Genomic DNA, 72,089 nt, shown 5'->3' with positions numbered 1-72,089 from the left:
TTGGTGACTTTTTCTAATTCATGGACCTCGTCGACGAAATCTGAATTTCGTCGACGAATTCAACGGGCAGAAGGGCTCCAATGGGCGAAAAACGGCTAGTTTGCCAAATAAAATATTTTTTCTTCCCCCCAATGGCTAGTTAACGGCTCCTAAGGTTCTTGGGCTATAAATACAAGGTATTAGACTTGTATTAACATGGTTTTGAAGATCTTTAATCATTGTTAGTAAAAAACATCATTTTATACAAAACCTAGCACATTGCATATTAGTTCTTCATTACATGTGCTCATTCTCTCTTGCTCACTTATTGTGTTTGATTCAATTCTTGAGAGAATAGTGTGAGGTTTGAGTTGTGAATCATATTTGCTCATTGTAAGGAGCATTCTTTGTAATCTTCCATCTTCTTGTGAAAGATTCTTTGTGAACCGAATCGGTAAATGCTCTTTGTGAGCGGTAGGGATTTGTTTCCAAGTTTGTAAGGCTTGCTCCGCTGTGAAAGGAGTGATTATAGTGGATTGTGGAATCCTTGGCTTGGTGCTAAGGCGTGGACGTAGGCTTGATGCCGAACCACGTATTTTGGTGTTATTCTTTCTCTTTCTTACACTCTTTATTTTATATCTTGTGCATGATTTATATTTATATTGCGATATAATTTCTTGTATCTTGCCAAGAGTTTTTATTTTGTCGAAAAATACGTATTCCTTGAAAAGAGTCTATTTATCCCCCCCTCTAGACTATATACTCCTGGGCTAGGACTTCCAACAGAAATATATTTAGTAAACTGTCATGTCATATCTGGGAAAACGTATATATCATCACAACATGACAAAACACACTGCATTTTCATAATCATATTTCATCTCATAAAATATAATACGAAAACATCTCTGGTAGGTTAGTTGATTGTTGTCATGTATTACCCTCGCATGACTGGGTTGTGTGGCCCGAAGGTGGGACCTGATAATGGTTGGTCAACCACTATCAAGTCAAAAATACAGTCAGTAAGTCTGATGGATCTGCCAGACCTGGTCTGTACACTAGGGGCGCTCACACATTTCTTAAAAACCACATCGACCATTCAATCTCACACCACTCCGTACAACGGTGTTAACACAAATATCATAATCATGATGACCATGGACACATAGCAATGGTACCATACAAGTGTTAGCCTAGACCAAGCCAATCAGGTTCTGATATCATATAACATATACTAAAATTGTGATACATGGATATCTCATATCATTAATTATTATATCAATCATATCATTTTACATATATATGTTTATCATGAAAATCATCGGCCCGCACGCCGGTATTTCACATTTTACCATAGCTCGACCCGTACGCCAGCAAATCATATCCATAGCACAGCCCGTACGCTGGCAAATCATTTCCATAGCTCGGCCCGTATGCCAACAAACATATATATAAAAATATCGGCCGTACGTCGATTTTTATTATAAAAATCCGCATCATAATCACATTCCCAGAAAACAATATTTCATAACAATTTCTACTCATGCCACACTAAACAGGTTTTTCATTTATTTAACATACCATTATTTTCAACAATATTTTTCAAATATAAATCATATATAAATATATTTATTTCCCTAAAATCAATTTCTATAATATTATACATACTTTCCATAGAAATACTAGCTTAGTTTATCCCCTTACCTGTGTCTTGAAAAGCCCCTAGATTAAACACTCCTGCACCCACAGGGTTCCCTGTTCAACACTTTGAAAACGGCATTTTTCAGAACTAAAGTTTAGTATTTCTACACGTATTACATTTTCTACAACTGTCAAATAACCAAATACTGAGTAGAAAGTTTTACCCTAAATTTGGGATGGTTTCCAACTCAGCCCCACCAACGATCCTCCCCGGCAGACTTGCAGAGAACTTTCCCAGGAGCGTCGTGGTGGCTTCAGATCATCAAAACGGCAGAAAATCGGCCCAAGATCTTAGAGAAAAGGGTAGGGAACCGAAGGGTAAGAGAGAGAGAAGTTCTACATAGGAAATTTACTGAAAAATCACATTTAACCCTACTTATATTACGGGATTCATCGACGAGGCTCGTCGACGAGTCCTGTAGAAAGTTCGTCTATGAACTTCAACCCTCGTCGACAAATTTCAGGCTTCCAAAAATCATCTCTCGGTATCTTCTTGTCGACGAAACCTCTGTGTTCGTCGACGAGGCCTAGAAAATTTATCGAGATTATCCCATCCAAAATGTAACGTCGTCGACGAAGTCGACTGTCTCCTTCTGTTCCTATTTCCATTTCTCTTTCTTTTTAAATATCATTATTCTTTGGGTCATTACAAAGACACCCAACAAACACGTCATATCAATATGAGTGCGGAGGTCGGCCATATGCCTACTATGGATTTGAACGAATATCCGAGATCATCGTTCAAGCCGCCGACATACGAAACACTTGTTCCTGACATGTATCTGCGAGAAGGTTGCGAAGAAGTCCCGACAGAGGGTCCAGGATCGTTGTTCGCCATTGCGAACGAAGCATTGGATGAGGGAATGAACATTACGAACGATGTTAATCTTCAAGATGAAGACACGTACGAGCAGGAAACAAGTGAAGGGTTAAATAAGTTCCCCGATAATGCAAACCCATCCCCCCCGGTGAAACAGATGATGCCACATTCGACGCCCAGTTCATGGATGAGCCTCTGATGTACGGTCATATTAACGTAGATGTTGTAGATTTAACTACGGTGGATGAGCTTCCTATACACGTGACACGTTGGGATGAATCCTCTGAGCTGAGTAGGAGGATGCTCTTCGGGTCGAAGGATCAATTGATCGCAACAGTGCGAATGTATCACGCTCGAACCCACCATGACTTCCACGTTGTGCGATCTACCCCAGAGTTATGAGTTGCTAGGTGTAAGGAGCACAATTTCGGATGGAGATTGTGTGCAATGTATCGGATGAAACACCGATTCTTCGAAATCACTCAATATGGTGGTCCGCACACGTGTTTGAACGAACTTCTCTCGCAGAACCATAACCAAATCACTTCGTCCCTCATTGCTAGGGAGATAGTGAATATGATAAGGAGAGATGCATCGACGTCGATTGCCACATTGAAGGAGTTCATAGATCGTCGCTTCAGCTATTCAATCTCATACAAGAAGGTTTGGTTGGGCAAATAGAAGGTAATTACCCAAGTATTCGGTGATTAGGAGAAGTAGTACCAAACGTTTCTGAAGTGGATGAGAGCGATGTGTGCGTACAATCCTAAGACTATAGTCATGTAGAAGTGGACTCCTATTCCAGGAAGCAAGAACACCGCAACCTTTGTATCTGTATTTTGGTCATTTGCAGCATCTATTCAGAGTTTTCGTCACTACTCTCCCGTCATATGTGTCGATGGGATACACTTGTACAATGCAAATAGGCAAATATTTTCCCTTGCATTCGCTATTGTCTAAGAGGAAAGCCTAGACACATGGAATTGGTTTTTATGTTGTCTTCGTTCCATTACCGATAGGGAAGACATTTGCCTTATATTAGATCGGCATCTAGGAATTCATGCTGCTGTGCAGCGCAATCCTGATTTGCAACCACCACGTGCCCACCACCGATTTCGCCTTCGACATGTGGTCAACAACTTTAATACGAAAGTACGGAATGTCAATCTTAAGCGTATGACTGAGCGAGCTGGAAGAGAGCATCAGGTGAAAAAATTTGACATATGGATGGAAAGGATATTCGATGAGGGTGGGGAATCAGCGAAGTCGTTTTTCGATCAGATCCCTCCTCATATGTGGACTCAGTGCCACGATGGTGGAAGAAGGTATGGGAACATAACCACTAACCTTGTGGAATGTTTCAACGCTGTCTTGAAAGGCGCTCATAGCCTTCCAATAATGACCTTTATGCAACTAACATTTTATCGCGTTGCACATTATTTCAATAGCCGATGGGAGGCTGCTCGTAATGCAATATCTGGAGGAAATGCATTCACTCTGCATATATTACTAGCGATGGAAAGAAGGAAGCTGAAGGCGACCAAACATCAAGTCACAACCTTCAACCGGTCGTTTGGTAGTTTTAGGATCACCACCGCGTAGTTGGGACCACATAAAGGGAATAACATCCAAACTTTGAGCATCCAAAGACGTGAATGCTCATGCGGGAAGTGACAAACTTTACACTTTCCCTGCTCCCACCTTCTCGCTGCATATGCAGAGACACGGCTTAATGCAAACCAATATGTTAAGCTATGTTAGAGCACTGCCTAGCACTATGTGACATATGCTGCGAATTTTCATCCGATTATGCATGAGCCATATTGGCCAGCATCCTCGTTGCTGAATATGCAGGCAAATCCTACATATGCTCGATATAAAGGTCGGCCTAGGAGCTCACGTATACACAACGAGATGGACGCATGGGAAAGTAGGAAGAATATCATGTGCAGCATATGTCATCAAGGACATAACCGCACGAGGTGTCCGAGAAGGACACAACCCGGGGATGCAGTTGGGCATTCGCACTGACCTATCACTTATAAGGGTTCATGTAGATGTCCTATTATTACCTATAAATTCCATCCAAAGGATGAAGGAATGCTTCAGGGTGCTGCCATGCGTCCACACTTCTTTATGCCAAGAAACTAAAGAGGCCTTGTGATTTCTCAACAGGTTATAGAGATGAGAAGAGCAGATCTGACCATCAACCACGCACTAATGAAGAAGACATTCAGCTGCCTGGTCGTTCCCACAACTCTGCATGAATTGGTTCGAAAGAGCCCTTATTGCCAGAAGTCCTTAATCTAAAACTCATTAATCTCTCTGATTTCCCTCATGTCCCTATATTATTACATTGACTGTATTTCACTTGTACCTTTTTGTAGGATCGATTCAAGGTCATCCGATTCCAGCGTATTAACGATGGGCGATCATCACCAATCCAGCCGAGCGTAGACCGATTTGCACTCGGACACCTTATATTGCTGAGGGAGCACACAGTTCGTACACAACAGGATCGGAACGAACCCCCACATTCTTAATTGGATACAAGAGGCAGACTTCTATGGGATATACCAGATTGGTCATATGCAGTTGGACTGGCATCTAGTGACCGCCTTGGTGGAGCGATGGAGGTCGGAGACACACATGTTCAACCTACCGCACGAGGAGGCGACTATCATCCTCCAGGACGTTGTGATGTTGTTTGGTCCGCCGAATGATGGGAGGCTCGTCGCTGGTCACACCGTTAGACCAGTACAGGAAGGGGGCACAGGTTAGGGAGGAGTATTGCATTGCATGTGCGAGAAAATGTTAGGGGTGGTGCCTCTTGAGGGTGAGATGGTTGGTGTCCGCATCCGCATGCGATTTCTTAAGGGTGATATGTTTCGCCTGCTCTCGGCAGTTGCAAACGATCATACAGTAGCGTGCCACGCACATGCCCACTTTTTGCCATTGATATGTGGAACGCTATTCTGCGACCTCTTGGGGAGTTATACGCACTTGATGTTCCTTCCACTCCTCGTGGAGCGAGTAGAGATACGGAGGTATAGCTGGGGGTCTGCAACGTTAGCGTGGCTTTACCGGGAGATGTGCTGCGCTACTAACGTATCCCACTCACAGATTGGAGAAGCCCTCCACTTATTACAGGTTTAGGTGTGGGAGAGATTCACGTCCTTAGCTCCTACGCGCCATGGTGTTCAGCGCGTTATTAAGAGGGATTAGGAGGGCTGCCCGATTGACCCAGCCCCACTCGCATGGAGGTTAGTAACTTCATTCACAATGCATGTATGGTATCAGTACTACGAATATTAATTCGTAGTACGTACTAGTGATTACACTTGTTGACTTACGTATTATTTTGTACAGGTGGAGGGACCAGTTGTTGGCACCTAATGTTGCGCAACATACGTTGCCCTGGTATAGGTTCGAGTTGGACATGCACTAGGAGCATGAGATATAGTCTGATTCAAATGTATTGTCTGTATTGCATATTTATTACATAACCCTGTCCACCTCTTACATTTTGCTTATGTTTACGCGCAGTTCATATGGACGCCCTACACGAATGACGTTCTAGCCGACCTACCGACTGATTATGCAGCTGGGAGGGACATGTGGGTAACCCGAGTGTCACTCATATGTTTTCATATTATTGAGTGACATCTCCCTGACCGAGTGACGAGTCAGTTTGGCTACCGGCAGGGCATTCCCCACAGTTTGTTGACGTCGAGGGTCGATGTACGTGGGGTCGACCTACACGAGATTGATGGTCGCAATTGAGGGAACACGGATTGGGCTGCGGAGCACGCGATGTATGTAACTATGTGGCTGCATCGACGAGAGTACATCATACAGGGGGTGGAGACGGATGGTCCAATGGGTCCGAAGGACCCATATTATACGTGTCCATCACACGACGTTTCGTGGACAAGGCCGCTGCGGTTTACATGAGCCTAGTAAAAATACTTAACACACACGTAATTTTTTACCGTCTACATTATGATGTCAATGTGGTAACTACTTTTTTTTGTATGCTGCAGGCAGACGTACTACATCAGGTCGACGTACTCTCTTCCCAGTCTGATGTCCAGATTTTAGCGAGAGCAGGTTTGGACATTGTCCACAGGGACAGGCAACGGATCCTTATACCACGACGAGCCACGGCACCACGAGGAGGTCAACCAGCTCCAATACAAGGAGGTCGAGCAGCGTCCATCGAGTCCGACATCCTCGCCGCCCATTGTACATGAGGAGTTCGTGTTCGGCCCATCCGCACTGTATGCCCCAGCAACAACCGTCGATATTGCAGGCTCGTCTAGTAGACAGCGGACGCCCCGTCTGACTCTGCCGCTACCTCGTCGATGTCATACCTGCTAGACGACCCTCTCAATGCGGAGGAGATGGATGCACCAGCTTTGCCACCTCGGACTCGTCCAGAGACGTCATACGAGTTAGCTCCCCGTTAGCTTCATATGGATGTAGATGATGCAATATCGATTGGCGGAGATGACGGACATGGAGCACATTGACGAGCCCAGATGCCAGACGCAGAGGAGCAGCCAAGAGAGGGCAGACGCAAACAGCAGCCACCTCAAGACCGGAGACAACTTCCCTGCGGCACCGAGTAGGAGATCATCGTCGTATTATTTCACTTGTACAGCATGTATTTGTTCATTCTTTCATTTGTACATCATGTATTTATTCATTATTTCATTTGTATAGATCATTGTATTATTTAAAGTGTCAAGCATCTATTATATATTTTTCTTTTTTCAATTGTAATGAGCATTGTAGTATTATTTATCTATAATTAAAAATATTTATTCATTTTCTACAGGATGTATATGTGAATGAAATTTGGTTATGAATTGTGTCGGATAAATGTTTTTTTTGAACAGGTGCATGGATGGATATGCTTAATTTTTAAAGGGGACTCTACTGAAATTTTTATAGTAATTTGATAGGTTGGATGTGTATGAAACTGGTAAATGTAACGTTATAAACATGCTGGTATCAATTGTATTGGATAAATTTTTCTTTGAATAGGTGCATGGATGGATATGCTCAATTTTTAAAGAGATTCTGCCGAAATTTTTATAATAATTCGACATGTTGGATGTGTATGGGTCCGGTGAATGTACGTTGTGAACATACTAGTATCAATTGTGTTGGATAAATGTTTTCTTTGAACAAGTGCATGAATGGATATACTCAATTTTTAAAAGGGATTCTGCCGAATTTTTTATAGTAATTTGATACGTTGAATGTGTATGAGAGTGGTGAATGTAACGTTGTGAACATACTGATATCAATTTTGTTGGATAAATATTTTCTTTGAATAGGTGCATGGATGGATATGCTCAATTTTTAAAGGGGACTCTGCCGAAATTTTTATAGTAATTTGATATATTATATGTGTATGAAACTGGTAAATGTAATGTTGTAAACATCTGGACGCCCACACTACGCTAAATGTATATCAAATTTTGAGTTTCAATACTCAGATTACTATTATTCGTATTATAGAATATTGGGTCAACAACAACTAAAGAACTCAATATAATAGTCATACATTATAAATATACACTAACTCATTGGATATATACCATGGTTTATGTGAAAACAATTCATGCCTGCAAAGTAGGTCAAGAACTGCGTACTTACCACAAAAGAAATAAGAAGATGACGTCAAATTTCATGAATTGTGAATGAAAGTTGCTGCCAAATGAGCATAGCATATCAGTGTAACTGCATACATGAAGGTTGACAATAATTAGAGGGCTAAACTTTGTTCCCCCCCCACCCAACCGCAATTTACTCAACATGTATGCTCAAGCATGTACCAAACGAAGTCAAATTTCAAACCAAAAGGCTATCTTTGCTAGCCAATATGCCAACACATATGAAACATTTTTTAAAAAATTTATGATCACATATCTATTTCAAATTAATCCAAGGAAATAGTGTGGGTAACAAGTGTAAAGAAAAGACTTGGATAAGCACAAACACCTCTATAATTTGATCCGGTTCAATGTTCAAAACCTGGTTGAACTGAGACCTGCTAACCCCATCCTTAAACAGACACAGGTTCAAGAAGTGGAACTTCCTCCGCCGGAAGAGTAACTTCCCAAGTTTCATTTGGTTGTACATACAGACACAGGTTCTCCTTATCTGGATCACTAAGGCCATAACAATCATCAACATCATAGGTTAAGGCATGAACAAGACCAGCTCGTCTACCGCTGTAATCCTTGAAGATCTCTTATACAATTCGAGAACTACAAGTCATTTCCATGGCGTACGAGATTAAAGTGATTAAATAGAACTTGAATTCAGACAGAATGCCGAAACCTTTTGGGCATATTCAAATAACAGAGAGCGGCTTGTCGAAGTCACGACCATGGTCATTGATCGAACTCTGCCAAAAAGGTTTAGGATAGGTACCCTCCTCGTAACGCTAACAAAACCCACCTATAAATAAGGGAACAGACAAGCCCATCTTCTCCATTCTTGAATTCAATCTCACTTCTCAATCTCTCCCTAAAGGCCTCTACATCACTTCCCACTCTCTCTCTTTTGCCGGTAATTTCATTTCTTCATCTGCCGATTTCTCTTGAGCTTCGATCTTTGCTTTTTCGTTGTGTTGAGAGGGTTTTGTGGTTTTGATTTCTATTTTGATCGGTGTCTGCATTGGTTTTGCTGTTTTTGTTTTATTATTTTGGAAAACTCAGTATACCTGTTCCGTGATGCGAATCAGTGTTTATTGGGATTCATTTCTTGGTGGGATTTTTTTTTTTGTAGAAAAAGATGGTGAAATGGCTTTCAAGAAAATTCCCTCCCCAGGATATTGCTGAAAGAGCACTTCAAAAAGTTATCTGGTGTCTATTTGACTATCAAATCAACTCAAGTAATTATCATTTACTGTGAAATCGGGTATTCCTTTTTTGGATTAAGCTCATTGATCTCTAGTACAAGAGTATGTTTTAAGATTTATTTCTATGAAAGATTTTATATTAAAAAAGAAAAGGAAATCACAGAAAAAAAAATTTAAGAAAAAATATGTTCATTTGTTTTTTTTTTCCTTTACATCATATATGATTAAAAAATGATAACTTATTTTATACGATTAATAATTCAAAAAACTCAAATGTTGATCATTTCTAAAATTATATTTTTATGCATTGTTTTGCTATACTTTTTTTTTCCTCAATTTTCTTGTTATGAATTATGAAAAATTAAATTCTTTTATATTTATTTTACTTTTTTTCCCCCCATTTTTCATTTTCTAAATAGGGTCTAAACTCAATTTGCCATTATCAATTAATTAGTCTCTCTAATTGATTAACAATTTCAAAAATAATTATTTTAAATTAATATTTAAATATTTACTACGCAATAAAATAATAGAAAATTTTCCTATTTAATTAAATATGACTAATATATATTTATAATGTATAACTGTTATATTAATTTATTATAAAAATAATATTTTCAACTAAATTACAAAATATAATTTATTTTAAGTGAAAATTTAAATTAATAAATGATTCTTCCCTCCAATAATTTAATTAATTATTATTATAATAAATAAATAAATAAGGGCAAAACCAAAAATTCCTTATGCACAAAAAATCTCACTACACGACATAATGAGATTTAAATGGCAGTCCCAATTAGTCTAGAGGGGTGGCAAGCAAATATAATAGCCAGATTTACCTATGTTTATCTTAGGCATGACACATGACAAATCTAAGTTATCCCAAGTAGTGATATGACGTCAAAGTGATTCTGAAAAATACCTTCCAGAATGGAATATTATTTAATATATATATATTTAAAAGAATAATACCGAGAAAAAACTCGCATAAACAGTGCATAAGCGGGGGCAGCAGTCAACGTCAATCTCGATCAGTCTCTGAAATCAGTAAAGGGGGCTGGCTAGTGGAAAGACTTTACATCCTTGGGGAGACCATACCGTTCATTCAAGTTCAATCCTCAGGGTTCGCGTCCATCCAAAACCAAAGCGCAGATCAAAATGCCTCAACGCCTTGCTTGGGAATTGGGATTCCCTGTTGCTGCCCATCTCAAACCCAAAAACCAAATAAATAAATCAGGGTCAGATTCATTTGCTTACACAGCCGTATCTTGCCAAAATTTCTTCTAGGAAATCTCCCTTCAAATAAAAAAATCAATTTAATGCCATACATAGGCAATCAATCCGGTTGTTGCTGTTCAAACACAATAATCAAGGCAGTTTGATTAAATAAAACACTAAGATCAATGAGCCAAAGATGCAATGGGGCCTATGCTCCTGCCACTTTACTTGTATGATGTAACAGGGCATCTATTTAATTGCAAGGCAAGGATATTGATTCATAGAAGAAAGAAAAAAAAATTGATTTGTTTCGGTATTTCTGCATTAAATTTTTACATCAAAATCTATTGAGAATGAAAATATTTTAACCTGATAAAAAAATTAATTAGGTAAACATCAATTACGTTTTTGGTTCATCTATTTACTATATTTTTCTCTCATTTTCCTTGTAACCAAACATGAAAACATAAGTCTGATTTCATCTTAAGCAAATCAGGCAAAGACCACAAATTATTGCATATACTGTAAATATATTCTCACATTCACAAGACAAGTTACACACAAAATAAAACCCTATAAAACCTATTACCCAGAGAGTTAAACATATACATAATGTCTAGTATATAGCATTGAAGGTGAATCCTCTACATGGTAAAGGTTCAAAGTCCTACCACATAACTGCAGACAGCTCAATCGAGCTCCAAATATCAAACTGTATCCTTTTTAAAATTATGCAGACAAGTCAACAAGTAATAAATAAAAACAACACAATTCAAAAGCTAAGGGATGGGACGCACCTACATTGGCGGAACTTGTTTCCTGTTCTTTTCCTCAAAGCCTTCTCCCAATTGTCCCATCTCTAACAAAATCCAGATCTGATGAAAAAAAAAAATGCCAAATCTGGTCTAGGCAATATAAGACATATCATAGTCATATGTGTACTTTTGTCTGATGAAGACCTGGGTTTTTACACTGCAATGATATAGTATTTTCCAGCTCACATAAACAAATAGGAAAGAAAATGAGGAAGAGAAAACCTCCAAATCTCAGGAGCTAGGGCAGTTGAAATCAGAGTCAAAACCTATATTAGACTTTTGCCACCTAAAATGCCCACAGTTCTCTCCTAACATTCTAAATATTTCAAATTTTCAAAAATATGAAAATGGATGCATGTCTGTATGGCCTTCTACACAGGATCCTTTCACAATGTCAAAATCAAGACAAATGAAATTACCTTGAAAAAGCTCCTCAAAACGTCTTGTTTGGTAACTATGCTTAAAACATAATAATTCTATTACCCTATCTTTAGATTTGGATTTGAATAAGATGTAATACAAAATTATATTGAAATTTGTCCAAATCTAAATCCAATATCCGAAATTCGTGCTCCCAAATGCAGCATTAGAGTTTTCTATGAACAAAAATTGGATATCATCACACAGAAGAGACTCATGTATTTCGCACTATGACCCCGTACCCAAAGCTTTGCTACTCCTTGAAGCCTTCTAGTTTTACAATTCTAAACATTTCAATACCATAGAACTGCAGAGACAATGAAAAGTGACTTGATCAAGGTGCAGGGGTGCAATATGGGCAACAGGAAAGAGGAAGACAAAATAATCAAATGGATGAAAAAAAAAGTTTCATGTATCCAACAGCAAGGGGGTGGAGGGGTGATAATAAAACAGAGCATACTTTAGTTACAAATTATACCTGGTTCTCAAGTGCAGATGTTTATTTGAAAAATAAATCATGCTATTATGACATGGTTAACAATGTTGGTCCCAATTTCTCCATTTGCATTCTGAAAAAATTGGTTAGCTCCTACCATATAGAAGGTGACAGCATTCTCAATTTCTATTTACAAATTATTATCCAAGATAGCATATTTAAGGTGGGCGCTAACTGTACTTTACACCTTAACTTTTAGGTAATACCAACCACCAGCCACCTGATCAGCAACACCAATTCAGGCAGCAAGTCAGTGTAAGATGTACTAAATGATCTAAAACTGAAGTCCATCCATCTAGCTGTGTTTGGTCAGCTTTTTACTAACCACAGAAAACCTTCATAAAATCCCACACACCATACGCAGAACGGCAGAAGTGTACTCTACATAAGAAAAATGCACGGCCAAAGTTCACTTGCAGCAGCTCAACAGTCACTTTTCTGAGATGAGCCATCAGTGTCCATATCAGATCACTAAAATTATTTTGTAAGCACCAGAATCTCCATAACCAAGAAGCGTGAGAAAGCTTGCTGCATAAAATCCTCCATGTAGATCTAGCCATGGCAAACTCCAAGAGACTAAAATATACATACTATGTATATTTTTTCCCACGTTATGTCAAATCCACAAATATAACACTGCACTTTGTAAGGTGAATAACTGACTGGATCTTGGGCAACACATGATTAAGTTGCATTCCGCTAATAACTTCGGGATACTAGAAAATACAAATGGTGTATGGGTGAGCATTAATATAATGAGAATTTATATACAGCTAATGAATATAAACAAATGCAGATGAAACTCAATATACCTTTATTTAAGAGGATGCTAAGGAAATACAAAACAATGGTTACAGAAGCCAGCAACTCTTTAAAATAGGAACTCTCATCAAATATGTGCCCTGCACTCACTGGGGAAACAGCCCATCAACGGGTTGACTTCAGATATCCTTTTGGTCAGTAACCCATATAAAATTTTTGCTCTAAGCTGGGGAAGCAGTACATTCACAGGTTGTCTTCAAATATGCAGCTTTTCAGCCTAAATGGCTCCTAGGTTGGCGTCGAGATCACTACAAAGTTTCCCCACATCATGTGGTGAAAGTATTCTAACAAGGTATCTTCATTGCACGCTGGATTTAAAACAGCAGAATCAAGCATCACCAAGACGTCTTGAGACAATTTGCCAGACGTGCACACAGCTTTTGACATGAGAGAGAGAGAGAGAGATAACAATGAGGTTAAGAGTAGTTAAAATAATTCCAAATCAAAATCCAAATAGAACATAGGAAGCTTTCTTTTCTTTTCTTTTTTTCCCATGCACAAATTATCATGATTTGAAAAAAAAAAAGGCCGTACTGAGTGCACAAGGCTCCCACATTGAGTGGGGTCTGGGAGAGGTGGATGTCGGCAAGCCTTACCCCCATTTTTGGAGAGGCCTCTCCCAAGTCTCGAACCCGAGACAAGAAGTGCAGAGATGTAACTAAAAGAAAAGAAGACTGAGGGAACCAGTATTTGAAGACTCGAGAATCATTTAATGAGTCAGCCAACACAAAGCTGAACAGGAGAACTGTCATATACCCATAGTTTCCAAAACAAGAAGGCATGTAAATGTAATACACCTTCCACAATATGATTGAATTAAAAAAAGAAAAATTGATCTTTGGTGATAGATAATCCATAATCCTATTTAGATCAGATTGCAGCTTCTCACTGTCTAAAACAATTACCTTTTAGTGCACGTAAGTATAAACCACAAGTAATCTCTACAACAAACGAAAACAAATTTATAAGGGCATCAAAATGATGATTACATAACTAATCTGAAATCACATAGCAAAATTGAAATGCTTAACTTGATCACATCATCCCGCTCACCAACAATATAAGAGCTAACCATGTGTTCAAATCATGTTTCTATAAAATTATAACAGCATTTCAAATTTATCAGAAAAGCGACGGTATGAAAGGGTAATTTAAATGAACAGTGAATCAAGCCCTGAAGACCAACACTGCAGGGACTGAATGACAGGATTTCACACAATACAACTCTGATACATGCATTGTGAATATGATCATTTACCAGGGTGGCAGTGCAAATACCTCATAGATATGTGTAGCATCTCCTACCTAATTCCCTGTCAAATAATCAGGAATCAATGAAAAAAATTTATACGAAAGCCTTGACGCAGCAATCTTTCTTATGAAGAATACCAACCAAGTGAATTATCAACTAAATAAATTAAAATTCAGGTGAACAGAAGGAACTGGCAATCAAGAAACAATAAAATTCTTGCAATCACCACTTCCAACTGGTGAGAGGATTCAATCTAGAGGGCAACAAACACACACAAGGCATTAAATACACACAAAGCAGAAACACAAAATACAAACACAAAATAATGTAACAGACATGGGATGATTTTTTGTTTTTTTCCCCAATTTTATCATTTAGTTTCTCCTCTAATTAGTTCGGGAGCTGCTATTATTGTTCGACCACTTTCTCAGGGTGCAGGCCACTAAACTCCTCCCGCTCAAAAGGCCTAATCTGGCCTTGAATGACGCTGATCGACCAGTACTACTCGAAGCAATATTAGCAGTTGCAATTTGGCTGGCCAGCTGAGGCACTTCAACATTTTCATGAGCTCCACCCTCACTGGCACTCACATCCTGATGCTCAGCTTCACCAGAATCTAAATTAACAGCCAGTGATTCCCTACTAGCTCGCAACCAATCCACACTCTCACTAGTCACTGCCCTGCATTTCTTTACCTTCACTTTCACCAAATTAGGGCAACCTCCGGCGAGTGCTTCCATGCCCTGATCCGATACAGGGCAGCTCTTAATGCAGAGCTTCTTCAACGCAATGCATTTGGCAGCAATACATGAAATCTCCGCATCCCCCACTGTCTCACTCCCACACAACGCCAGCCGCTCTAGATTCTGGCAGTTCGATGCCAACATCTCCAAACTCAACTGCGTAGGATTGACACCAATGAGAACAAGCTCTTGAAGATTGGGGCAGCACTTTGCAACAGCAATCAGACCTTCGTCGCCTATCCGATTTGCCTTCCATCCATCAATGTGAAGCTTCCTTAGAAGCTTGCAGCGTTCCGCAACGGACACGAGACCCGAATTTGTGCACTCTGGGGTCTTGACAAGGTGCAAGATCTCAAGATCCAAAGAGTTAGAAATCGCGGCGAGACCAAAATCGCTAACCTGGACCCTCTCTAGATGAATCTCTACCAAACTAGTAACTCGATCAGCAATCACTTGAAGCAGCTTATCCCAATCGCCATTGCACCTAAAGAGCTTGAGCGTTCTCATATTTTTCGCGCCAATAATAAGCGGCCCGAAGCACTGTCCATTGTAAAGCTCCTTCAAGCAAATCGTCTTCAGAGACGAAGTAACCACGCCAGGCCCAATCGGCTCGCTCGCAGCTCCATCGGTTATGCCGCGGAGTCGCTTCACCGACAACTCCTCCAGAGCCGAGCAATTATCCAGAATACCATTCATACCTTTAGCTCCAAAAGTGCAGGATCCGCACGAGAGCTTCTTCAAACCCCTGCAATTCTTAGCAAACGCCGCCATACCAGCGTCCGTGAGCTCACGGCAAGCACGAAGCTTGAGTCGCGTGAGGTTCCGGCATCGGAGCGAGATGAGAACAAGCGCATCGTCGCCGATGCTAACAGATCTACGGTCACATTTAAGAGCAAGTTTGGTCACGGCGTCGAACCGAGAAAAGAGGGAAGGAATCATAGAGAGCAGATCCGACTGGGCGTTGAGCGACAGCCGGTGACGGCTCTGTCCCTCGACCTCCAGCCACCGCCGGCAGACGAGGGAACAACTTTTCCTGTCGCCGGGGCCAAGAGACTGGAAAACGCAAGCCAGACACTCGTCCGGCAAGTCGGAGATGTGGTCGGAGACCCCATCGATAATCCCCTGGAACTCGTCCCTTTCTTCTGCGAGCATTGGGGAGATCAGGGCCGCGGTTTTAGCCTTGGAGCGGTGGCTGTGACAGTTGTCGCGGCGGCTGAGGCCTGATGAAATGCCGGCAGTGGAAGCTGACTGGCCCATCAACGGCGATGGGAGGACTTCCGGAGGACCTGCGCGCACCTTACCTTCCTCCCCTTAACCTATAAGCAGCGCCGGAGTAGGAAATCAGAGCTACTCTGTGTCTATTGTCCTTGTTCTTCCCGTCGAAGGAAGGGCTTAGTAACGGACTTCAAATTGGATTTCATTTTGGCTTTTCTCCGGTTTGGTGTCATTTCGACTGCCCAGAGTGAAGATACTGAGCGGGCGCCCTCACGGGCTTACCGTGCACACTTTCTTTTAAAGCCTTGGATTTTTGGGCTCAATGTTCTTGATTCATCACGTGTGTCTACCTGTCCATAAAATTAAAGCTTACTGAAAATAATCAATTAGTTTCAAATCCGCTAATTGAACGTATACCAAAAACGAAAGTCTTTTTCCCATACTACAATTTCCTGATCGCACATGCTGTCATGTGCCCTTGTGGGAAAATTTTAAATATAAAAAACTTTTTTTTCCAAGAAAATAATTTTCTATTTTTTTTCATAAATACTAAGAATTAAAAATAATATGATTTTTAGTTATTAAGAAAATATTTTTTTTATGACTCCGTGGGACCTAGTTAGTATTTTGAAAAATTCAGAGCCTTTCGAGGATATTTTTTATCTTTGTATCAAAAATTACCACATAGTTTTAAATTTTTAACACTTGCACCAATAAATTAAAAAATAATAGGGCATTTTTTATAATTTTTAAGAAAATATTTTCCATAATTCAACATACCCGTGATTTTTTACTTCAAATACTATAACTATAATATCAAATAGAGATATGCATTGAGAAAAAAAAATATATTAAATTGTATTTATGACACCCAATTGCATGATAACTATCATAATTGATCGATATATATATATATATATATATATATTTCTATTAAATTCTTTTTCTATTACCTTTCGAAAATAAATTCCTAGAGTTCTAAGTGTTAGATTGTTTACTAAAATATTATTAATTTAACTTTTTTGCTATATCAATATATATTTTAATTTAAATAGATGTCTATTTTAATTTTTCTTTGCTACATATACGCGTGTTCTTCTATAATTTTAATTTCAAACTTACTTTAACTACTCCAACAACTATATATATAGTCTATTTGCTAATATTTGGTGTAGTTGAAGTCTTAATGTGATAGTTTTACTTTTTAATTTGCTTTAGATGAGCAATGTCTTGAAAAAATTGCTCCATTAACTCAATAATGATTACATTTTAATTTTAATTCCGTGTTTAGTTTTTCATACAATTAAATAATAATCTATTTAGTTACATAACTCTTTGTTCACCTATAAATGTCGAGAAACATTTTTAAAAATTTATTTGTAAATCTTTTAACGACGCATTTGAAAGTATAGATTTCAGGTATTAAATTTAAATTTTGTCTTACCTGAAAATTTTTAATATAATTTTTTATTGCATCTTATTCAAATTTAAATCCAACACTTTTTCAAATATAAGATAAAAGTCTACAGATGAATTTTAATTGAGGTTGGTCTTTAAATTTCTATTTTTAATATTTTTTTATTAAATTGTGACATTTATTGTTCCTCTTAATATTTTCATAATTATATATTTTTAGTACATATATATATATACTTTAAAATCTCCAGCTACCCTTATTTGTTTTCCATATTCTCTTGCATTAATGAGTATGCAGTGCATGTTATTCAATGCGTCCATAATTATTTATAGAGCCGTTAAAGAAACCTTCATCAATATACTAACTTTCATTCATTGAAAGAATGATTTAAATTATATTTTGAAACATGAAATTAAATTAGTAAAGTTGAGGATTTGAATTTGGGATTATGTCTGTAGAAAAATAAATAATTGGTACAGTTGATTCGAAAATTAGCATCAATCGATGCTGGATTGAATATAATTTTTTGATTAATGAAAATTGGTGCCGTACCGAGAGGTGTTCGAAGGGCTCGTCGGTGGCAAGAGTTCCCACGAGAATCCAAAAAAAAAAAACCTTTATATATTTATTATCACTAGGGGTGGTCTTTTGTTTTAGTGGTTTGGTTAAATAAGGTTAGATTAAATATCTTTAACATATGTTTAGTGCAATAAAAGTATGGTTTCTAACTTTATTTTCATTAAGGCTGAGTGGTTTTTTTTTTTTTTTGGCCTTTTGTATATGAAACCCAAATATGAAATAAGATAATTATCACAGTCAATTCAATTAAGTCCCATAAATCTTAGCCGTTGAAATAATGTATAGAAGACATAGGCATTCCAAAATCCCGATGCAACTTCTTTCACATCTTTAGTCAATATAGGACAAGAATATATAACAACTTTTTGAAATATGGTGTGAGTTTAAACAACAATGATCCGTGCAAAATTGGTCGATCAAATCCAATTAGACTGAATAGTGTGTGAAATAAATTTGGGTCCATATACTATTATTTTTTAAAAGGACAAAAAGTCAAAATTGATTTTTTTTGCATTCTTTATTTATATATTTAAACAAGAAGATGTTTTGAAAAAAAAAATCAATGGACTATAATGACCAACATAATACTACTCTTCAATAATTATATCTAAATGTGTTAAAACATTAAACTGTAAACGTAAAATAAATTTATTTTGGGTCCTTTGGATTAAATATTTTGTTTAGGGAAATGAAGAAAAGGAAAATCACTTTCTACTATATTTCTCTCTATATTAAATAATAATGTAAATGAAAATGCGTTTTAATGTGATTAAAATATAAGAAAAATAATATACTAATGGCAAGTAAGATCAATTTTTTGTTTTTAATTTGACATATTTTTAGTTTCTTTCTTGCTTTCCTTTATAATCAAACATAAAATAAAATTAAAAAAATGAATTTATTTGAATTTTCCTTTCCTTTTCCTAATATTTTTGAAGTTATAAATAAACCCAAAATACATTACCATTTATTAAATGAGTATTCATTTGCCACCCCATTTATTAATTCAATGAGGACATCTATTTGGTTTACTTATCCATTTATAATTTAGTCAACTTAAATCCAATTATGGTTAACCCTTACCTAGTAACTACATTATTCAAAATTGATTAGTTTTACAAGTCATACACACAAGTAACTAAGAATTGGAGATTTGCGTATGAGTCCAGGCATGCTCATCATAGATCACCTTATTTTAATTTTTTTTTTTCATAGATTATTTAATATTATTGGTTACAAAGTATCTCATCGATTTACATTTAAGTTATTGGAATATTATTGACAATTACCCTATTACCAATGATGAAAACTTAATGTCTCTTATTAACTCATGATGAAGAAGTTATTATCTTCATTAAATAAGTGAGGCTACTCGAGGTCTTAAATTTGTGAGGCTGTGATGACAAAATTACCCTTCATCAATCACTCCCACCTTTATCTCTAAGACAAAAATTTAGATATGGTACCAAATTAATGTAATATTGGGAGCTAGTTCTGTAACGTGTCTCGCTTATTTTTCTCTACACTCAACATCCACTAATTCAAGTTCAAAATGGATTTCATATCATCGTTGATTTTTTGAATCCGATCCTTATTTTGATAATGATAAATCTCAGCATTTCATTGTGTGCTTAATGTTTGAACAAATTTATGTTTCTAGAAGCACAAATGATAGATGCCTAGTGGAAGCCGTGAAAGTACCTAAACAAACAGACCTCGACATATTCCATAGGAATTAAGACAAGCAAAGCGTGAAGACTTTATTCATTTTTCAGTTGTAATAATTATAGGTTTAATTTGTGCATGCATCTTATGATTTAAATTGAAACTCAACCCACGACCTTAGATTGACCATAGGAAACTCCAAGTTACATAAAAAAAAAAAAAAAAAAACCTTTCATTTAAAATGTTTAACTTTTACAAAAAGGCTTTGAATTGGTTTTGAACTAAAAAGAAGATAAAAACTTGTTTTTCAGAGGGGTCAGTCGATTGGCAGGTAATGCCTAGTCGACCGGATAGTGTAAATGGCCAATTTGTAAAGGCCCAACAAACTGGCTGTTAAGCCCAACAGATTGACAAGAACAAACAGGCAAAAAATCATTTTTACAAATGAAGGATGATCCGACAAATTGGGTCTTGAGCCCGGCAGACTGAACAACATGAAATTCGCCTTTGGTCGATTAACCGGACCTCTCGAGTATTCTAAATTTTAGGCGTTAAATGGTCACAAAATTCAAATTAAATTATTATTTTATTGCCCAACGGTTATATAACAGTCAGATTTGGTTTTTTCCTACATATATCAACCCTAAACACTCAGAGAAGGTTAGAAAATCACTTGGAGATTATAGTTATATATTTTTTATTCTCTCTTATATTTTTACTCCCTTTTGGAAGATCAAATTCTTACTTCTCCTCTACTCTTATCTTGAAAATTATTTATTGGAGAAAATATTTTTAAGGGTTTATTAGAGGGCTTGAGCTTATGTTCACTTTCATATATATAGTTTGAAAGCCTCTTTATTGATTTGAAGTTCAAAGTTCATATTTCTCCTACTCTTCTTTTTGAAAAATATTTTTTGGAGAAATTCTTTGAATTATTCTTGAATAGTCTTGAGCATATATCAATTCATATATATTACTTGAAAGACTTCTTATTATTGTGATATTTTCAAAGATCAAGTTTCTCTTATTTTCATTTTGAAAATCCTTTTGGAGAAAAACTTGTGAGTTACAAAAAAAGCTTTGAGCATATATACATTTATATATATTTGCTTGAAAAGCTTCTTGAGAAATGATAGAGCATATATTCACATTTATATATTTTGCATGAATGTCTTTTAGCATTTGAATTTTTCAAAGGTCAATTATATTAAGAAAAATCATTTTCCATACTTTCACTTTTACTTGCAAAATATTTTTTGAGAGAAAAACCTATACTCTACTGAATTTATTTTACAAATCATTTGAGAGTGCATATAATTTTAAATTGTACAAATCAACTTTTGTAAAAACATTTTATTGTATGAAAAAATTGTTTTTCGAAACATCTATTCGTGATTCGAGTTGTGAACCGTGGTCAAATGAGGGTACATCACTTGGAGAGATAGTCTCGCCTAGAAGGAGTGGACCAAACGAGGGGACATCGTTTGGAGAGGGGGGCTCCATCCTATTTGAAGAAGTGTACCAAGCGTGGGGTATCACTTTGAGAGGGGGGCTCCACCCTATTTGAATGAGTGTACAAAGTGTGAGGTATCGCTTAAAGAGGAAAACTCAGTGTGCAATGATTTGCTCCGCCCAGTTAAGGGAGTAGTTTAGTGAAATCCTTAGGTGATTTACTTAAGACGAGGATATAGACAGGTACAACCGGACCTTGTAAAAATTGTGGTGCCTCTCTCTTTCCGTTATCTCTTTTAAATTTCAACACTTTATATTTTCGAACGTGTATGTTTAATTTTATATTGTTGTGATTCTTTGACATACACGCTTTAATTTTTTGATTGGGATATTTCTAGTGAATCGGCAAAATTAATTAGTCAAAAGTTTAAAAAATCCAATTCATCCCCCTCTTGAGAATACACCTTTTCTCACACATATCAGACAAATCAAACAATTTTTTTTTATTGAAAGGGATCGTAAGGTTAGATTGATGTAAGGCCAAGGAGAATTACGAGACTCAATTGGTTTGATTATGTTATATATATATATATATATATATATATATATATATATAGATAAACAACTCCCATCGAGCTTGATATATTTTACACTAAATAAATATTGCTGGTAAGTTAAACACAGTGCCTTCGTTTGAAATTGCCATGCAAGCCTAATTGTTGAAGTCTAAATATTTTGTGGATGGTTGAGGTTAAAAAAATACTAATGTCAGGTTAAAAAAATACTAATGTCAATTGTTTAAATAATTAATATATAGTTGAGTAGATAGTTGTGGTTCGAATGAGTAATGATTATAATGAATAAGAATCATACATTAAGGGGTTATTCACTAAAAATGGAAATGTAGCAGTGCACGTAATGCACTTAACAGTCATATAATAAGTGTTGGAGATGTGACTCAAATTTGAGTGGAACGTATACATCGGGAAAGTATCTTGAAGTAAATAATCTATTTTTCATTGCAATGTTGTAAAAGTAAAAGTTAACTAAGGGTTTTTTGGTACCATAGTTAAAAATTATGAAAACAAAAACTAGAAGCGAAAATTAAAAGTCAGAAACAAAAATATACAACTTAAAAGTAGCAATATGTTTGATTAATATTTTTAAACTAAAACAAATTTAAAACTTAATTAAACAAATACTCATTCTTATCCTTGAACTAAATAACAATTAAAAATAAACATAATTAAAATAATAAAAAAATATCAAATAATACAAATTAAAAATAACATAATAAAAATGAAAATTGTTATAATTATTTAGCTCAATTATTATACCTTAAAATTCACTTTACAAGAACAAATTTACTCTACATGACAATGGAAAAATTGTAAAAATATTTTACAAATAAATTTTTTATTTTAAATTACAATTTTATTTTAAATTTATATACTCATTTTATTTAATTTTAATTATAAAATATGTGTATGAATAATTTAATTCAAAAAACTCAATTATGGACATTCAAATATTATAACAAAAGGTTGTCAAAACAACTCAAAGCTACAAAAATATAATTTTTACTTTTTTTTTTTTGCAAATGTATGAAAATTGACAACAGAACCAAAAAAATGACAATGTAAATAAACACATTTTTATAATTTATTTTTTTCACTCTACAGAAACAAAGAAACACAAAACAAAAAAACATAAATAATACCAAACAAGCCTTACTTTTTTGTAATTTTTTAGAAAACTAATAATAGAAAACAACAAATATTTTTCATAATTAAATATATACTAAAATTCTCGCCACATCAAATTTTAGATTTATAACAAACACGATAATTTAATGTCATAACTATCACGTTTTTTAGAAATAAAGATTTCACCAACCAACATCTCCTCACTTTTAGAATTTTTTTCGTGGAAAACATTCATACTCAAGGAAAGAAAGAGATCCATTTAGTTGTGGAAAAAATATTTCTCATTTTTATTTTCACTTTTTCAAATAATTATAAAAATTTATTGTTTATTCTTTAGTTTTTGGGATTCATATTTAAAAGTTTAAAAATAAGGGATTTGCCTAGTTGTACAAAATAAGATATTTTTACTTTTTTTTTTAATTTTTTTTTTAAAATTATAATATGAGCATGAATTTTGGCTTTGAGATTGAATATATGTATATTTGAAAAATATTATATTTTGTATAAATCTATATAAATCCTAACTGAGATCCAATGCTTAAGAAATCTTAAATTTAGAAAATAAAAAAATATATATAAATTTTAAAAATAAAAAATAAGGTGTTTTTTTTGTAATCTATAAGAAGTAAAAAATAAAATTATATATCATTATTTTTATTTTTATAAATATTACAAAATTAAGAAATTAATTATTTTAAAATAATTATTTTAAAAATACAAAATAGAGTCGGTGCAGGACCCGGAGAGAGTAACACTGCCGCTGCTACTTCCCAGAGTCTGAACTCAAAGAATGGCTGTTCCGCTGCTTCTTAGAGGCGTACCGCTCCTCCTCCGTCTCCGACGGCCGCACCACGGATTGGCAGCCGGTCTCTTCGTGCCGCCGTGCCAACCGCACTGCACTGCCGCCGAGCCGTCTAAGCCAGATGAGAATGGATCCTCTGCGAAGCAGACTACGGATGCCCTGAGCAGCAGGGACCCGCCCCAGTACCCTAGGTGGAACCATCCTGATTTCCGCGAGTGGAAAGATAGGGAAGCTGAGATCCTTCTAGATATCAAGCCTATCACTTTACTTGTAAAGGAGATTCTTCACTCCAAGAGGTCTGTCTCCTGATCGCCATTAAACCTATTGTTCCGTCTGCTTGCCGAGAAAAATGCACGAAGGAGAAGAACTTTAGAATTTAATGCTCGAAATTTGCAATATTTGAGACCTAAGAGAGCTAAACTTTCTGCTTAAGAAACCAAAAAAACAAAGACAAATAATTCGAGTTTTTAGTTTCTTTTGTTGTCCTGATTTTTTCTGGTAATTTTAGTTTGGCCTTATATTCCGTAACTGGAATCTGGAGCCTATGCATACGTACTGGTTTCTTGATAGCAATATGGCGTGTAAATGAGCTTTATACAACCTTGAGTTCTTTAAATCAAAGATCTTATACGACCATCAAATGTTGGTTAATAGCTTTTATTTATGTCTTTGATAATACTGCGTAACATATTTTATTGTTATTATCCTTCTCTTTTGGGGATAAGGCTTTTGCATTGCATATTTTTCTCTAGTTCGTCAAGGAGTAGTGTGAGTGGTGGATAGTCTCAAGTTATATGTTATACAACACTACTGGCAGAGTTGTATAATAGGCATGTTTACGTAATAAAAAGTTATCTACTCGGCTACCCAATCCCCTTAGGCAGTGTACTTAGTAATGCATAATATCATTTGGCGAAGAGTGGTGAGTCCTTTGGCAGCAGAGAAGTCTTCAAAAATAATATCCTTTCATGAAACTTGATATTTCTTTTGGCAAATATACACACAAAACCACAATTTCTTAGTTGACACATACTTTAAAGTTGTTTGCCCATTTTCCAAAAATACTTGCCCTTTTGCAATGGCAAGGACCTTAAATCAAAGTTAGTCGTGAACTCCTTTTGAGCACAATGTGGTATAGGAACTTGCAACTTAGAAGACTAGTGGTGGAGTGATCCCATGGCTACAATACAAACTCTCCTATGGGGGTTGAACCTTGGCCTCTCTTGTGTTGGGCGGTGGGGAGGTGGCCTGGAGGTGACTCTTTGGTTCCAAAGCTTGTGCTTGGGTTTTCTAGAGCTTGCATCTATGAATAGTAAGGAGAAGGCTAGGTTCAATAAGTTCAGTGGAAAGGGAAACATTAGATTGTGGCAGATGTAGGTAACTGGTTGGAAGGTTACAAGGTACTAACCAAAGTGGAGAAGATGGATGAAAATGATTGGTTGTAATTGGAATGCCTGTAGTATTATTAGTTCCTGTTTGACATATTTAGTGATATTCAACATAGGGGAATAGAAAATGGCGAAAAGTTTATGGACGAAACTGTATATAGTTAAGAACAATACCATCAAACTGCTCTCAAAGAAGTCACTCTTGTTTCTTAATATGCATGAGAGTGGAGATCTGGACCAACATATGAATCATTATAATTAGATTCTCAGCAATGTGGTCAAACTGAAGTGAAGATAAGGTGTTGATGATGTCATCTTCCCCTCTTGCTTTTTTGAAACACTTTTTTTATGATGCTACTTTATAGGAAGTTCACCCTATGAAGAGCTTTCTAGGGTTCTTATGTTGAACCAAAATGGAACTTAATAAAGAGGACCATGAACCAAAAGCCTTTGTTGCCAAGGCCAAGCATAGGAGAGGGAGATCGAAGGAGAGAGGTAAGCAAAAGGGTAGGTTGAGGTCTAAATCAATGACATGAATTTTGAATGTTTCAAGTGCAAGTAGAAGGGAGACTACAAGTAAGATTGTCCTCTTTGGAAGAAATAGGAAGACAAGAAGGGGTTGACCATTGAGCTCAACTAATGTGGTGATAGATAAATCATATGTCGAGGTCTACGAGGAACTTATACTTGTTGCTTCAAGTGAATTTCTTTCCATTATACTAGGACTAAGAACTTGGTTTGCTCTTTTCATTATAGTTGATGGTTTGATACCTGTAAGTAACGTGACGGAGGGTCAGTTGTTCCAAGTGACAATCATCCCTGTCTTGTAAGTGGTGTCAATATTATGAAAGTTTGGTATTGCTAGAATATTATAGAATTTTAGACATTAAAAGGGCAGCTCGGTGCACAAAGTTCCCGCGTATGCAGGGTCCGGGGAAGGGGAGACCACAATGGGTCTATAGTACGCAACCTTACCTTGCATTTTTGCAAGAGACTGTTTCCATGCCTCGAACCCGTGACCTCTAGATCACACAGCGACAACCTTAGAATTTTCTTTCTCTTGGTTATAAGACTTTGATGGTCTCTCAACTACTCCATACATTGGAGGTTTTAGGGTGTCAAAGGATTTAATGGTAGTATAGTTGTAAATAGTGCAATAGTTGCTTCATTGGATACAGACATAGTTGACATATTTGTGAGCTAGATATGATGGAACTCTTGGAGAGGAAATTGTTGAAAAGGTTGAAGGACTGTAGACTCTACAAATATTGCATTTAGTCATCATCCTTAGTCCTACGGTACCAAAGGAATTTTACATTATGTTTACATTGATGCTTGGGGGTCTTTGAGAATGCCACTAAGGAATGAAGCTTAGTACTTAGTTAGCTTCATCGAAGATCATTCTCAGAAGCTTTGGGTGTACTTCATAAAGAAAAAACGTTGTATTTTTTTTTTTGCAAATTTAAGTTGTGGAAGGTAGATGTTGAGAAACAAGAAGGTCACTAAAATGTCTTAAACCAAATAACGGGCTACCAAATGTGTTTTTGAAGTTTCTTTGAGGCGATTGTTGGAATTATACAATTTATAGGACTCTGAAATGGGTGGTTGAGAGGACAAAGCCCTTCTTGAGAGCCTGGAGCATTAGACTATAGGTAGGATTGCCTTAGAGTTTTGGTCAAATGTAGTCAACATGACTTGTTATATTATTAACTTGCCACTTCTACAAGGATGGATAGCAAAGCGGCTGAGAAAGTTTGGACAAGTTAGGAGGTAAACAACTCTGTATTGATGATCATTCATTGCCTAGTATATGCTGACATTCATTATGAGTTTTGGTCTAAGCTAAGAGTTCTAGGCCTTAAATCGAAAATGTGTGTTTTCATTGGCTATGAAAAAGTGGTCAAAGGGTCCAAGTTTTGAGATCTAGAGGACAAGATGGTGATGATAAGTAGAGATGTGGTGTTTGATAAGACGTCCATGCTCAAGGAAAAAGAAGATGAATGAAGTAAGAAAGTTGATAGGGAAGAACTAGGTGTGCAAGTGAAGTTTGGTAGATAACATGTCCATTAACCAAATTCCCTTAGTTGAACAAGAGGAAAAATGACAATTAGATGGGCTAAGTGGAACTCTAGGCAAATATAGGCTTACTGGAGCATTGTAATATGATTTTGAGGATGTGATCTCTTTTGCGTTAGTCATTGGCAATAGGGATCCGTACTCTTTCTAGAATGTAGTTTCAAGTGTAAAGAAGAGCAATAGATGAAAGGTATGATGGAAGGGGTGGAGTCTTTGCCCAAAAATTGAACTGGGGAGTTGGTGGAACTTTCTAAAGGAAAGAAATTAGTGGGGGTGGACATAGGTGTTTAGGAAGGAAATGGTGTTTTAGAAAGAGAAAGCAAACAATTTAAGGGAGGCTAGTGGCAAAGGGGTACTACTTTCACAAGGAAGGATCATATGTTCTCTTTAGTTGTCCGTCGTACCTTTGTTTGTTTGTTTTATTTTATTTTATTTTGGACATGGTAGCTTAGCTTGATTTGGAGCAGAGCACTTGGTTGTTAAAACAACATTTCTCAGAGGAACAAATTTATATGGAGCAACAAAAAGGTTTCAAGAAACTCAAGAAGGAGGACCATGTTAGCAAGTTAAGGAAAGGGAGAAAAAAAAAGAGAAAAACTTTGGGCCTCTAAACATACTTATTGAGAAAGGTGTTGGAGAGGTTTAGCATGAGTTTTGCTAAGCCAATGTCAACCCCATTGGCAAATCATTTTAGATGATCATTAGCACAATGTCCATGATTAGAGGAGGATGTGGGATGGATGTTGATACCATACACCAGTGTCATGGGGCGCTTGAAGTATGCCATAGTTTGTACTTGTTCAGATGTTGTTCATGCAGTTGGTATAATGGGGAAATTTATGGCAAATCTAGGCAAGGAGCATTGGAGCTTTGAATTGGTTTTTATGTACTTGAAGGGTTTGGCAGATTTGGGCATTGAGTTTGATTAAAGGCAGGATTCAACTTTAGTTTAGGTATACACTGATGTAGACTGTGTAGGAGATTTGAATGACAGGAGGTTCACAGGATATGTCTATACTAGGCAGACTTTGTCGGAAATCCATGCTAAACTCAGTTGTTGCATTATGTATGTGCTGAGGCAGAATATATGACAGTTATAGAGATGGAGTGCCATCTACTTGGCAAACAATAGGTCTACAATGCCAGGATAAAGCACATTGTAGTCATTTATTGCCATCTATAAGACAGTTGATTGCTACTCGTAAGATTCAGTTTGTTAAGGTGGCTGCTAGGGAGAATGTAATAGGCATGCAATGACAATTGCTATTAAGGAGAAGTTCTTGCATTGCTTTTACCTACTCCATGCTACAATTGCTGAGGGATATAAAACTTTAGGTGGAGGTACATGTTTGAAAGCTCCAGGAGTAAATATTTGCTGAGGTGGAGACTGTGGAGTTTTAGAAGGGTTATTCACTCAAAGTCTGTCAACAAGGGCCCTGAGCCCTTCGTACCTGTATAGAAAAGGCTGATTGGTGCATTGAGGGATGTTTCTTTGTGGTATGGTATGGTATTTTGAGTCCAGGCATGGTGTCATTAAATTGTTTTATGAGCTGCGGTTATTTCAAATGGGGGCTATATATGCTTGTAGCCTACGGTTAAAACTCTGAGGCAATTTTCACTTACTATATAGTGGAGATTTCGTAGAGGTTCCATGTACTTAGGCACATGTCAAATTTTATGATAACCATGTAGTATATCACAGTGCATTCATCTGAAGAAAGGGGTTGCTTCATTGCCTTCCATAATTAATCTGCATCTCTGTAGGTGAAAACCAATTTCCCTGCATGTTTTTTTTTTAAATATATATTCGTTTAGTCCAAGCTAGTGAATTAAGAATAGTTAGAACTTTTAGCTGATGTCTCCTATCAGTTTCATGTGGTATGCACATTTGTCAGATTGACAATCCTATTTTTTTGTTGGGCTTCCTCACTCCCAGTTGAGGAACTAAGAGTGTTCTATTACTTTCTAAGGTATTGTTAGTATATGGTTGAACTTGTGCAAAAGTTGAGGTTATATTGACCAGAGCAGTTAATTCGCTGCATTGCTGTAAATGGAAAATTGTAATGTAATTTTCTCTTTCCCATCCTTGGGTTTGAAGTTGGTGACAATTTAGGGTTTCATCAATGAGTTGTTTGAAAAAATAATAAGAAAACTAGGATGGTGGTTGGCCGACCTTTTATTCAGGGCAAGTGAATTGTCTTCTGACTTAACTTTATTTTGTCTTCTCCAGTCCTACATTATGCAAAAACAGTGCTTGATGTTTTTTGAATAATGGTGGAAAAAGGAATTCAAAGTTGATTTTGCCAGTTAGAAAAGGGGTTTGCTTCTCAAAATAAACTGTTGTGTTGGGGTCGAAAATGCTGAGTTTTGTAAAGTTTTGCTTTGGTAGGAAAAATGGCTATGATTTGTGGGGATTGGATTAGATAGAGGAAAATTTGGAGGAAATTTCTAGGCTCAAAGTTTAGAAATAGTTGAGAGGATTACTTATCAATAGAGTATTTTTTAGGGAGTTGTTTAAAGGTGTAATTTAAGGTGTGAGTAGGATTACGTATTATTATTTTTTTTTATGGATTTTCTTATAGGACTATCTTTAGTAGTGAAGGAGGATTTAAGTTTTGTTCTTGGGATGATCTCTTTGCTGGATGCAGCTCTGAAATTTAAGTTTACCACAGTGTAGTGAGTGAAAAATATTACTTCTGCATCAAATTTTATTTAATTGAAGCTAGATGGAGTAGCATATCAATATACTTTCATTTCCTATAAATAATCTCATTTGGTGCCTTGTTTAAAAATGGTTTTGAAAATCCTCAGAAGGGAGATATGTTAGTGAAAATCCCATTCATTATTTGGCGTTTAGGCTTCATCGGCATGAGATTACTGATTGGCTGTTGGCGTTGTGGGATGACTTGGTGTTTCTGTTGATAATTTTCTCTAGGAGGTTGATAGTAATGTCTAAAGTGGGAGTGATGTGGAAAATATGGGGAGTTCGTATTGCTGGTTGGTTTTTATTATTTTATAAAATTCCATACCAAGGAAATGTAACACATTTTTCATGAAGATTTCTTTTGGGTTTTGGCTACTCAATTGATTGTGTTCCTTTGCATGCTTTTTTGCATGCAAGACACTATTATAGCCATAGAATCCAACTTCTGCAGGTATTGGGATAAAACAATGTTCTTAATACAGATTTACTTTGTTTTTTTTTTCTTAAACTTTAATACAACAGCAAGTATTTGTGGGCTAGTAGGAATACTTCATTTAACGTAAAATAATCTTTTCACATTCTTTTTTAAAATTTAATGACTTGGTAACTCAACTATAACAACTTTTTTTCTTTGTCATGAATCCATGGCATTGTAGAAGGAAGAACCTGAATGTGTTTTATTCTCTTCCACACTTAATGTAACCATAAATGCTTATATGCTCAACCCTTGTTGAAGTTGATTAGTCACTTTTCTGAATGGGTTCATTAGAACTGTGCAACTCCACAAGCTGCTACCATATGTTAAATCGCATGCTTTGCTGGTTCAAGTGTGTCCATGTTTGACATACTATAGCTTCATACATATTAATCTGTTTTCAGATTTGTATTGTTTAATTGAAGAGGTGTCATGTGTCATGACATTTAGAAAAGAGTTATGAAACTTGTCTAGGATTATAGGTTTGTCCTGGGACTCATAGAAGTCAAGTGCGGTGGTTCCTGATTTCTTTTGATTTATAATTTCCTAGGAAGATGTACCAGTTTCTACTCTCTCTCTCTCTCTCTAGCTCTGTGCCCAACAGTCTGGGACTTCGGTTGAGTCAGTTTGTCCTCTTTAACTATCACTTTGGAAAGCAGCTTTTATTTGCCTTCTGCTTGAGTAGGTGGTGTTATTTTGTGCGCATTGTATTGAGACAATTGTTCAAAAGGGAGGTCTATTATGAACAGAAAATTGTTATCAATTTATGTAGTGTGTCTGTTGGAACCTTCTTTGACATTGCAAGTTCTATTGGTAGTTTATTATGGATAGTTGTAGCCTAGAGCCAGAACATCCAAAAAGATGCCAACATGGCTAATCAGATCTTTGGGAAGACCAATAAACTCCATTACAAAAGGTGTTTCAGACAAAAGTGGACACAAGATACACAACTTGAGAAACTAAAGAAAACAATGGTTTCCAATTCATTTGCCCGTTTACAATTTTTTTGGGTAAATTACATCGACACCCTTGAGATTTGGCATAAATACACTAACACCCTGTCCTGTTTCAAAATTTTCGCACACCCCTTTTCAATTAATTTAAGTTAACTTTTAATGGATCAAACAATATGACTCTTATATGCTATTTTTAAAATGAAGTTGCAAACAATTAATAATCAACATTATATAAATGATTTGAGGCAAATGGAAAACAAAATATCCTGGGCTTAACTATTGTATAAATATCAATGAAAGTGATTTCCCCCACTTTTTTGACAATATTAGCTTTATATATGTATATGTGTGTGTGTGTCATTGTTATGGGAGGTGATGTTACCTCCCCAAGTGCTCTTCTAATCTTGCTTGAGCCACATTGACATTATATGGGTTTAAAGGGAAAGATGGGATTATTGTACGTTAAGAAAACACCCAAATACAACAACAACAACAACAACCACAACCAAGCCTTAAGTTACAGTAGTGGAACATGAATCATTCTCTTCCAGTTTACTTGTTCTTGAGTACTATCCTTGGACAACTTGAGGGCTGTTAAATCTTTACTTGCTATGTCATTCCAAGTAATTCAAGGTTGACCCCTATCCCTTCTGTTGCCACTAACATTTACTAGCTTACTTCTTCTCTTTTATTATTTGGCCTATGTGGTAGGTGCTGAAGCCATCTCCCTAACTTGCCATGAATATGTTCATTCCATAATTTATCTTTTAACATTGCACTGCTCATCCACATTGCTATTTTCATTTTGGCAAATTTTTATTGCCCGACATTTTATTCATATAGCATAACTAGTCTTATAATTGTCTTATATAAAGTTTTTTTTTTCTTGATTTTAAGGGTATTCTATGGTCACACAATATGTCCAAAGCACTTCTCCATTTTACCCAACTTGCTTTTAACTTTATATATTGAGTTTTCTTTTTTCAATTTCTCTTTCAACTTGCAAAATAGATCCATGGTATCAGCATGTACTAGTGATATTCATTTGTTGACCATCAGCTTTAATATTTTCTCCAATATTCCTCGTGCCATGACTAAAATTACATTTCATATATTCCGTCTTAATTCTTCCACTTATCTCAAAACCTCTAGATTCTAAAGCTATCTCCATATTTCTAACTTAGATTCTACTCCACCTCTAGTTTCATTAATCAAGACGATATCATTTGCAAACAATAAAGAACCTCATTTTGGATACTCCCAGTACTTTCATCCATCACTAATGCAAAAATATAAGGACTCAAAGTAGGCCTTTGATGTACATTTATTGTGATTGGAAATTTCCTAGACTCACCAACCTTAGTCTTAATGATAGTCATTAATTCGTTGTACATGTTGAAGTATTGAGTGAATTGGAAGACTTAATCACAATGATAGGTGATAGGTCTCTCTCTATATTTATGTTATATGTCAAGTACATGACAATGACTGTAATAGCCTTACTAACTCATGCTTTCTAACATTGCAATAACGCATGCTGAATGACCAAAATAACCGATTGCACGCCCCCTCAATTTGGAGCATAGATATCATATATTCCTAGCTTGTTATAAGTGAACTTAACACAAGCATCCCCTAAGGCTATTGTGAATACATTAGCAAGTTGGAGTTCAGACTTCACTTGAGTGGTTGTAATGAGCTTCTGTGCAAGTTTCTCCTAAAAAAAGTGATAATCAACTTTGTTTTGCCTGCTTACGAAAGATTGGGTTGGAGGCAATATAAATAGCAGCTTGATTATTAGACAAATCCATAGACCGGGAATGTGGAAATTCTTGAACCAAACAAGTTTAGATGTAGTGTGATCCATGACCCATTACTCTGACTGAACACTTGTCTTGGTCACCACAATTTGTTTCTTACTCTTTTACGATACCAAGTTATCACCAACAAAAATACAATACTTAGTTATGGATCTTCTATCAGAAGGTGACCTATCCCAATTTGCATCTACATCCTTGAATATTGGTTTGACCTCGATCTTGACATAAGAGACCTCTCATCTTCGAGGTATCTCAAGATGCAAATTACTACCTTCCAATGACCTGTTTGTAGAGAACTAAGGAACTGGCTCACAACACTAGTTGCGAATGCTATGTTGGTCAAGCAGTTGTAAGATAATTCAACTTTCTAACAAGTCTCTCGTACTATCAAGGTCCACTAACAAATCACCCACATCCAACACTAACTTAGTGTTAGGATGTGTATTGACAAGTTTGGATTTTGATAACTCAATCTTATTTAAAAGGTCAAAAACATACTTCTTTGTGACAAAGTGGTTCCTGTATGAGATCTGCATACTTCTATACCCAAGAAGTATTTCATGGTCCTAAATCTTTAATTTGAAATTTAGTGTGTGGAAAATTCTTTAGGTGTCGGGATACCTTGATTATCATCATCATGTAATCACAATATCATCCACATACATAATGAGCAGAATCCTATCGGATGTAGGCTTGTAGTATGATGAAATATAAAGTGATCTATCGCGCACCATTGAAGGCAAAATTCAATTGCAACAACATAACATCGACGAAATCATGCTCTGGGAGATTAATTTACACCATACAATGATTTCTTGAGCCAACGCACTAATCTTGCCTTCCCTCAACAATAAACTCAAGTGGTTGTTCTATATAGACCTCCTCAAGATCACCATGTGCTTCACGTATAAAGTACAATGATACTAAATTGACTAAACCATGCTTTGGGAGATTGCTTTAGTCCATACAATGGTTTCTTAAGACGAAACCCTAAGCTTGACTCCCCTAAGCAACAAATTGAAGTGGTTGCTCCATATAAACCTCCTCAAAATCATCATGTAAGAAGGCATTCTTCACATCTAACTAATGTAGAGGTGAGTAATGGCTGAGGAGACAAACAAAAAGCAATTTTGGTGATCGGACAAAATATGTTTGAATAATCCAAATTGTATACTTGAGTATGTTCCTTAGTAATAAGGTGGGCTTTCAAACGAGCCATAGAAGTGTGAGCATTAACTGTCACGGTATACATTGTACACCTAGCATAAACCAACTACAGACTTATTAGGAGGAAGAGATACCAATTCCCCAGTATCATTATTGTCTAATGCACACATCTCTTCAACCATTGTAGTCCTCTATCCAGAACGTGCGAAGGCTTTAGAAATAAATTTAAAAAGAGCAGCAAAAAATAGAGTACTAACAAAACAATAATATGAGGGTGACAAGAAATCATAGAAAACAAAATTAGAGATTGGATGCTGCATTTAGGTGTGTTTACCTTTTTAGACATCAATGAGAAGATTAATATCTTGGGAAATTAGATCATTAGATGAAGAAACGTAAGGTGTAGTGAAGAAGCTGGTGGGGACTCTCTTCCCTTGAGTTGCCATTGTGTATAACAATGTTTCAAAAAGCAAAGGTGTAAGGCAAAGTGTATGCCTTAAGGTGTTGAGGCAAAGCCTTTTGAGAATTTTATTTTTAGATAGAAATATATAAATAAATTGCACATTTTAAAAAATAAAGAAAAAATAAAGAAAATTAAAAGTGAAATGCAAATATATATATATATATATATATAAAATTTATAATTTGTAAACTACTTATTGGTCATTATAAAGTTGCTAACTTGAATGCATTATGTATATCATGACAAAAGATAGCTATAACATTACAAAATTCAAATTATCTTCAAGATCTAAGATACAACTCTTAAGTTATTTTGGAAAGATTGAAGTTCAAGAGTTTTAGAAATCAATTCATATTACGACATTCCTTTTATATAAATTTGTAGTTAAAATTTTCTAGCCAAATCTAACTTGAAAATCACACACCCAAAATGCATAAGCCTCAACTAAAAAGGCGCAAAAGGAATGCCTTTTGCATAAATGCATAAGCCTTGGTGTGTATTCATCAGCCTTTTTGGGATTTGGTATAAATTTGAGCCTTTAGGCATTTTAGGCATGCCTCATTTTGGGGCGAGCCTCAAGGAGAACCTTGATTGAGCCTTTTAAAACATGGGTGTATACACTTGGAAATTAGGACAATCGAGGCAATGAGAAGGACCTCAAACTAGATGAAGATATAGGTGGATGACTGGCCTGAGAATTTGAGATAGAAGCTAGAATTGGGAAGGTTAGGTGAGGAAAGGACTCATCAAGGTTGGAAGCACTCAAGGACTCAGAATATTATGGTGTAGACTTAAAGAAGGTAACACCAAAGACAAAAAAGATGATCCCTTTTGACTACAGGAGTAGCCTAGAAAAACACATTTTATAGCGTGAGGATCCATCTTGTCACCCTTGGGGGTTAATTGATGAACAACGGATAGACTTGAATATATGAGGAGGTAAAGAGAACAAGGGAACATTTGGGAGGAAAATAGAGTAGGGGATTACCACCAAGAATTGAGGATGGCGTTATGTTGATAAAAGAAGGCAGTGAGTTCAGCATCACTCCAAAACACTTTAGGAACATTCATCTGATAAAATAGGGTACAAGTGTACAACAGACTATAAGGATATGTCTATTTTTCTCTGTTCAACTCCATTTTGTTATGAAGTGTGTGCACAGTTGAACAATATAAAACTTAGTCATGTTGGTAGTGAATTAGGTATTGAAACACTCTTAGCATTATCACTGCAAAGTATCCAAACAGGCAAATTAAATTTAAGTCTTCGTTTTATATTAAAAGGCATAAAAGATATGAAGCAACTATCCTTTATTAAATAAAGCCAAGTCCCTTGATTAATCATCAACACAAGTTACAAATACTGGAAACGCAACTTTGGCATAACCTGAATAGGACCCTAAACGCCAGAAATGGAAGGGCTTATTGCCCATTTATTGACTTTGAAAGCAGATGGGACTCAATGATCCTTTCCTACTAGACAAGACTCACACTTGAGAGTTGAGACTAGTCACAAAACTCAAGGTAGGAATTAGTTTCTTTAACTTGTCTAATGAAGGATGACCAAGGCGACAATGGATTTGGAATGGTGTGGCAACAGAAGTGCAGACAGTCGTGGGATATAGGAACTGGAAGTGGTAAGCTCCACCAGCCTCACGTCCTCTACCAATCATCTTCCTCGTTTTCAAATCCTGAATGGCAATAGAATGAGACAAGAATGTTGCTGAAAAATTCATGAATTTTGTAATCTCACTATTTAACATAAGACTAAAGGGAAACTTGGGAATATAAAAAAACAAAAGAAAAAGAGGCGGAGGAAGTGGGATTTACTGTCCCTATTCCCTTAGTGGACCCATTAGCAAGGGTAACACGAGGTTTGCTTTCAAGAAATACTTGGGGGGTGGGTTGGAATGGAAACTAGTTATACCTATCATGTGATCACTAGCAACTAAATCTACAATCCAAGGATTAGTGTGAGAAATACTAGATGATAGGCAAGCTATAGGTTTAGCTAGAAATGCAATGGGAAGAGAAGCTTGCTACGATGCTTGATACTTGATACTGCTAGAACTTGGAATACTCTTCCTTTGACATAGAAACAACATGCTGCTCTCCATTGGAGCCTAAAAGTGTGAGATATGTGGTGGTTGCATTGGCGATGCATGGTGGTTTATTGTGAAGATTCCAACACTACTCAATAGTATGGCCTCCTCATCCAAAATGGGCACACGTGTTTTTTTTGGGTGTGTGTGTGTGTGTGCGCGCGCGCGTGTTCGCGGGCTGGGCTCTATCATGTCCATCACTTCCATCACGACCACTCAATCTGCCTTGAGAATTTTGACAAGTGTTTGGTGGAAACTAGAATCACCTTGTGTAATGAAAGTATTCTTCTTAGAGCTGGAGCTTGAAACATCAGGAAACAGGGGACAACAACTAGGATTGGGTTGCCTCCAAACTCCTCGCTCTGAGCTGAAGAACTATCATTTGCTCCATGCTTTTGAAACTCAGACCGCACTGGCCATTCCAACTGGGTTTGACTGGAATGAGTCGCTTGTCCGGTTTGGGTGAGGGGTCAAAATTGGATTCGAATTGAGCTAGTACAGAATTGGCCCACTTAGCACCAACCGATACGAACCCGGCCTGTACTAGGGTTGGTGCTGGGTCAACTTGGTTTGATTTTTTTTAAGAAAAAGTAGGAAAATGAGTATGAAAAAAAATTGAGGAAAACCCTAAATTCACATTTCGTGATTTTTGAATCTCTGCCAGCACGTTTTCTCCTCCCTCCCATGGCCGACAATTGAGAGGCTGTGGCATGGCACAAGGTGCAGCCTTCTCCTCCTATGGCCAAATGCAGATTGTGCAATCTCCTCCTCTCCCTCCTCACATGATTGACAAACAGCATTGCAGGATAGGGGCTCAGCTTCCTCTTTTTCCTAGGCGGGCAAATAGTAAGACACAAGCTCATGTGGGGCTTCTTTTTAAACCCTATGCCCTTACACTCTTATATTTATATTATTGTTTATTTTATTTTATTTTATTAATTTCCAGACTCACAGATGAGGGCAGGCCTTAGATCAACAGTAAGGTTGCTTTTTGGTGACCAGCTACTCATGGGTTCGAGTCCAAGGAAATAGCTTCTCTGCATAAAAGCATGGGTAAGGTTATGTACACTGTGACGACCCTCCTACACTTATAAAGTGAGGAGCCTTGCAATCTGAGGATATGCCTTCTTCATCTTTTTTTCTTTTATTTTTAATTTTTTTCCCTAGCTCATGCCAATACACAGAAGTGGGCAGGTTGGGATTTGGGAGGGTTCATTGGTGTGAGTTGCGCTTGCCTGAGGATCTGCCCACATTGATTCATTGTGCCCCATTTATATTTCTGCTATCTTGTAGATTGCGACTCTTGCCATTGATTTGCCTTTGGGTGTAAACGTGTAGATGTTGCTGGGCCTTGGGATTCTGGGCAACGGATATGAAGTATAAGCTACTGTTATTTAATAATTTATTAAGCCTAAATATATCTTATGAATTTTGGTTTCCTTTTAACTTTACGGAATTGTGTTATTTAATTTATTTGCATGTTAATTGAAACTTTTCAAGCAAATAGTAGTTATAAGGTTTTAAAATTTTATAGTATGTTTGACATTTAATTAAATTTTTAGTGTAATAGTTTATAATAAATTCATTTTTTTAGTTTATTATACAAAATGACAAACTTTTGGTACGTTGTTTTTATGTTATAATTTTCTTAAGTTGTTTGTTGTGTTTGTTGGATGTTATGCCCTAATTATAAACAAGAAATTTTAGTTCTTTAAACTTTGAAGTTCTAGAAGTACTTGAGTCTCTAGATTATTTTTGTACATTTATATTTTAATGATTAATAGTATATATTGTTAATTTTACTTGTACACACACTTATATTTGACATTATGCTTAGTCACCGGTTCAACCACTAGGATGAGTTGGATGACCTACCGGTTTGACTGGTTGGACCAACAATGACTTCACTGGATTGGTCATCAGCTGATTTTTAAAACCATGATCTGTTCCCTCTCATTTTGCATCTCATAAACATTGGCAGTTATGGGTTGCATGATGTTAAGTTCCTCGTGGATGCTCTTCATCTTTGCGAAGTATTTTGTCTTATCACCCTATTGTAACTAAAAATACTTTGTGATATAAACACTTCATACGTGTAATGTTACTGGATTAAAAGAGCTTGATGTAAATCCAAATCTCCTTGCATACATTGAGATGCAAGCACATCCCTGCAGTCTGGTATTTTGAGGTTCCATTGAGCTCCATTCTCCAATCAATGCATCTTCTAAATTCTTTTGGACCATTGCCCATATTTCATTCCATCCAACATTGCGGTTTTTATCTGCAGCAATGATGAAGGATGATGAAAGGAAACATACTCTTGGGGTTTATAGACTCCACGCCAAAATTCACAAATGAAACCAAAAATAAAACGGTTAACAGTTGGAACGACTGGAACGACTGGAACAACCCCGAACAAGGTGAACAACTGAAATGATCAATGAAGTTTATTGCTATGATGATTTTAGACTATAAAGGAAGGAGATTTCAAAAAGATTAGTTCAAATTGAAAGAAAAACCTTTGTTGATAATGGATAGAGTGGGAAAGAGTGAGTTTTTGAGGTGTAAGCCTTTTGAGAATTTTATTTTTGGATAAAAATATGTTAGGAGTTTTAAAAATAGCGAAACAATTAAGAAAATCACGAATATAATGTAAAAAAGAAATCAAATATAATTTGCAAACTACTTGTTGGTCATTCAAAAATGCTAACTTGACTTTATTATGTAAATCATGATAAGAGATAGTTATAACATTATAAAATTCAAATTATTTTCAAAATCTAAGATAAATTATCTATTATTTTGGAAAGGTGAGGTTTGAGAGTTTAAGGAATCAACTAATTTTATGATACTCTTTTTATATAAACATGGAGTTAAAATTTTCTAATCAAATCTAACTTGAGAATCGCACACCCAAAAATGCATAAGCCTCATTTAAAAAAGCACAAAACGTATACCTTTTGCACTAATGCGTAAGCCTCAACATGTTATGTATTAGCCTTTTTGGTTTGGGTATTTTAGATTGAGCCTTAGGTCATTTTAGGCATGCGTTGCCTTAAGGCGAGCCTTGATTGAGCTTTTCAAAACATTGCTTGAGCATAAACCTAAGAAAAATTGATGGGTTAGGTTGTCTTCGTTGTCAGTGAAATGGGTTTTGAAGGGGATATAATCGGTTTTAAGAAGATTGGGAAGAGGTTTTCAAAGCATGAGGGTTGGTAGCATTCGGTATTTCTATTCGTTTGATGAAGATGGGGTTGGGATGTAAGGGGAAAAGATTTTCTGTTTTTGATCCTCGTGAGGCTAAAGGAGATGTGTGATGAGGGTTTATCCCAGCATTTTGAGTGACGTATAAGGAGTTTTGAGTGATGGCAAATGATTTTAATAAAGGCGGCATGAGTGAGGGGGTTCAGAGAATTGCTTGTTTGTGGAGCAAGGTCATAACAGCAGGAAGGAATCATTGAATCAATTTTGTAATTGTTGTGGGCATGCAATGTAGATTGATGTTCATCACCTGCCGTTGATCCTCAGCATTTGGGGTGGTGATGATCATTGCAGAGGCAGCTAGGGTTTCTTAAAATGGCTGTGTGAAGAAGATGGATTGGAAGGGGCTGGGCCTTGTGAATAATTGGTGAGTTGCATGGAAATGGTGTGGGCTTAAAATGGGTTGCGCCAGGCATTATAAATCACTTTACACTTGGGCTACTTCTTGGGTATTGAGGAAGAAATTGATGTTGATAATGGGCTTCCTTCCGGACCATAGCAGAAAGGCCCAAAATTTTTGCAGTAAATTATGTCTCAAAATATTCCAGGCCCATTTGCTGGATCAAATTGTACTAATGGGTGGAAGATGCAGTCTCTCTAATAGTGTGGCTCCTCTGACTTCCCAGACAAAGGGTATCCCAAATCTTCACGGAAGGCTTGATTCACAATTTATAAGTATCTTTTAATTGTATAACTAACTTTGATTTTTCAATGCTGCTTTCCTGGTGACCGAACATGTTAGTGACTTGCTAATGGTACGAGGCAGTTAAACTTCAACCATGAAAGTCCAGTTATGCAGTCGATCCTTGTTTGCTTTTAACTCTTTAGCCAAGTATCTACTTAAATAGAGAGCTTTTGATTGCTGCTCTATCACGTTGGAGATTTTGTATATTATTATTCCTTTTTTTAATCAGTAAAAGCTAATGTATTGCTAACAAAATGCAGCAAGAGTTGGTCAATCCATTCATAAAACCTCATTCACATGGATTCTATCTCATTGTGTCCAGTACACCAAAACTTTAAAATCTTTAGCCAATTATCTTTGAGCGCAGTAAGAGAAAACTCCTCACCCTCAAATGCCCTCCATTTCCTTTCCCTTCAGTGCTATTTTTTTTTTTTTTGTATTTAAAATTGCGTTTCCCATTTGGTTGTTTAGATGCGTGCTTTGATGCATGTTGCAAATGCACATGCCATGTTAATATTTTTGGTGAACGGAGAAAAGCATGAAAATACGACCACTTGTACAATATGTTTAAATTTTTTAGCATGTCTCATAATGTACATGGAGGGAATTTCTTGGCTGTAAATACATTGGGCTGACACAAATGAGTGGATAGCAGCATGAAATGTACTTTGTTAAAGGCTCTGAGAAGTGAAAAAAGGCGGTCAATTGGGAGTGAAAAACTCTTTGCTTGCCATAACATTTGTGACTTATAGATGTGCCCATATGAATTAATGATTTATCTTGTTTCCTCTAGAAATGAAAAATTGTATTTCAAGGTTGTTGTTTTAAGTTTTAATCACCTCTTGTTGGGTAGGATTCTAGTCAGTAATCATTTCTGCAGCCAAACTATCAGGTTTTCCATGCCTTGTTTACTCTGTTTGCTGGACCTGTCAAGTTCTTCTGTCTATTTGACTCATTTTTGTTGCTGCTAGGTATTGGGCTGGGGAACGCCTAACAGCTGAAGATGAGAAAGCTGTGGTAGAGAAGCTTCTTGCGTATCATCCACATTCAGAGGATAAAATTGGATGTGGACTTGACTCTATTGTGGTGAGTTGCATCATAATTCATAAATAATTTTCTTTAAGATGCTGAATTGTTTTTGTCATTTCTTGTGGTAATTCATTCATTTTATTTACCATTGATCATGAAGGAAAATTGAAACCTTCAGCAACTAATATGTATTCTCTCTCTCATGATGCTTCGCCGAAACCTATACCTGAAACTCATCTCCCGCCCCCTCCCACTGTGCGATCCTGCCTGCAATAACACAACGTCCAAATGGCTATTCCACACCAGTGAACCCAAACCCCTAAACCCTTCACTGCTGTATCTTTGCCTCTCACAATCTTAGTCTCTTTTATTCTTTCATATATCTTAATTCAGTCTCTTGCAACCTTCATTGTCCTTCATCACCCGTCTAAGTCAGATTGTAGCCCTAACATCTACATGCTTTGGTGTAGCCTGCCCTTCATTATAAAAACTATTGAGGCATTAGGATGGAAAAAAGACCCTTAGCAATTGGTTTGTGTATGATGAAGAGGTATCGGCTTGGAAAAAGATTTGGGAAAACTTGAAAGGAAATTCTGTGGGAAGTAATAAAGCTACGAACCATTAGGAATTTTGATGCTTTGATTGCGGCTCATCTAATGTGGGTAGAGAACTCAAATCCATGAGGCACTCAAATTTTTTCAAGAATTGCACCTCTGGTTTTCCTGCAATGGAGGAATTTTGGCGAGCAAGGGTGTGAGTGAGGAAACTTCAATATGGGAAAATAAGAAAAAAACACTTTCGTGGGGGAACTAGTATAGATAGCTGGTGGTTTTTGGTAAAAATTCAAATCTAAGTTTGAATGATATGATGGGCTCAGCCTAGCTAAAAAAACGGCTATCGCCAATCCATAACTAGAAAGGCCCAACGATTTGTGTGTGTAGATGAGATGGGCCCAAAATTGAGCCCAAAAGTGTTGCAAAGAGGCACTTTTGAAGCGGCAGCCTAAAAGGAGACAACTACAGAGCACATGAAGAAGTTAGGGCATGCTCTAGATCGATGAGGGGAGAAGAGGGCAGTTGCCAAATGGCTTGGCAGAACCAAAGAAGCGAAGAGATTTTTGGAAGCTTACAATAAGATAAAGTCACACTTGGGAGTTGTATATCCAATCTGAACAAGGGGAGGCAAATTGTCATTTTAAAGGGAGAATAATATGATGCAAGTTTTGATGAAGATGATGAAAACTCTTTCGGTCTTCACTCATTTGAATATGAATGGCTTCTTATTGAACATTTTTGTTGGAAAAGTGTTATCTCAGAGGAAGATATGGGTACATACCATGGGAGATCTATTGCAAGGGCTTCAGAATTTGACGAGGATTGCAGAATTTCCTTTAGAGATGCAAATCAAGATAATGTTTGAATTGAAGAAAATTTTGGTCTAAACGTTTTGAATACCTATTTCACATTCATTGGAATTTATACAATTTCATTATCCGATTCATTCCCAATCCCGGAAACAACAAAGGAAATGACCATTTAGAGGCCCTACTGCGTAAATAATGTCTCTTTTGATGGTAATCCTCCTATATAAATTTTAGTCACCCTTGTGCCATAGGAGTCATTTGGGGTGGAATCCTTCAAAACTGTGGACCTATTAGATGACGAAAGGCCCAGGATCTCATGGAGCTTACGTAGTAAGTTCTAAAGCGGAGAGGGTTAGGTTGAGGAAAATGGAGTCAAGGGATAGGAAAAAGGCTAATAAATTAGATAGGGCATTGGATAGATTGGCATGATCGATTAGATATGATAAGGGAGGCAAGTCATTAGAGGGTCTTTACACTATAAAATGAAATGTTAGAGGGTTAGGGGATTGGGGTATAGGGAACAAAGATTGGGTGGCCCTACCCTTATTTAGGGCATCTAGGGGCCAAATTGTAGTCTGGGACAAGAGGGTGGCATCCTTATAGGATGTCTGTGAGGGGTCTTTCACTTTGATGGTCTTGCTAGATATAAGAGGCTTCGAGGAGTGGTGGTTTACATCATTGTATGTCTCAAACTTGTCCTCCTTGAGGAACTCATTCTTTGAAGAGATAATAGATGTTTATGGATTGTCTAGTTTGTGATGGGTGGTGATGGGGAGTTTTCATTGTCACTCAGATCTCTAGAGATAATCTAAGGAGGTCGAAGATCTCTAAGAGTATGAGGTTTGATTTTCCCATCAGGGATTGTTGACTTGGGGATCTTCCCTTAAGCAATGGAAATTTTACTTGTGTCTCATTTGGAGATATACTTCCTCTCACATTGATAGGTTCTTGTTTACTAATAGGTAGGAAGACATGTTTCCATATCTTGTATAGGAAATACTTCCTATACTTCCTAAACCTACCTCTGACCACAACCCTCTCCTTAAGTCCGATCCAAAGCAGTGGGGGCTTACCCCTTTTTCGCTCTGAGAACGTGTGGCTATTGCGTACCTCCTTTTTGGAGAGTGTTGAAGATTGGTGGGTTGAGTGTCAAGTTTAGGGGTGGAGGGTTTTAAGATAGTGGAAAATTGAAGTATGTGAAGTTGAAGTTGAAAAATTAAAACAAAGAGATCTTTGGAAACACACCAGAGGCATAAAAAAAAAAAAAAAAAAACAGTATCTTTTCAGATATTGTTGGGTTGGATAGGCTAGAGAAGAATGCAGTTTGTTAGATTTGGAGGATAGGACTAGGAGGTCTTTACTTGGTAAATTGAATTAGAGGTGCTCTCATTAAGGGAGGATATAAGTTGGTGTTAGAAAGCAAGGTTGAAGTGGATCTAGGAGGGCATTGTAATTTCCATAAGGTGGCTTGTGGGAGGAGGAAAGGCTATATCAAGGAATTGGAAGTAGACTTATGGCATACGGTGATGGGGCAATCTTAGATTACAGATGTGATTACTTATGTATGAGGACAAGATTACTTATTTTTATGCATAACTTTTTACTCAAGAGTTCCTTAATAGATTGATGATGAAGGGTCTTGATTGGATCCTATTGAGGTGAGTTTATTTCAGTGGCTCGAAAGAATTCTTTAAGGCCAAAGAAATAAACAAAAAAATGGTGTTTGAGTTGATAAGGCTCTTGGCCCAAATGGTTTTGAGATGGCTTTCTTTAAGGAGAATTGGGAGGCTTTGAAAGCCGACTTCTCGAAGTTTTTTCGAAGAATTTCATTGCAATACTCAACCTTCACTGCCCTTATGCCCAAGGAGAGATCTTTCGGCCTATTGATCTTGTCCATAGTCTTAACTAAATCCCCTCCAAGGTCTTAGCTATAAGATTTTAAGTAATTTTTGGGGATATTGTCACACGACACTGTTTCTGTAATCTAAGGCAAACAAATTTTAGACGTAATGCTTGTGGCTAACGAGGTGGTGGAGGACGTAAGGAGGAAGGGAGGGGAACTTCTATTTAAATTTGGCTTCTAGAAACCTTGTGACACAAGTAAACTAGGATTCTTGGATAAGGTGATGAGTAGGAAAGGTTTGGGGAGGTGTGGAGGAGTTGAATAAAAGGTTGCTTGAGCTTGATTGTCAATGGTCATTCAAGAAAGCTATTTAGGGCGTCCTAGGGGCTTAGGCAAGGGGACCCACTCTCTCCCTTATTGTTCACCCTAGTGTTGGATACCTTGAGTAGTTGCTTTTGCATGCACATGGTTTGAGGGTGATCAGTGGCTCTTGTGGGGTGGGAGGAAATTTGTTATCTCATCTTCAGGTATTGATGATAACGTGCTATGTCTTGAGAGCAATGTTGTGAAATTTCGTAAGGTCAGTATCTTGCTTAAAATCTTTGAGAAGATATTGGATTAAAATGAACTTGTGCAATAGTGGGGATGTCGACATCAATTTGGGTATTAGGGACTTGGAGAGGTTTAGAACCCTGGGAGGCTGTGTTTCCCTTGAGTGGCTACTATCTTACTTTGGCCTCATGCTCTGGGGCAACCCAAATTCTGTAGCCTTTTGAGACCTTGTGATTGAGAAGGTGGGTAGGAGATTGAAGGATTGGAAGAGAGCTTACTTGCCTCTTGGGGTTCATGTGGCATTTATTATTGCCTCTATTTCTAACATACCTATTTATTTCCTCACCTTTTTTAAAATGCCTTTCAAAGTAGCTAGGACTTCAGAGAGGTTGATGCATGATTTCCTTTGGGTAGGCTCTAAGGAGGGTAAGAGGGGATTGAGAGGTTGTAAGTGACACAAATATGAATGGGGCTTGGGACTTGGAAATATAGTATCCAAAAACATCTTCTTAATTGGTAAATGTTTATAGAAGTTTCCTCTGGAAGTTAACTCCCTACGGGATAAGGTGATTAAAAGTAAATATGGGCTGCATTGTGATGGATAGGAGACAATAGGAAGTGGCATAATTTTTCTTGCATGCCCCTGTAAAGCGACTTTGTTCTTCTCTCCCACATGCTTCAAAGTGGGAAATATTGGGTGGGTGAGACATCTTTTGAGCTGGTGGTGCCTTGTTTGTTTAAGATTTCTTCTTTCCACTATGCACCTATCAACTCATTCGTCTATCCTGAGGGGGGCTCTTTTCGTGGGATTGATATTTCAAGGAATATCAATGAAAGAGGGGATGATGAGCGTACTGCCTTACTTTCTATAATGGACCACTTTTGAAGGCTGTGGTTCATTGGAAGATTTGGACCTTTGTCTGGACTATACATTTCAGTCCTGACATGTGTGTCATGTGCCATAAGTCCAACAAAATGAATGCGCCCTTGTTTGTGCGTTGTAAGGTGGCAACACAGCTAGGGAATGCCCTTTTCTCTTATTTTGTCAAAGACTGAGCAGGACTGTGAAATTTGGGTGATCTTTGGATGGTGAGGCATGGGGATTTTGGATCGAGCTGAAATGGCAACATTCTATGGAGTGGTGCTGTATTCGCGGTCTTATGGACTCTTGGGTTCGAGCGGAATGCAAAAATATTTAAGAGCTGCACAAATTGTCCTCGTTTCTTATTATAAAGAGTGGTGTTCTTAGCTTCTTTCTTGGTCCACTCTTATGTGTTTTTCTTTTTTGTTGCCCAGGCAGGGCGCCCCGGGGTGGGGTTGGTAGGAGAAGGGGGAAATTTCCAAAGGGATTGAAAGGTAGCTCTATTGTAATATTTTTATTTCTAATTTTATCATTTTTTGAGTACATCTCATCCTCTTCTTTTGTATATTATTTCGGTATTTAATAAAAAATTTCTCTTATCCAAAAAAAAGAAAAAAAAGAAAAAAAAAACCATTGATCATGCGTTGTGTCAAGGACCCCCAAATTAGACTCAACTAAGGGCCTGTGCGGCACTCGTCGACGCTCCCCCCCAAGAGAGTCGGCCAAGAATCACCCGTTCAAGCCTGCAAACATGAGCATCACGTAAGTCTCGACAACCACTCATAATCATGAAATATCAATATAGACATCGATGGACCAGGAAGGCTAGAGACATTCATGCTCAATGATAAAATAAAGACTACTTATTTTATTCAAATAAGAGAATACTATACAAGCCATAACACAAGTAATTTGATATTCATTTACAAATCCCTGGAGAATACATGTAAAGCCATCTCTCCCCCCCATTTAATCCCTATTACATTGTCACCCCCTAACATTCTCCCCCACTCATTCTATCGATGACCTTGTTGATTTGTTGTAAAGAGTCTTCAATCTTCATGTTTTGTTGTTGTATTGAAGTTCATGAAATCTTGGATCTTCTGTGTGAGATGCTGGAAGTCTTTTGTCTTGTCACCTCCCCTCTTCTCCTAACCAAGTGTAGTTGTTGACAACCTTCATCATTGCCGACTCTATCTGCAAGGATCTTCACTACGTCTCTGGCTACTGTCTTCATTTATAGAAAGGTTGAGCTCCTGCATTTCTATTTGTATAGATCTTCTTTGTTAACAGGGGGCTCTCCAAGAACCAGGTCTCTAGCTTCAAACTGTCATGGTCATCGCTCTTTGTCTACATGTGTCTTTGGGAGTTTGTAGGCTTTCAAGCAAATGTCCATCCTAATAGCTGTCAGAGTGTCGCAAATTTGGCTATTCATCTATCACCATCTTAACAAGACATGATTAGTTGCAACATATTTCACAAAAATTACAGCAAAAGTAATACATCTAATAGGAAGCATAATTTCACAAAAGCTGCAAGTATTTTTTTTCCCCCATTCCACTTGCTACTAGGGCTCTTGAGGGGGACTCCACAAAAGCCTTAGGGTGCCCAACATACTCTTCTTTTCTCCCAATTCAGTGTTCTAGACTTCTGTTCCCTCTTGGAATGTTTTCAAGGCATTCAAGGCCTTCTGCTTAGGGGATTATGCTACAAGATGGGGCTCCATGCACAGAAAATAAGCAAGTGGCGGTCGATGCACCCAATTCCTTGCATCTTTGTCCTTCCACTCTCTCATTGTTCTGGGTCCCTTATCACTCAAGAAGCTATTAGATCCCTTTTCGCTCTCCCTGCCTGTAGATCTATACACCTGGGAAGATCTCTGTTCGTGATTGTCAGATGTTGGGTATTTCCTTTTCTGAGAACCATTTGAGTAGTGGTTTAATTGTCCAACTATTGTAAGGTTCTGGCTTGAGAAATCCTCCAATCGTTCAATTGCTGCGAGAGTTGAGGGAAGGTAACGAATCCCTTGCCTTCACAGCTCGTTCTTTGGCCATGTTTTGAGTCCTCGACGGAAATGGAAGACATTGTTAGAATCCACCATATCCTTGATATTGAGCATTAAAGCCTGGAACTCCTATACGTAACTCCCTATCGAGCCTGTTTGTTGTAATTCATATACCTTGCAATGCGCCATATACTCTGTATTTCCTGGGTAAAATTGTTCTTTCAAGGCATGTTTCAACTCTTACCAAGTGTTGATGGTATACTGGTTGTTTTGCACGTCTTCACATTTGATTCTCCACCATAACTTAGCATCCTCAGTAAGATGTACTGTTCCTCCACTAGATCAATCCTTGAGCACTTAAAGTAGTGTTCCAGGTCGAAGACAAAGTTGTCTAACTCCTTTGCATCTTGAGCATCCCCATAACATTTAGGTTCTAGCACCTTAATCTGAGTTGCCTCATAAGTATCTATTATTGGTCTTCGAGACATCTGGGCCACTGCGTTTAACTTAGTACTCACCTCTTGTAAGTCATTCCAAAATTGATCCGTTAGGTTCCAAAGCTTACCCACCTCCTTCAAATCCTCTTTTATGGTGCTAATAGATTCTTTGACATTATCTGCAAGCACATAAAAATCATTAGTTAATTCCCGTTGGGAGGCTTCAAGCTCTATTGGCTCTCCCCCTTGGGATGTAATGGATGACATTATGCCCTCAATGTGTTTCAGCCTGTTCTCAAAGGCTTCCAATTGCTCAATGTTCTTTTGGAAGATCTCAAGCTCTATTGTTCTTTTCTCTAGGGATTTCATTTGTGGAATGAATTTTTCAAGTTCCACAATTCTTATCTCAAGCTCAGATACACTATAGAGGTTTCCTCTAGTGTTCTCTCGGGCGGCCTCAAGCTCGTTTGACATGCCTCTCTCTTTTGACAATTCTGTCACAAACGCTTGGAGTTCAAAGAACTTCTTCTCCAAGGTTTCAAGATTTGTCACTTCTTCTTCCAGCGCCTCAACGCGCTCTGTCTTTAATGACTTTGAAGTTCTCATCTTGCTGCTTATGGTGCTTATACATACCGTGCTCTGATACCAACTGTCATAGACCCCCAAATTAGACTCAACTAAGGGGTCGCGTGGCACTCGTTGAGGCTCTCCCCCAACAGAGTCGGCCAATAATCACCTGTTCAAGGTTGCAATTATGAGCATCACATAAGTCTCGGAAACCACTCATAATCATGAAATATCAATATAGACACCGATGGATTAGGAAGGCAAGAGACACTTATACTCAATGATAAAATAAAGACTACTTATTTTATTCAAATAAGAGAACACTATACAAGCCACAACACAAGTAATTTGATATTCATTTACAAATCCCTGGAGAATACATGTAAAGCCATCTCTTTGCCCCATTTAATCCCCATTACATTGTCACCCCTAACACGTTGCATAACTTTACACAGGTACCTCAAGAGCGTTCTGATTTGTTTGAGCCCTGATCAATGATCACCAACTGTAATAGGATATGTATCAGCTTTAGATATGGAGGTGTGCTGCACAATTGAGGCTTATACAGTCAATACTTTCCATAAAATTGTGGGCCATCTCACCTTTTCCATAGTCCATGCCCAAATACTTTAATGTTTCCTGGCAAATCTGTCTTTGTTGCACATGATCTGTCCATCCTAGCCTGTTTTCGCCCTTCTTGCCCTCAAGTGGTCCAGGAAGACATGCAACTTAATTTCCTAGCTATATTTATAATGAGTTTTGGTACCTTGCACTATTGTGAAACTGTGATTAGGCTGATCAGGGCCTTGTCAACTAAGGTTTAGATTTTGCCTTTTGTCAAATTTCTACTGTATGATTGTTTTAAATTTTCATCATGAAAATGCTATTTGCAGTGGATAATTTTGTATCAGAGTTTTATTGTGAGCATTTTTTTTTTCTTAAATTTTAAATTTTAAATTTTTATAGTCATTCCATGGATACTCAATTAGGAACGTCGCATAGGTTTAATTGAGTGTTCTTACGGTAGCTGGTTGGTTGTATCATGATCTATATACCAATTTAGATAATTAGATCTGTTGGTTCAAATTTGCATCTGATCATATATTCGAGTTTTAATTAGTTGAAAACTTCGATCTTGGCTACAAATAGCATTCAGATTCAATTGGACTTATTATGCGTAATACAAGTTAAATATTTTATATATATATATATATATATATATATTTCTTAGGATACTTTCTTTATGGTGATATACTATTAGGCTGTCTTTATTACACAGCTGTTGGCCTTTTAGATGCAAACTTTTAGAGGGTCAGGCCCCACAGCTATCTCATGGGTGAGAGTATGCATCCAAAGTCTCACTGTGAAAAAATAAGTTGATAACATACTTTTTAGGAGGAAGATGCTTTGACGTACATTTATTTATTTATTTATTTTATTTATTTTTATAGGAAGTAGGAATATTTGGGAATTTATTGATTTGATTAATATTTAATTGTGTTATGATAGATTGTAGAGATCATTTGAAAATTTTGTTTGATGTGTCATTAAGAGGGTTTTTAGAGTAAACCAATAATTTTGCGCAGCAGTGGCTGCTTTAGCTTAAACCATTAAACATTATCCACATTAGGCAGGGTAAGCTCAATCTTGTTAATATGCCTTCTATAGTGAGCTGCAAAAAAAAATTTCCTGGTGAGTGTTGTACATTTTGCATCCCGTTGGCCTTGCCATATTGGGGCTTTTTTATGGAGTAGATCTGTTCATCTTTGGGTCTGTGTAGATCTCTTCATCTTTTTTTTATGTTGGCCAGATCTTGCCTTAATGCGTAGAATATATAGTTTAGAGTGAATAGTCTATTTACTGGGTCTGCTAATTACACAAGTGAAAGTGGTCTCATATAGTGTGACAATATCTTGCTGTAATGTGTTTCCAAGCCCAAAATGTTTTAGCAGTTTCGGCACAACTAAGCAGTTTAGGTCCATAATGCATCTTAATATTTCACGTTGACTTTTGAGGACTCTTTGTTTGAATTTCCTGCAATGAATTTTTCATTTTACCCACCTTCCACTGCAAACAAATGGCCAAGACATTAATAAGCAGGTCATCAGTCTCACGGGATTTTGTTGGTTGTCCTTCACAGGCACCTTTTTAATGGAAGATTTGATAGGAGGGATGTTTGGCCCACGTATTGTTGGCATGTAGATTGGTAGATACAACCTTTTGACTAGTGCCGCTCTTGACTCTCTAGTATCTTTGTCTTGTGAAATTTTCTTTGCTCTTTTTTTTTTTTTCCTTCTTGTGTCCCTTCTCATTCTGTTGCTGAGTTGGCGTTTGAAATTGAACTGATTAATTGAGTATTTATTTGTATGTGTTTTTACTTTTTCAGTAGCAATCATGCCACTAAATAAATAAAATGAGCTAGTCAGATTGTTTTCTGGTGTTTGGGTGTTAGGGTAGCTATTTTGTTGTCTGCTAACAGGATATACAATTTTTTTCTCCATTTTTCCTGGTAAAGGTTGGTCGGCATCCTCAGTTTAGGTACTCAAGATGCCTGTTTGTTGTGAGAACTGATGGCGGATTGATAGATTTCTCCTACCAGAAGTGTCTTCAAGCATACATCCGAGAGAAGTACCCATCCGATGCAGACAGTTTTATCTGCGAACATTTTAACCGTGGTGTCTCCCTCAGCTAGGGCTGTGTTGGTCGAGTACTGCAGACCGTGGGTTACCTGCAACATACTGCCTGGATAGATCTACCAATTTTCAGTGTGGTCATTGATCCTTGACTGGCACTTCCATTTCCATGTCTGAGCTGGGACAAAGAAAATGATCCAAGTTAACATCAATTTTGTTGACTTGCTACTCTATTTTCATTGGATTCGCATATGTTTCTGAAATTTTCTGTATCGACGAGCATTTTTTTTTCCCCTACAAGTCCGAGAATAAGCCAACCTTTGAGAGGTTAGCAAAACTGGTAGCTGCACAAAGCGGGCATGGCCTCGTACCTCAACTCTGATGGTTGTGGGTTGGAAACACTATATGGCCTGAACCATCCAAAAATAGCAGTCAGGCGGTGCTGAAATTTCATTCATTCTTGGCGTGGGGCTGTGGCCATTGTTGTGGGTCTCCACACACGATCCAGGTCCAACCAGAAATTGAAAGAGTCGATTTTCCTGATAAACTATGGAATCTGATTGGCTGAGGCGGGGGTAGATTGGGCCTGCCACCTAGGCATAGACAAGGCTAAATGTATTTATATATAGGAAATTTTAAAATAGTGATGCTGGGTGACAGAGCCCAGTCTGTTTAGGTTAAAGGTTAGCCTAGATAAGCCTGGCTAGTTGGGTCTGTTTAGGGTTTTGTCATGGCCCATAACCCATGAGTGAGTAACATAAGTGGTTGGCCTGGAGCACGTTATATGGCATCTCGTGATTGGTTAAATTTTTCCTGGCTGCAGACTTGGCCGTGTATAATTGGGGGTGTCTTGGAATGAAATGAATTAAGATCAAAACGCAATGAAAAAAATGTAATTATAAAATTATAAACATTAATTTCATTTTATATTTTGCGTACTAAATAAATTATAAAGGGTATGTTTGGTATCATTGTTTTTTGTTTTCCGTTTCTATTTTTTGTTTCTTCATCGTGAAGAAACAGATTATGTTGTCATTTTTTTTTTTTTTTTTGCTTCTGTTATTAATTTTCAACTGTTTACCAAAAATTAAAAATTAAATTTTATGATTTCAATTGTTTTGACAATTTGTTGTTAGAAATTTTAATATCTAGGAATAGTTTTTTTGGATTAAATTATTCATTTTATGCACTCTTAAACTAAAATCAAAATTAAATGTTCATATGAATATAGATATAATTAAAAGATAAATATACATAAAATTTTAAAAAATAGTAATAAAGTTAATTACAAAATATTTTTACTATTTTTCAATTGTTATGTCTAATAAAATATTTATTATAAAGTAAAATTTAAAAGTAGAACAATTAAAGTAAAATAATTCTAGTAAATCTTATGTTCATTATAGTAATTTTTTAATGTGTATTATTTGTTATTTTATTATTGTAATCATAGGTTTATAATATTATTTGATGTAAAATGAAAATGAGTATTTTTTTAATTAAGTTTTAAATTTATTTTAATTTTATAAATGTTGATCAAACATGTTGGTTTTCTAACTTTTAGTTTCTATTTCTGATTTTTAATTTTAATTTTTCTAATTTTTTGACAATTTGATTGACTGTGGAGGAGTAGCTTAATTTGCCAAGTTGATGGGCGTACATTTTTGTAGGTCATTTTGAGATCTGTTGCTTTTCTGGGTTAAGCCGGTATTTATTTATTTATTTATTTGCTCTTGTAGGGGTTAGAATTTGTAGTTTTCAAATGAATTTGATTGGAGTAGTAGCAGGTATAAGTTTTGTGACTCAGGAGATAGTAGGAAATGTATTTTCCTTCTCCAAATGCAGTTATGCTCGACTGAAACCTACTTTGGATGAAGGGTTTTGCTTGGAAAAAGTAAAAGAAAGAAAAATAAGGAGGAAATTCATTTTCCTCAATATTTTTCTCTATATTAAATATCATTTAAAATAAAAAATTGTCCTAATATAATTAAAAATGAAGAAAAATCAAATGTTAAGAATGTGTAAAATTAAAATTTTATTCATTAATTTCGTATATTTTTTATTTTCTTATAAACAAACATGAAAAAATAAAATCCTTCTTATTTTTCTTTCCTTTCCCCTATATTTTTCAAGTTCCAAATGGACCGCTGATGAGGCAATGATAGAAACATTTGCTCCGAGACAAATTTGGGACACTATGCGACACAAAGAACATAATAATTGAGATATTTGCTAGCTTTCTCAATAATTTATAAATAAATTTATCCTCCATTACGCAGTAGTCAGAAGGAGAGTCCTCTTAGAGACACAAAAAATCTACTCTGAACAATGTCTTATGAGTATTTGTTAAAAAAAGTGAAGTCAAATAGTAATGAATTTGTTTCCTCAGAAATTTTTCTTAGTGGGGCAAATAAATATATAAGTACAAAAATATATATATATATATATATATATATATATGTTGTCATATTTTTGTAGACAATTAAAAAACACATACATTCACATTTAAAAGTAACAATAGTTGCTTCAAAAAATTCTTCTAAAAACCTGAATGAGGGCACCTGCGGGGTGCACCACAAATGTAGTAGATGCCTCCTGTTGTGTTATCTTATTGCAACAGACAAAAAGTATTTGGTGGCGATTTGCAAGGCCGGTTTGTTGACCCAATCTTTAATGAGGAAGTAAGAAGTCATTGTATGTGATATATAATACAGCAACAAAGACAAAGTCGTCTTCCTAGAAAGTGCATTGTGCGAGTCACAGGCGACTACCTGCCAAGTTCTATCAACGTTAATGCATTGATGGTCGCTTACTTTAGGAAATTCAAGCAAAATAAAGCAGCATAAATGAAAGGGAATTGGGAGACCTTGCCCCATTTCTTACTACTTTTTTTGCTAATACAAAAAGTGACTAGTAGTTTGAATAAAATAATATGCATATGTAGAAATTTGATCAAATTTTTATTGTGTAAATTTCAGATGATGTAGTATGGCACCCTTGATCAAGTTTTTGATTTGTACCCCAAGAATCCACTACAATTTTTATGATATATTATTATAGAACTCCTTATCAATAAGAATTTTTCTTAGCACAAATAATCCTCTTCCACTTAATTTTCCGTCTTACAAATCACTTAACCCATGTTTGGATAGGTTTTGGATTTGAATAAGATGTATTATAAACTTGTATTGAAATTTGTTTAAATTCATTCAAATACAAATTTAAAATCTGAAATTCATGCTTCGGCCCAAACGCAGCATAAGGGTATTTTTTATTTATTTATAATTGTCAAAAACCCAAAGAGAGCAGTATTAACTTATAATATTCAAAAGGGTCATGGAGTGCATATGAAATTACCAGTTTTATTTAAATTTATTTATTTTTGAGAAAAGGATTTATTACTTTAAAAGTAAAGTTTGCGCTTTGTGACAAAGAGCCGAATCCAAGTTTGATTGGTAAATTCAAAGGTACAAAAATAGGCCTTGCCCCTAATGTCCAACAATCGAGTCAAGTTGGTTGGTGGGAATTTGAGCCTTGACGTGAGGATTTACGATGGTCTTTGCAGAGTTAATTCTTTGGTCTTACTTTTTATTCTTTTTTTCTTTTTCTCTCTTTCCTTGTCTCTTAATTTCAAAATACGAAAGTTTGTCTCGCTATTTCCCTCCAATTTCACACTTCATACTAAAGATACTTGGAAGAGAGCTCAGTAATGGAGGGCTTTTCTGTCCAATTCTCCTCAAACCAAAGAAAATGCAATAGAAACAAAATAAAAATTAGTGAGATCCTAAACTTTTAAATCGCTTGAATCTAAATAAAAAAACTTCAGATAGTTTTGTGCCTCAATAATTCTATGGTACAATCTTTGGCACGGGGAGAGTTTGAATTGCAGTGATGGGAAAATGAAGATGGAGGGCAAGTGAAAGGTCAACCCCACAGCATCACATGATCATCGCGCTACAAACTCACGAAAAAAGCTCGAGTAGTAGTTAAAAGCAGGTGGTGTTAGCCCATGCTATAATTACGGGACAAAGATTATGATTAAGCTTGAGACCATTCCAAAAGGGGGCCCTACCTAAGGACAGGTCACCCTTGGCCCCACTCCAGCTGGAGAGGAAGAAATCCCATGTGGGGTCCCTCTCATCCCACAAAATGCAGCAATGAGTGGCAATTGGTACGTACACATGGCTACAATTAACCCTAGAAAATCAAAGGGCACAACCCTTTTTCCCAGGGAAAATTTTGATCAGGATTTTCCGCATAATGAACGGTGGTGATTCTCAGGTTGGTCCCCCATCGGCTGAACAATTTGACAGCGGCAGAGAGAGGGCTGATGATCGAGTTCCAATAAAGGGTTTTGCTTTCTGCGGCTAACATATATAGCTGTGATTGAAAATGCACGCAAGCACAGAGCTGCTTTTTTGAGGTTGAGGAGGAGGAGGAGGAGGAGGAGGAGGAGGAGGAGGAGGAGATGGGAGAGGGGGTGGGTGGGTGAGAGGGTTTTTCTGACTTTGACCAGAATGATGAGTAGAACAGCTGTTACGGTGTCTTGGAAACTCGGGGATGGGAAAAATGAGGATGATCCAAAACCAAAAAGGAAAAAGAGAACAGTGCTTTGAATGGAGACTAACCCTTAAACAGCAATGCCCTCTTGATTCTAATTAAGTTTTGCTCCAATTGATTTCCGTCTAGCTAGTTGCACTATTATGATAATATCTTATATATTTATAAATATATATATTTTGAATCATATGTATGATTGTTCTTTTATTACTAATAACTTTTTTTCCATCTTTACAAAGTGAGGAACTTTATGATTTGGAGTCATGAGCCAAATTGATTAAGAGCGTTATTCTTATTTATAACAGCTTATCTTATGTGCATAAAATGAATTATCATTTTGTAAATAGTAGTATAACTTTTACACTTAATTTATGCAGGCCTAAGACTTTGTTTAAAAGATTAGTACGGTTTTTTTGAACAATTTATTATTCTTTTATGTTAGAACTAAAACAATGTATACTGATTTTCAGGGAATAATGAGTGTTTATCGGTCTTGCATAACTCAATAACATTTGTCAACCATATTTAAGCTACATACTGTCCTTCACAAAGTATAAAATATTCAATCCATTGTAGTTAAAGAGGCCTTTATATATATATATATATGCACAGAGAAGTATTAGTCTTCTTTCTGATAATAATATTATTGCCAATCTTGAAAATTGAAGGATCCTAATAAAACACAAGTGAAGTGTGATGTAAACACAACCAGCCTTATATCTTATTGCGATATCTCCCACGACACAACTTTGATGAAGGAAAACATTTTTACCACACGTGCATATATTTATATTTATATTTACGTATGTGTATATATATATATATGTATGTATTTATGCTGGTGATTTATTAAATGTTAGTTTAGCTATAGTTGTCTTCCACCACTAAACCCCATATACTCTTATTCCCGCTGATCTTCATTTCATCTGCATGCGCAATGGAAGTGGGGATTATTCAGCTTTTGTCCACTGATCAGTACTCCCTCTCTGTCCCCTCGGAGATCGAGCCTACCTGCCCAAGGGCAGGCATTAAGAGGAGAAGAAAGAAAGAAAGAAAGAAATAAAGGAAAAGCTAGCTAGCTTGGGAGATCAGGGTCAAGGAAAAGAACAGAAAGGAACATATAATGAGAACAGGAGACCAGCAAGCGTCTCTGTTGCCCATTTGCAAGCAACAAAACACAGTTCTGATTGAATTCCCACTCTCTACATATATGATAGCTCTAGCAGTAGTACCTATATAGATAATTAGATATATATATTTATAGCTAGCTATAAATATAAAACAACTCTACTCTACTCTACTCTATACCCTCTCTAGTACCATTTCTTGCTCTTTCCAGTTTCTTCTTCTTTCTTCTACTTGTTCGGTCAAAGACAAGATTTGATTATTAAAAAACATTACCCACCTCACCTGCAGCCCCTCATACATTCATACGGTCTTCGTACGTACTGGGAAAATTTGTCATGAGTATATACATTTATAGACAGACTTCTCTCCTCTTCGTACGAAGAGAAAGCAAATTAAAGAAAAGAGCTAGGTGTCCTTTAATCTTAATTAAATTTAAATTAACTAATTACCATACATGTTCTTTTAACTAATCAGAATGACGAGCTGCAGGGTAAAGTTAATTATAAAGGGTAAGTGCATGCATGTACGTATGAATTCCTCCAGACATTCTCATGCTATGAATATTTATGAATATATATACATATATATTTACATAGCTATGCTATTCCATCTACACTGTGTAGTGCTTCCCATATCTTTAATTAATTCTTTAATCTTGAAGATGGACTTACAAATGAAATTAACTAAGAATATTAAGAAGACAAATAAAGAAGAAGCTAGGGTGACATGACATTTACGTACATCGTCTCGGCATATATTCAGAATCTTGGATTGGAGTGTGGCGGGCAGCTGTAAGTAAAATGCACTGCATTCTAAAACTGGTCAAGAGGCATGCAGTGCGGCTTTTGGCTGCCTGCTTTAGTTTGTTGTCTTGAGACTCCCTCTACCCTCTCTTTATGTGTGCTTTTCTCAATGAAGAAGGGTATGTGTGTAAATAAACTCTTTACTAGCAGATATAAAATTTATGCAACCAGCTTAATTCATATTTAAAAGGATTATTCACTAAGGCCTTATTATAAATGGAAGGTTTAATTAGCCTATGAATCTCACTTGTGTGAAACTTTCATTTTCTATTTTGTTGGGATAAATAATGGTTTGCTGTCCCAATTGTAACTCCTTTATTCTGCCTACTTAAGAGTGGTGAACTGCTTTGAGTACGCCCTGGTCTTGCAAAAGTGAATCAAGGGAATGCATGACAGAGTAGGGGCTCCAGAGGAAAAAAAAAAAAAAAAAGGAAAAAAAAAAGCTCTTATGTTGCTTAAGTTAAGTATCTAGGATGAACTATGGAGGATTTTAGTTATGAAAGTGTACTTACTTGCACTACAAAAAAGAAGGTTCTTAGTAACAGCTTAGTGATGATTTCAAATTCGTCACTAAAACAGTGGTGACAGCTAATTATTAGTGACGATTTTTAAAACCGTCACTAATAATGGAATATTAGTAACGATTTTATTCCATCACTAAAAGGCTAAAACCGTTACTATTAACTTGCACATTTTGTCGGCTGAAAATCGTCACTAAAAGTCTAACTATTAGTGACGGTTTCCAAACCGTCACTAATACTCACTAGTGGTACTATTAGTGATGGTTGTAGAATCGTTACTAAAATTTTAAAATAATTAATTTTTTTTTTGAAATCATCCATTAATTTCTATAAAAAAACGTGTAATTACATTTCAACACACATAATTTTGAATCAAAATTGTTGAAAAATTCATAAATTGTTCAAAATTCAAATATAAATTGTTCAGAAACATCATATACATGATCAGTTCAAATAACAAAAAATATTGAAAAAAAAGCTATATTCGACTGTAGTGCTCGGCATTGTCCTCAACCTCTTGTGATAGCCCACAGACGTTACAAAATAATATTATACAAAAAATTAGTATACAATTTTTGAACATATATATATGTACGTACTATAAGTAAAAATGATTTGATAGTAAAATTATCGGACATAGTTAAACAAAAAATGATACAATTTTAAATAGATAAGTTTGATCACTCGGAATTGACCCCAATATATGGCTACCTCGTATGCTTGACTTGGACACATGAGTGCTTAAATTCACTAAGTTTGCTAAGTTTGCACTATAAAAAAACTAGTTTTTAGTGACAAATTTATTAGTGACGAATTCAATTTCGTCACTAAAAGTGGGTATTAGTGACGGTTTTTAAGAACCGTCACTAATAGTGTAAGCATTAGTGACGGTTTTAACACCCGTTACTAATACGACACTATTAGTAACGGTTTTAAAACTATCACTAATAACTTCGTTACTGCAAACCGGTTTTCCCGCCCAAACTATCGTGGGAAACCATTTTCTGCGCAGAAATTATCTCGAAAAAATATTAGCGACGATTCTATGGGTATTAGTGACGAATGAAATCTGTCACTAAAAGTCGTTATTAGGGATGATTAGGTAGCCGTCACTACTATTATTGTATTAATATATAAAAATAATATAGTTAACACTATTAGTAACGAATTTTCAAAACCGTCACTAATAACATGTATTAGTGACGGTTTAGAGTCGTCACTAATAGTCTTTTATTTAAAAATTTTAAAAATAATTTTGTAAACAATACTAGTGACGGTTTGGAAAAATTCGTCACTAATAACAGGGTATTAGTGATGATTTAGATTCGTCACTAATAGTCTTTTTTATTTAAAAATTTAAAAATAATTTAGTTAACAATATTCGTGACGGTTTGGGAAGATCGGTCACTAATAATATGGTATTAGTGACGGTTTAGATTCGTCACTAATAAGATCTTTATTTAAAAATATAAAATAATTTAATTAAATATATTAGTGACGATTTAGATTCGTCACTAATACGCATAAATATATTTTCCCGCGCCGCTTGGGTTTCCCCCAAATTCCCTCATTTCCCCATCTATTTCCCTCCTCCCTCCCGATCCTCCTTCTTTTCCTCCTTCCTTTCCCTGATTTGTTTCCCTCCTCCCCTCCTGATCCTCCTCTCTTTGTCGCAGCCCCAGCTGCTTGCCGTCACCGTTCATCACAGTCCCTTCCTATCACCATTCGTTACAGCCTCTTGCCATCGCCGTTCGTCGCAGCCCCTCGCCCTTCGCCGTTCGCAGACCGTCGTAGCCCCTCGCCCATTGCCGTTCGCAAAGCCCCTCGACCGTCGCCGTTTGTAGAGCCCCTCGACCGTTGCAGCCTATCGCCATCGCCATCGCAGCCTCTCGTCATCGATTTCAGTGTCAAACGATTCCCACAAGGTTATGATTCCTCTTCTACCTCATTCGTCTCTTTTCTTCTATGCTTTACGATTTCATGGTTCCATATATCTCAAAATCCTTAAGGGAGACATTTTTGAATTATCAAGATCTTATACGAGGTTTGTGATATTATAGTAAATTCTTATTTTTTTCCCCAATATTTATGGGTAATACCCAATCCTCATCTGTGTTAAGAAAGGGTATTGTGAACCTTATGCTCACATCTAGAAAAATCTCAAGATTGACTAATATACATTATATACCAGATAATAAAAGAAACTTGATTTCTGGATCCATCCTCAATAAGGTTGGTATCAAATTGGTTTTTGAGTCAGACAAATTAATCTTGACTCGTAATAGTGTCTTCCTGGGTAAGGATTACTATAATAATGGATTGTTTGTTTTGACTATTATTAATAGTATGAATAAAAATTGTTAGTTCTTATGCTTATTTAGTTGATTCTTCAGATCTTTGGCATGATATATTAGGACATATAAACTTTTCTTATGTTAAAAGAACAAGGAATCTAGATCTAATAGCAAGTTTAGCCAACTCTAACAAATAAAAATATGATATTTGTGTAGAAGCTAAATTTACTAGAAATTCTTTTAAATATGTGTTAACTAGAAGTAAACAATTAGTAGAATTCATCCATAGTGATTTAGGAGATTTTAAAAGTCAAATGAGTAGAGGTGGTAAAAATTATTGCATAAAATTTGTTGATGAATTCTCAAGATATACAATAGTTTATTTATTAAAATCAAAAGATGAAGCTAAAGATGCTTTTACTAAGTTTAAAACAGAAGATAAAAAAAAAAGATAGGAAAATTAAAATATTAAGAACTGATTGAGGAGGAGAACACGAATCAAGATTTTTAAGTGAATTTTGTAAACAAAATGGAATAATACATGAAGTAGCATCTCCTTATACACCTGAACAGAATGGTATATCTGAAAAGAAAAATAGAATATTGAAAGATATGATAAATGTAATGTTAGTAAGTTTGACATAAAATTTGTAAATTAGTTGGATCTTAGTATGCACTTAAACAAACACCTTTATAATGGATGCTTAAAATGTTTGATAACATTCTTATAAGTGATGGACATGAAATTAATGAATTGGATAAATGTTTGTACAACAAATTTGATGGTAATTGTGGTATGATAATATGTTTATATGTTGATGATATGTTAGTATTTGGCACTAGTTTACTATCCATAATGCACTGAATAACTAAATCTTTTTTATGGATGTTGGTGTTTGTGCCCCACCTTGTGCAACACCCCATTCCTGCACACTTAGGGTTTCATCTTTCCTCGCCAATACCTCCATGAATGGAGCCTTAGGTTGCCTAAAAGAACGGACACTTGTCACGATGCACTGCCAAGCGACAGAGGGTTCGGGACCTGCTAAGGAGAGAGTCTTCTTTCAGGGGTCGAGCGGCCCTGAGTGAGCACGAACGGATTTTAGAGGCGATGAGAGCACCGAAGGTGACTCTTGAGGATGTGCAGTTGCCCCTTGCACGTTCTGCTACACCACCAATTAGAGAGCAGTCCCCGAATGTTATCCTAGGGCTTATAGAGGACATGCCTGCTCAGTCGGTGCTGTTCCATATGATTAGGCCGACGATGCCACTAGATGTTACCACGGGGCCTCTGGTGGACATGTTTGACCAACTGGTGCCGCTTCGTATCCTCATGCCATGCAAACCACCATCCTCCCATCTTACCCCTAACTTGTGTCGTATTCTAGAGGAAATAACATGGGACCGAGACGCTGCTAGAGCAGTAGCCGCTTTGCGTTGCTTGGCCAGTTCTGATTCTGATTCTGACTCTGATTAGGATAGGCTAGATGTTTAGGATCTTTTGATGCGTCTTCTCTTTTACTTATGTATTGTGCCCATGCACACTTTGTTTTTATTTTATTTTATTTATTTTTTCCTGTATTTAGTTTTACCATGCTTTTGAATGGTTGTACGTGTGCTTTGATGTTTTTATCTACATTGTACTGCCTTTGAAATTAATGAAAATACATGGTCCTTTTAGTTTCTACCTGTATTTTGTGTTTCACTATATCATTACATTTTTCTGGCTATTTCTAGATTTTATGTGGATGTTACTTACATAGGTACACTAGTTGATTACATAGCACCATGCAGTGGAGATGGCTCACCGGGTGCATACGGTGGAAATGGAGAACAAGCAATTGAAAGAGAAGTTGTCCACCTTTGAAGCCCGACTAGAAGCCATGATGAACAGGCAAGCTCAGCTTGAACAAATGATGCGCCAATCTCGACTAGACGATGCAGGTGACTCCTCCTCTCATTAGAAGGTATGTAAAATGTATGTATGTATGTATGTATGTATGTATGTATGTGTGTGTGTGTGTGTGTATATATATATTTAAATAGATCATGGGGTTTCAAATTTACTTATATCTTTTTTTTTGTACCACTTATATAAAAGTTTACAAACATTGCATGCTAAATTTGATGTCATGTTCTGTTGAGTCCTACATATGAATGATGAATTTGTATAAGTTTGAAAGAGCAGTAAGTTGAATTGTACAGGAAATAATAATTGGTTATTTATCTCAAGTTAGTAATTTTGTACTCTGTATTGGAGGGGCTAGCCTTCACCTTAAGATTGTTTTATGACTTGATGCAGTTATTTATGGTTGTGGCTAGTTTGTTTTGTATTTATAAAGTTACTTTTTGGTTTGTGCTAATGAATCTATCTAATGTTTAAGGTCCTTGGAAGCGAAATAATCTTGCTAATTTTGGAATTGTCACTGCATGCATTGCTCTTACTAGAGTTAATAACTAGTATCTTACAAATGTTCTGCTCAAGATCAATGCAAACCAATTCGTCAGTTGCCACTTAAAAAAAATTACCCTAGCCTCTAATTCCACAAAGCGCTTCTTCCAAGCCTCAACCCTCGCCCCGGCTCTCCCCTTTGCGCACTCCAAATCCTTCATCTTATTCTTCAGATAAGCAACAACCTCCTTCTCACCTTCACAAGAACTCCTCGAAGGCTCCAATAACCTCTCGCATCCCTCCTTCATCTTATTCATTTTGTTGGATTCTAAAGAGAACCTAGAGAAATTATGGGAAATTTTGGACAATCCAAATCACATTATAACATCTTCAACATGAAGGTATTAACTTAATGCATTATAATTGTTAATTGTATAGTGTCCGCTTTTTTCTCTATTTCTATATCAAAGTATATTGGATTTGGGGTAATTGCTTTCATTAGAACTTATATTTCCCTTGTCAGTTAGCTTTCATTATTTTGTTCATTTTCTGCAGGCCGTGGGTGATAACTGAAAAGATACCAAGGCATGGATGGTTTAAACCATTAATTAGGAACCTCAAACCGAAGTCCCTGGCAAGTTCTTTCATTTTTATTTTTATTAATTTTTGAGGAAATATCATCAAATATAAAAGTGAGATTTTGTACTACTATTGGAGCTTTGTTGTCAAATTGCATAATTGATTTATGATTCTTGTTAGCTTTACTGTAATCCCAAGAGGGGAGGGGGGGGGGGGAGGGGTGAATTGGTATTTTAAAAATTAATCCCCTAGGTCAATCAACTAGTAGCAGTATTACATAATCCTAAGGTCAATCTAGTGCAGATCAAATAAATCAATATATATTCAGCTGAAATTAAACTTCACAAGTAAACTAATTAACCATGCACAATAAAGCAGTAAAGAGAGATAACACCAGATATGTTATCAAGGTTCGGCAATAGTGCCTATGTCCACACCTTGACTCACAAGCAGAAGGATTACACTAAGGCTCACTTAACGGGTGGAGCGGCACCGAAATACAACCAGGTCAATTAGCACAAGGCTGACCTCAACCTTTACAACCAACCCTTCCGAACTGGATTAACGCCCCCTCAGGCCATGCCTGGAAAACACCATAATCACAATACAATTTGCATTAAAAAATATTATACTTCTCAATCAAGCAGATTTGCACCAGTATAATCAACACACTACAGTATAATAGGACATGATAAGCTCAATGTAGTCTCAATTTCTACTCTCAAAATAATGCTAGTATATCAATCAAAATGTGAGAGTGTATGTGTTAGGATATTTGAGTCAAAATAATAATATCAAACACAGGATGCAACAACAAAGATCTTTAGTACTTAAGCAAATATCTCAAAAATATTTTTCTAAAAAATAAGCACAAGAGATATTTAAAATTAGTTTGTAAAAATTTATTTCACAAACAAAATGCAATACGAGCTCTTGAGTATTGCAATGATGATGCAAAACTTACAAGCTATAAGAAGTTTTCCCAAGAAAACTTATCAATAAAGTTTCCAAGAAAAACTCTAAGCTTACTCTCAAATGAAAATAACTCTCAATCAAATGGAACAAGGAGAAAATAAAGAAAAAAAAAAGGCCGTACCCAGTGCACAAGGCTCCCACTTTGAGTGGGGTCTGGGAGAGGTGGATGTCAACAAACCTTACCCCCATTTTGGGAGAGGCCGCTCCCAAGTCTCAAACTCGAGACCACCCATACCGAGGTGGAGGCACTTGCCATCGCACCAAGGCACAACCTTTAAATGGAACAATGAGAGTGTAAGCTGAATGAGACAATCACAAGAAAACTCTTACTAAATGATTTTTTCAATATGGATGAGTAAGAATGGAAGTATTAAAAAGGATGGGTGCAACACGAGGACTTCCCAGGAGATCACCCATCCTAGTATTACTCTCACCTAAGCACGCTTAACTACGGAGTTCTGATGGGATCCGGTACATTAGTAAGAATGGAAGTATGGAGCTTGAATATGAGAAATAAGGTTTTTGAATTTCAGAGAAAAATTGCTAATTGTATTTGCTAATCCGTTACTAATCCATGCAAATGAGCGGGTATATATAGACACCCCAAGAATTAGAACCATTTGAGAGCCATCTGGTATTTTTGGAAAAGTTTAAATATGGTTAATAAAAATTAACCTTGTTTTAACCTTGATAAAATTTGAGCAACCTTAGAGGGTCGGTCGACCAGGTTGCTTAGTTCGGTTGACCAGGAAGTTTTTGAACTGAGGAGATAGTCGACCAGACTTGAGGCGATTTTAGAACCTCCGAGGGTCGGTCGACCGGACCAAGTTCAGTTGACTGAAGTTGAATGTTCGATCCTCCGGGCCATTTTACAATTGGGAGTTCAATGCGTTGGGATTCTCCACGTGCTAGTTCGGTCGAACAGGGCGTTGCAGTTCATTTTAGAAATGGTCGACCAACTGGTCAATTTTTTGACCCAGGAGAGGTTCGGTCGATCGAACACACCAACTTTGTGCAATTTAGTCTTATTCTTCTTATAAAGTCACCCATATTCACATGATAATTAATTCTAAGATTATGTGGGACTTTTCATGTGATAATTTGGGACCTAAAGTTAGTTTATGGTCTTTGAGCTTTTTACTTAGTCCTAAAAATTCGGTGTCGGTTAACCGATGGGTGATCCCTAAGGTTTTGTGGTTCCTTATGGTCAGTCTATGGTCTTTGAGCTTATCAGTCCTATTACGCATGCAATGTATTAATTATTACAGACCATTCCTACTCTACTATTACAGACCCGAATTAAACTTAATATAAAATAACAACAAATTAATCTTCTGGGTCTTTATTCTTCAAGTCTTCACATGCCATCAAATGATCTTACTAATATAAACCTACACACAAACTTGATAGGCATTAAATACCTGAGTATTTGTAATAATCAAAAGAGAGTATGTCCTATAAGGTCAACATTCTCCCCCTTTTTGATGATGACAAATACATCATGCAAAAGTGGGTACAACCAAGAAGGCTCCCCCTGAAAATATGCATAATGAGAATTATGTAAAAGATTTAAAAATGCAAACATTTTGCAAATACTTAATTTTTCCTCTTCTCCCCCTTTTGGCAACAACAAAAAGGGTTACTGTAAATATAAGGCACGTAAGCAAGGCATTTAGTATGAATCATTTATGTGCAAGACATGATTGGGAAATTTTTTTGAAAATAAAGCATTTTCCCAAAAATACCTGTATGGAAATGATCTGATTGAGTTTTAAATGAACAATTTATCCACAACTACCAACTCAAATAGTTCAGTATCATTAAGACGGAAAATATAAATATAACTATCAACATGCAAGAGATATGATAGCCATGCATTTGCAAAACATATACAAACTCATAAGTATAAAGCAACAATAGATTTAAAGTTCAGAGTCGTATGTTTTCTATGTTAAGAAGCTCCCCCTAAGTTTGTGCACTTACCAAAGATCTAGAAGGCATCTCTACTATGCATTAGATCTAGCTCTCGTCTAATTTGTATGAACCTATCTTCTTGAAGGGGTTTGGTGAAAATATTAGCCCACTGCTCATTTGTGCACACAAACTCAAGTGCCACATCCCCTTTCTACACATGATCACGAATGAAATGATGTCTAATCTCAATATGTTTGGTTCGTGAATGTGAGATAGGATTTTTAGAGATGTTGATTGCACTAGTATTATCACATTTAATTGGAATTGTATCATAGTGCAATCCAAAATCCATAAGTTGTTGTTTCATATAGAGCGTCTAAGCACAACAACTTCCAACCACAATATATTTTGCTTCGGCTGTGGATAAGACAATTGAGTTCTATTTCTTGAAGAACCAAAAGATAAGAGATTGTCCTAAATAGTGACAAGTACTGATAGTACTCTTCCTATCAACCTTACTACCGGTAAAGTTAGCATCAGTATAACTAACAATCTCAAATGTCGTATGCTTAGGGTACCATAAGCCTAATTCTATAGTTCCAACTAGGTACCTTAGTATTCTTTTCACGACTAACAGTTGAGACTACTTAGGAGCGACCTGAAACTTAGCACACATACACACACTAAACATGATAGTAGGATGATTAGCTGTAAGGTATAAGAGGCTACCTATCATGCCACGATATAGTTTCACATCAATAGGGATGTCTTGCTCATCTTTATTAAGTTTTGTGGAAGAACTCATAGGAGTACTAAGAATTTTACCATCTTCCATACTAAATTTCTTTAGCAAGTCCCTAAGATATTTAGATTGGCATATAAGGTTCCATGTTTAGCCTATTTAATTTGAAGTCTTAGGAAGAAACTTAGTTCACCCATCATGCTCATTTCGAATTCACTTTGCATGCATTTGACAAACTTATTACACAAATCATCATTAGTTGCTCCAAAAATAATATCATCAACATAAATTTGGACAATGAGCATATTATCATTTTTAGATTTGATGGAAAGTATAGTGTCAATTTTGCCCCGGGTAAACCCATTTTCTATTAGAAAACTACTAAGCCTCTTATACCAAACTCTAGGAGTTTGTTTCAATCCGTACAAGGATTTAGACAACCGATATACATGATCAGGATATTTATGATTTTCAAAACCTGGAGGTTGTTTTATGTACACTTCTTCATTTATATAGCTATTTAAAAAGATGCTTTTATTGTCCATTTGGTACAATTTAAAGTTCTTAAAAGCGGTATAAGCAAGCAATATATAAATGACTTCTTCCAGCTACAGGAGCATAGGTTTCCTCAAAATCTATCCCTTCTTCCTAATTATATCCCTGAGCAACTAGTTTAAATTTATTTCTAGTGACTACCCCATTTTCATCCTTTTTATTTCTATAAACCCATTTAGTTCTAATAATTGTATGATCATTGGGCCTAGGGACTAGGGTCCACACTTTGCTTCTTTCAAATTGGTTAAGTTCTTCCTGCATAGACATTACCCAAGATTCATCCTCTATGATTTCCTTAATATTTTTGGGTTCTTCCTGGGATAGAAATGCAAAATGACTCACTAGGTTTCTTAAGGAGGATCGGGTGGCTACACCACGTGAAGGTTCACTTATAATTTGATCTAAAGGATGGTTTCTAATGAATTTCCAATCTCTAGGCAGCTCTTGAATCTCACTTTCAACTTTATCATTTTCAATTGATTTATCATTTGCTTCTGAATTGAGATCTACATTATTTTTAATAGATAACTTATCTAAACCTTTTCTAACATCAATATCATCTTCATCATCTCTTTTAAAAGTGGATTCGATTCATCAAACACAACATGAATAGATTCAATAACAGTTTATGTTCTTTTTATTAAAAACTCTATATGCTTTACTGTTAAGTGAATAGCCTAGGAAGATATCTTCATCAGATTTAGAGTCAAATTTCCCTAAGTGCTCATTATCTCTAAGTACAAAGCATTTATAACCAAAAACATGAAAATAAGAGATATTAGGTTTATGGTTGTTCCCCAATTCATATGGAGTCTTATTAAGTGAAAGCCTAATTAACACTCTATTCATAACATAACATGTAGTACTAACAGCTTCTGCCCAGAAATATTTGGGTAATTTATGTTCATTAAGCATTGTTCTCTTTCTACAACTCCATTTTGTTGTGGGGTCCTACGTGCAGAAAAATTATGTGAAATGCCCTCTAAGTCACAATAGTTTTCTATGCCATCATTTTTCAATTCAGTTCCCTATCACTTCTTATGTTTGTGATTTTGTAGCCTTTTTCATTCTGAATTCTTCTACATAATTTAGTGAATTGTTCACATGATTCATCTTTATGAGATAGAAACAACACCCAAGTGAACCTAGAATAATCGTCCATAATAACAAAAGCATACAATTTTCCACCTAGACTTTGAACTTGATTAGGACCAAATAAATCTAAGTATACCATTTTAAGTGTTCTTGTGGTAGATATGAATTTCTTTTTCTTAAAACTTGATTTTGTTTGCTTACCCATTTGACATGCATCACAAATCTTATCTTTCACAAAATGTGTTTTAGGTAAGCCTTTAATTAAATCCTTTTTGATAAGTTTTGACAAAAGATCCATGCTAGCATGTCCTAATCATCTATGCCACAACCAACTAGTTTCGTTTATTATAGAAAAACATGTAACTTGTTGAGAAGCTAGATTATCAAAGCTAGTTGTGCATACATTTTCATAACGTTCAACAATGAAAAGTACTTCATTATCAGATTTACTCTCAACAATGCATTTATCATTTTCAAAAGATACTTTATACCCTTTATCACATAATTGGCTAATACTCAACAAATTATGTTTCAATCCATCAACCAATAATACATTATCAATAACTAGAGAAGGTTCCTTACCAACCTTACCTACACCGATTATTTGGCCCTTGGCATTGTCCCCGAATGTCACGTATCCTCCATATTTGGGAGTGATGGATGCGAACTTAGCCTTGTCGCTGGTCATATGTCGTGAGTACCTGCTATCCAGGTACCACTTGTCCTTAGAAGAGGACGATCTCAAGCACACCTACAAGAAAATCTAAGTAACTGATGCTGGTCCCCAAATTTTGTTGGGTCCATAGGGGTTAGTGCCTAGATCACCTTTGACTCTCCACACCTTTTTTATCATTACATATTTTTTTCTAAGTGGACAGTCAAACTGAATATGACCAATTTGTTTACATTTAAAGCATATCATTCGACACTGAGAATCTTTAGGTGGAATTTGGGATATCAATTCTCGAGTAAAATGTCTCAAATAAAGATTAGGTCGTCTTACATTTTCAACACCATTAAATCTAAGACCTTCTTTGCTAAGAGAGTTTCTTTGGGCTCTAAGTAGTTTTTCAAAATTGTGTTGGCTCTCAATAAATTTAAAAATAATTTTGGAGTTATCCTCCAATTTTCTCTCAAGCTTGGCAATTTTTAAATTTTTTTTCTTTAAGAATCGATGCATGAGAATTCTTGGCAATTTCAAACAGTTTTGACCAATTTTCACACTTCTTTTTCAAAACATCATTTTCCTTGGTCATTTTATTCAACAATTTAGACACACAAATATATTCATATTGCAATTCTTTAAAAGTACACATGCTATCAGAATCACATTTATCATCAGAATAATACGAAGATAAGAAGCAAAAAGACAATACCTCATCATCCCATGCCATCAGGCACAAGTTTGCAATCTCAGAGTCACTACAATATAAATATATCTGAATCGTTGTTGTTTTGTTTATCCCACGAGGTGCCTGCTTTCATGGCTTTCTTCTTTTTCCTAGACTTCTTTTTTAGCGATGGACAATCAGGTTTGGTATGCCCAACCTTGTTGCAATTATAGCATGTGGGAGTGTTCAATTTTTATTTTCTTTTACTAGGCTCTCCCTTGTCAGATGCTGAATCTCTAAATTTTCTATATGGCTTACTGTTCTTCCTGAAGAACCTGCTGAATTTCCTAGTAACCATAGCCATGTCGTCTCCAGATTCGGGTTCACTGCACTCACTAGACGTATTAGTATACGTTTTTAAGGCACTCACTTTCTTCATTCTATTGTGCTTATTTAGTCTCTCATTAATAGCTAACTTATAGGTGATAAGTGAACCTATCAATTCATCTAGTGAAATAGCCTTAAGGTCTCTACCCTTAGATATGGCCGTAGCCTTTGCTTCCCAAACAGGAGACAAACCCCTTAAGGACCTTCCTAATCATCTCATATGTAGGATAGGTCTTACCTAATGCATGCAAGGAATTAATAATGTCTGTGAATCTAGTGTACATGCTCGGTATGGACTCACCAGTGTTCATCCTAAATGTTTCATACTCACTGGTCAACATATCAATCCTACTATCTTTTACATCTCTAGTACCCTTATAGGTGACCTCTAATTTATCCCATATTTCTTTAGCAGATGAACATACCATAACTCTGTTAAATTC

At 36.3% G+C, this 72,089-nt stretch overlaps 2 protein-coding genes and 1 pseudogene across 2 annotated transcripts; 1 reads left to right on the top strand and 2 right to left on the bottom strand.

Annotated features, from left to right (window-relative positions):
• Positions 1-14,523: 14,523 nt before the first annotated feature.
• Positions 14,524-16,654, bottom strand: LOC131161756 (F-box protein At1g47056-like). The gene has a single exon (XM_058117713.1). It carries the CDS (start codon positions 16,401-16,403, stop codon positions 14,790-14,792), a length of 1,614 nt encoding a protein of 537 aa, XP_057973696.1. The 5' UTR covers positions 16,404-16,654; the 3' UTR covers positions 14,524-14,789.
• A 7,265-nt stretch (positions 16,655-23,919) lies between these two features.
• Positions 23,920-52,707, top strand: LOC131162079 (protein DCL homolog, chloroplastic). Its single transcript, XM_058118213.1, has 3 exons — positions 23,920-24,278; positions 42,051-42,165; positions 52,253-52,707. The coding sequence occupies exons 1-3, from the start codon at positions 23,971-23,973 to the stop codon at positions 52,427-52,429; spliced, it is 600 nt and encodes a 199-aa protein (XP_057974196.1). The 5' UTR covers positions 23,920-23,970; the 3' UTR covers positions 52,430-52,707.
• A 13,298-nt stretch (positions 52,708-66,005) lies between these two features.
• LOC131163143 (5S ribosomal RNA) lies at positions 66,006-66,127 on the bottom strand (annotated as a pseudogene).
• Positions 66,128-72,089: the final 5,962 nt, after the last annotated feature.

This window comes from Malania oleifera, chromosome 8, assembly GCF_029873635.1.
Source record: "Malania oleifera isolate guangnan ecotype guangnan chromosome 8, ASM2987363v1, whole genome shotgun sequence".
NCBI classification, from domain to species: Eukaryota; Viridiplantae; Streptophyta; class Magnoliopsida; order Santalales; family Ximeniaceae; genus Malania; species Malania oleifera.
Note: the sequence above shows the minus strand (reverse complement) of the source record. Positions and strands in the feature narration are given on the sequence as shown.

Excerpts from the sequence above, each read along its gene's own strand:
- LOC131161756 (XM_058117713.1), bottom strand. The coding sequence starts at position 16,403 with ATGGGCCAGTCAGCTTCCACTGCCGGCATTTCATCAGGCCTCAGCCGC.
- LOC131162079 (XM_058118213.1), top strand. The coding sequence starts at position 23,971 with ATGGCTGTTCCGCTGCTTCTTAGAGGCGTACCGCTCCTCCTCCGTCTC. Across the intron at positions 24,279-42,050 it reads GAGATTCTTCACTCCAAGAG|GTATTGGGCTGGGGAACGCC; the intron begins GTCTGTCTCCTG and ends TGTTGCTGCTAG. Across the intron at positions 42,166-52,252 it reads GTGGACTTGACTCTATTGTG|GTTGGTCGGCATCCTCAGTT; the intron begins GTGAGTTGCATC and ends TTCCTGGTAAAG.